Source organism: Thamnophis sirtalis, unplaced genomic scaffold (assembly GCF_051295495.1).
Source record: "Thamnophis sirtalis isolate CommonGarterSnake01/CBP01778 unplaced genomic scaffold, rThaSir2_p1.2 scaffold_3, whole genome shotgun sequence".
Lineage (NCBI taxonomy): Eukaryota > Metazoa > Chordata > Lepidosauria > Squamata > Natricidae > Thamnophis > Thamnophis sirtalis.
In genome coordinates this window covers 97,608,194-97,680,282 of record NW_028261383.1, presented here as the reverse complement: position 1 = coordinate 97,680,282, position 72,089 = coordinate 97,608,194, and the positions used below count along the sequence as shown (strand labels likewise).

Below are 72,089 nucleotides of genomic sequence, written 5' to 3'. Positions count from 1 at the left end.
CTAAATGTGCGGAACCCATTTCACATGAATTATGTTTCAATCATCATGAATATAAATAACTATCACGTATTCTGAAGCATTCTGCAAAACGGACGGGCATCTTTCAGCTGGTTAATGTCTTGACTTTGTCCCAGAGAACTGAGGTTCACCACCTGTAATCTATGAAAGATTTGGTGCCATTTTCAAGAACTTCAAAGGTTCCTGCCCAACTGCCAACATTGATGTGTGAAAAGAAAAGAAAAATGGCATGTATTTGCAATATTGCAAATTGTTAAAAAATAATTACAAGGTTAGGTTTAATTTTAATGGAAAGTGAAAATAAATGCAATAAAAGTAAGATTTATTCACTAATTTGGTGGATGTGGACTTCATTATATCTCACAAAAATGAATTGCAATACTTTTCCTGGAAAACAAAATGTGGTGTCTTACAGATGTGCTTTAAAATTTGTTGCGGCGAGGCCATAAAGAATGTCTCAAAACCGGTGCTAAGATCCCCCAACTCTCAGAAGTAACATGAATGATATACAATTATACTCCTTTTTGTTATGGCTACCTATTTTTGAAACTCCTTTTTCAAAGAGGTTTTCTTGTGTTCATTTCCACGCTAGGTGAGTTTTACCCTTATTTTTCCAGACCATTTAGTTATTTGCATTTACATTGGACTATATTTCTTCCATTTGTTTTATTATTGATACTTATTCTGTGTTATACATCAATAATTTACATAAATGTGATGCCTAAATGATTGCACTTAGTCTGGAATTTTAATCTTAGTGAACGATGGCCTTCTGCAGCCCTTTGCCAGCGAAAACAGAAAATGGAGAGCTGCAGGAGGCCATCATGACTGAAAACAGAGCCTGGGCAGCCATGCACTGCCTCCCTGTGCTCCTTTTTGCTGGCAGAGGGCTGCAGGAGTCTGTCATGGCTGAAAACGGAGCCTAGGAGGGCTGTACACAGCTCTCCCAAGCTCCATTTTCACTGGCAGAGGCACCATAGGCCAGCCCTTCACTGTTTCCAGTGGGGGCCCATGGTCCAGATCTCAACACCCCGCGGGCTGGATCTTGCCTATGGGCTTTGTGTTTGACACCCCTGTTCTAGTCCCATCTTAGCCATGAAAGCCAGCTGGATGATTTTAGGCCAGTCTCTGACTCTCAGCCCAACATACCTCACAAGGCTGTTGTGGAGAAAAAAGGAAGAGAAGAGTGCATTGAATATGTTCACTTTATTACTTAGAAAAATAATAAAAGGGGTATGTATGTGTGTATGTGTGTGTGTGTGTGTGTGTATGTATGTATGTATGTATATATATATATATATATATATATATATATATATATATATATATATATATATATATATATATATATATATACATACATACATACATACATACACACACACACACATACATACACATATATAATAAAATTATCAGTATCACTACCTCGTAAATAATATTTCAGTACAAAATATTTGTTACATTCATCACCTAATTTAGAATATTTTTTATAAATAACAGGAACTCCAAAAACTGCTGCTATTGGTTATCCTCTTATGCTTACCCAGGAAAATGGAATAACCAACCAATTCCTTTTTCCTGGAAACACTAAAAGTCCTGGTATCAACAGGCAGCTTTCTCTGTTATCTTATTGACTATTGATCTGGTTAGAGTTAAGCACTCATATGTGAAATAGGCTTAATGTAAGTGTAACATGTGAGGGTGATATTTGAGCACCACAATTCCAATTACATGAATCCCTTCTCCAACCAGATATTTTTCAAATGAATTAGGATTATAAAATATCGTGCTGGCAAACAATTCTGAGTCTTGTGGTCCTAATGCAATTGAAAGACATTATATTACAAAGACTAAAGTATATTCTTGCCTTGCACTCACTACATTACAGCTTTCACTGTAGCGTTAGAACAGGAGAAAGCTGTTTTGCTTTTCTTTTGCTGTGCAAACTATCTTACTCTTATTAAAGAATAATATAAATACACTTTAACATGTGGTCTCAACTGAATTTTCATACAACCCAATAGACAAGGTTCCTTCCATTCTGCTCCATGATGTGGTCTGGATTATGGTTTATGGTTTGCTCTAATGGAAGTTGAAAGGGAGAAAATGGATTAATTCACTGCTGCCAAGTCCTCCATTGCCAAATACACTGTAAATCAGAAGGAACTTCACTTCTCTGGCTATTCAAATTGAGCAGCTGGTTGCCATAAAGTGTTGCTGCTCGGGAGATGATTTTCCACTACTATAAACAGCATCTTGGGAACTGCAAACATGAAAATGTTTTTATAAATTTATATACTATAAATTTATACTGCATAGTATCATTGGATTCTACCTTCATTTCAAAGTTTTTCAGCGTTTACATAACACCCTTGGGAGAAGTCATTTAGAGATTTATGGTGTGATAATGTAAACAAATTGTACTAACTGTGCATCTCTATCACAGTTCCAGTTGAGGCAGTGGAATCTCTGAACAGGTAGATTCAAGATGGGGCTACACACGACCAGTAAATTAAAACATAATTTTATTTATTTGATTCCATTCTGCCTTTATTATTTTTACAAATAACTCAAGGTGGTGCACATGTCCAACATACCTTCCTCTTCTTATTTCCCTCACAACAATCCTGTGAGTTGAATTGGCCTGAGTGAGATTGACTGGCCCAATATCACCCAGCTGGCTTTCAAAAATATATGGGACTAGAATTCACAGCTTCCCTTTTTCTAGCCTGGTACCTTAACCACTAGAGCAAACTGGCTCAAGTATAATGTTCAACATGATCCAGATGGGATTGAACCTGCCCCAAATAGAATAGAATTCTTTATTGGCCAAGTGTGATTGGACACACAAGGAATTTGTCTTTGGTGCATATGCTCTCAGTGTACATAAAAAGACAAGATATATTCGTTAAGAATCATAAGGTACAACACTTAATGATAGTCATAGGGTATAAATAACCAATCGTGAAACAATCAATATCAACATAAATCATAAGGATACAAGCAACAAAGTTACAGTCATGCAGTCATAAGTGGGAGGAGAATTATTTGTTTAGCAGAGTGATGGCGTTCGGGGGGAAAACTGTTCTTGTGTCTGACACATTCTACACCTTACTATTCCCTCTCCCAATTCCCCACTAATGAAACAGCATAGTAAAGAAAGAGGGAGAGAGTGTGGCAGGCCAAAGATCCTAAAAGGAATTTTGACGGTAGGACTTGAAACAATTTTTGTCCAGGATGCGAGGGGTCTGTAAGTATTTTCACGACCCTCTTTCTGGCTCGTGCAGTGTGCAGGTCCTCAATGGAAGGCGGTAATTGTTGGCAGTAATTGTTTTTTCTGCAGTTCTAATTATCCATTGAAGTCTGTGTCTATCTTGTTGATTTGCAGAACCAAACCAGACAGTTATAGAGGTGCAGTTGACAGGCAAATGATCATGCTCACTCTATTCTAGGTTACTTCTGCATCTAAAGAGATCCAAAAAGGTGCGTACCAAGGAATACCTTGTAACAACTCAGGCTAACATGCTAGAGGTAGCTTTTTCTGGAGAGAAATTACCCTGGCCACAGTTTCCTGTTTTGTTAAAATGACTGCTTATTTATCTAGTGTCCTAGGGTGATTGAATTATCATCTAAAGTATATTTATTCCGCTTTTCTACTAGCAAAACACCCAATAGATAAAGCTGTTTTTGAAAAGAAGTCAGAAACGTAAATTATCTGGATGCAACCTAAAGCCAACCTCCTCTGTTCCAGTCCAGCTAATGATCCCCAGCAATTAGTTTAGTGTCCTATTGCCCCTTATACCAGAAGTGACATGTCCTACATGTCTTGAAGGAATTTCATTGCCTTCCCATCCATCTCTGATGACCCTTCAGAGTGCTGGCAGCTTAGAGCAAAGCTATCAAAAGAAGTCTGCTCCTTACCAATCTGTCTTTGTGCTGATGTTATCTGTTGGCAGACAGGCAGCCCTGTCCTCATTTTATATTGCCATCCAATCTAGCAGTATTAAGGACTCCTATTCCAGGAATAAAATTGTCATTGTGACTCTTAATTATTTTGTGACTTATACCAAATTGACATGGTTTACTTTGTTGATACAAAATATATATGAATTCTTCTTCCAAATCTAAAATCACCTTTTAAATGGTTGCAAGGCCCCTTTTGTATTGGGTCCTTTTGCAGTCTTTCCCAATCCTCTCGACCTGTCATCCAGCTACTGCTGTCAGAGGACTATTGTCAGACTAATTTAGCTTGAAAACATCTCACAGTAGGGATCCTTCCTCTTGCATTTTAACTCCTGTCCTGTGTTTCCAAGCTCAATAAAAAGGTGCAACAGAAGTAAGAGATAAAATAGTCATGAAGAGGAAGTGACAGTGGAATGTTTTTGAAAAGGATGCAAGAATGAGGTGGGAAATTGGATAATAATGACAGGAAAGCTTTCCCAGCAACATCTGGAATGACTGAGCACTTCACATTATATTGTTTCCTGGCAACCAATGAAAATGCAGAATGCTGGCAGGATTGAATAATATTCTCAATATCTTGGTTAGAAGGTATCTGGCTGGCATCCAAGTTGAACCCCATTCCTATTGCGTTTATCTTCAATGTGCCAACACATGGAATCCCTGAAGTCATTCTCCCCCCCACCCAGTGGAACTGATGTCCAGTGAATGCACAAGTACAACCTTCTCTCTGTATTAAGTAGTTTAAACATAAGATAGAATAAGGAAGAGAATGACTCTTAATTATAACTTAGTTACATTTATTTAATCAATAGCTTAATACTATTGGTGAAAAAAAATTTACTACCGGTTTTGTGGGCGTGGCTTGGTGGGCATGGCAGGGGAAGGATACTGCAAAATCTCCAATCTCCCAGGAGTGGGGAGGGAATTTCAAAATCTCTATTCCCACCCCCACTCTGGGGTCATCCAGAGGTGGTATTTGTCGGTTCTCCGAACTACTCAAAATTTCCGCTACCGATTTTCCAGAACCTGCTGAATTTCACCCCTGGCTTAGTGTCTCTTCAAAGTTCAGATGTGAAAGGCACAGAAACTCTATGAGGCTCTCTGAAAAATTAGTATGTATCTCTAACACCGCAAAGTTGAAGATGTTGCCAGCAACAATGAAGGCAATCTCCCTGGTGTGGTGCTAGAAATGATGCTATATTCCCATATAGAGTGTTACTATATTAAGTGACATTTCCAGAGTAAGGGCTCCAAAGCTTATACGGGATATGCAGAAATTAACAGACTAATATCCTACTATAAATACCTTTTTATGCTAAGAAAAACCTAGATTTCTGCTTAGGGTCCTGATGTTGAAAGAAGAAGAAAATGGCAGGTCTAACATTCATTGTAATTTGGTGTACAGGTTAGGGCACCAGGCTGTGAGACTGGTCCCAGCTGGGTGCACAAGGAAGAAGGCCATGGCAAACCACTTCTAAAAGTTTTACCAAGAAAACTACAAGGACTACTCCACAGAATTGCCAGGAATCAAAAACTGACTTGAAAACCTACACAGGGCATCCATTAGGAAATTACCAGGTTATTCAGCAATTAATCTTTTTAAAACATTCCAACTCAAAATAATCTACCTTCTTTGGTTCTGCCTTTTATTTTTTTTTCAGTTGCGAAGATAACATTTTTGTTCAAGTCTCCTTTGAATCAAGTTAATCTCTTGGTATCTTCATGGAGAGCTGTCTTTAAAGTTTTTCATGCAACTGTATAGAAACACTTTGCCACTTTTGTTTCCTTCTGGAATGTTATTGAGACTTCCCATCTTGACCTGCTTCCTCCTTTTTTTTAAAAGAAAGAAAGAAAGAAAGAAAGAAAGAAAGAAAGAAAGAAAGAAAGAAAGAAAGAAAGAACCTTTACTTTCTCCACCATAATCAAAAGGCCTTGGTAGACTCCATCCCAAATTCCTGGCCAACAGGATGCAATGAGATTTTTCTCATAACCTCCCGTCCTTGAAGGGATGCACAAGATCTTACTAACTAGAACTTAAAGAACGGCAGGTATTGCTGTGTAATTAATGCCAAGAGCTATGAAGTGATCTTGTACCTGAGATACTTAGAGGTGATGGAGTATGAATAAGAACTGAAGAGTATTCTTCCCTATGGGATCTCCAATCAGGCACCTCCAAAAGCATTAGCATGAAAACTCTTCAATTGCCACCTTTCTGGCTGAAAAGTTGAAATCATTTCTAGAAGATTCCAGATTGGGGCAACTATTCTACAGTAAGAACACTGCTCAGCAACAAGTCTCTAGGGCACACCCCTTTATACAGAAGCTAATTCACATTTCCAATAAAAGGTTGTGTTTATTTAAATAAAATAACACAGCAATTCTCCTTGCAGTTAAAAGAACTAAAGATAGAAACACATTCCTCTGATTACAGCACTTCCTGGCACCTGCCTCTGGCTGAGATTTGTTCTGGCGTAGAGGAATGAAAACAAAGCAAAACACAAAACCGACTTGATAAATGAGAGGGATATAAAAGGAGAGGAGTGGATTTGTGGCTTTCGCCAAAGATATAGAGTGAAGTGAAGGCAGTTGTTGTTTCAGGTGTCTTCCTGGGAAGCTGCTTTCTTAGAATCTGGAAATGACACGTGTTCGTCAGAAAAGCATGTCAACAGAAAAAGCACCACTATAACATCTCATCTCGATCCTCTTGTACTTCCTGAAGGCACTCTAGTTCCTAGGAAAGAAATCCAGAGGGTTAAAAAGTAAGTGAGTTGAAAAGACTTTACTCTACCATATATGTTCTGAAGCACTGGACTGATTAAATTATTATCTTTTGCTTGCTTCCTAACTAAGAGGCTAGGTTGGTGTTTAGGACCACATAATGAGGTCATCAGTAAATACATCAAACTCTGGGATTCACATTGAGATGCCCATTAGTACCAATGCACCGACAGACATTATCCCTACCACACAAGACTGATTGATTGACTGATGCCTGTGTAGATGGATGGATGGATGGATGGATGGATGGATGGATGGATGGATGGATGGATGGATGGAATGGGTGGACGAACATTGTTACTTTAGCAGAAAGAATTAAAAGCTTGCTTCAAAGCTAAATAACAATTCTGAGCATGACGGCAAAATAAAAACCGCAGCCCACTTCTCTGTATATCCACCTGCAAAGAAACAGACAAAGGTAAATGAGGGAGAGGTTAGATAGTAACCTGGGGAGTTGTTTGATTATGGTGAGCAACCTCATCAGTTTGTCTTTGAGGAAAGCACTACCATATTTTTCAGAATATAAGACGCACTGCCCCTCCCCCTAAAAGTGGGTGAAAATTTAAGTGCGTTTTATAGACCAAATACCCGTGTGTTTTGGCTTCCTGAACCTTCCACGCATTGTGTTTTCACCCTCCCCGGCCCCAAGAAGTCTCCCCAAGATGTCAGAGAGGACTCATGCAGGGCTGGCAGATGACTTGACCAGGCATGCATTGCAGCAGTGAGAGGAAGAAGGAAGCAAAGGTGAGTTGGGGGTGGTAGGGGTAGGCAGAGAAGTGCAGGACAGTCAAAAAGGAAGAGATGGGGCAAGGTGGATGGGAGATGAAGTTTATCTATGGGCATGAATGCGGGCAGGAGGCCATGGTGACTCACATGGTAAGGCGCTGAGCCTGCGCTCCACTGAGGTCGACAGCTCAGCGGCTTGATTCCCATGAGCGAATAAGCCCCGTAGGAACAGGAAAGGAGCCTCCCCCGATTGCCTACTGGCACTCAGGCATCCCGCGGGTAAGATAACACCGCCCGAAAAAATTCCTTTCACAGAGGCAGACTGTCACTTCGGTGATCCCTAGCTAAGATGTGCCATGCCCTTAAAAAAAATGTGGGCAGAATGCTGGAGATGTGATTGTGTTGATGCTACCATATATGGTGGACTTGTAAAAAGGTTAACGCGTTTTGGATAAAAATATGGTGGATTATGCAAGATGTTCTTAAAAAGAGGATAAAGTTTACCCTGCAGTTATTCCTGTTAGGTATAACTACTGATTGTATTGTTATAGAGACTAACTTGATTTTGTACTTAATAACGGCAGCAAGACTGTTGGTGGCGCAATACTGAATGAAGGAAGATTTGCCTACTATTCAAGAATGGACATTAAAAGTAACAAACTTAGCAGAGATGGCTAAAATATCAGCATATCTTAAGGACCACTCAAATGAGAAATATAAACTGGAGTGGAGAAGATGGATTGATTATATTCAAAATAAATATGGGACTGAGAAATTCCAGATAGTTTATGACTGAATAAGCGAGGAACGGTATAATCTGTTTAGAGTTAGCCTAACAAAAGAGGAGTTAAAGTTCAAATGAAAGATGATACTAACTTTTTTAAAGTTTATTTTAGAACATCTTTGTTAAAGATTTATACCCTGTATTTGTTCTGGGAAGTCGGAGGAGGGGAAAGTTGGGGGGAGGGGGGGAGGGGAGGTAAATATTTGTAAAAGCTTTTTTTTAAATTCTCAATAAAAAAATGCAGGCAGACTTCCAAGCACCCGAATTTTGATCATGTGATCACTGCAATGGCTGCAATGTTGAGGACCAGTTGTGACTACCGTTCGTTCAACCTTGTTGTAACTTCAAATGGTCATTGAATGAATGGCTGTTTTTCTCTCCAAAGACTAGTGAATCATGCTTTGGTACAGCTGTCTGGGAAGCCTGCACGAAATTAGATGCAAGAAGTCAAACTTTTATCTACTAACTTGGTCTATTTTCATTCTATTTCTCTGAGATTTTGGAAGGATAAAATGTCCTTTGTTTGTGTGAGCCAAAAATCCAGCCTACCCTTGACTTCAACATTCCTCTGTGATGCGAGTATAGCAATTAGAGTTGTGTTGATTCTTTTTTGTTTAGAAAAGAATATCTTGCATACATATGCTGGTCTTTAACGCAGTTCCGGGACAAGCAACTTCAACCCAAATAAGACATTCCAGGACCGACACTATGAATCTTTTGTGTACTTGTTGTTTCAGGTGTCTTATATCATAGCTCCCATTGGGGAGAGGAAGTGTCCCATGTCACACTGCTTTGTCCCCTAGTATTATGATATCAAAGGATCAGTTAAATAGTTCCTGTGATCAGTGGATTGTGGTTTAGTTACTTTCCCATCCTATCCCATCCTAATCCCAGCTGTTATGACTCTGAATGTGTCTGGCTGCTAAACTTGGAACAAAATAAGGCTTTATTTAAGAAGCTTCTTTGAAGTTGGACAAAACAAAAGAGGGAGGGAAGGAGTAAGGAAGGAAGGAAGGCAGGAAGGTAGGAAGGAAGGTAGGTAGATAGTTAGGTAGGTAAGTAGGAAGGAAGGAAGGAAGGAAGGAAGGAAGGAAGGAAGGAAGGAAGGTAGGAAGGTAGGAAGGAAGGAAGGAAGGAAGGAAGGAAGGAAGGAAGGAAGGTAGGTAGGTAGGTAGGTAGGTAGGTAGGTAGGTAGGTAGGTAGGTAGGTAGGTTCTATTGAAAGGGTAACCCAATTTTAATGCCTGACAAGAGAAAGAATGATAAAACTGTACAGTACAGATGGCCAAAAAATAATTCTTCATATAAAAATATCAGTAGATTATTGTATAGTAATATAATTTTAGTTCCTTACATGTAAACACAAAAAACACCTACTGTAGCTCCCATTCACCACGCACATTTTTGTTTTTTGGTATATTGTCCTTGCAACTGAGGAATAGTTGCCTAAACCGGTAAACCTGTAAATGTGATGTAAAATCATATGAAAAAGGCTTTCTACATATGCCCACATATAGACACATCAATGTAATACACTCTTGGAAAAGAGAGATTCCTCGTCAACAGGGAGTATATAGCACAGACCTTCAGACATCTATCATTAGCTTTCCTTCAGGAGCCAACAGGATTTGGAAAGAAACAGGGATCTGATTAGCTGCCTAGTATGGCTAAAGCTTAACATTATCTGCATCTACTCCATGGATCAATAGATCTGGTTCCTGGTTCTTCATTACAAAAAAATATATATCATAAAGCTTCAAATACAATTAAGACTGACCTGAATATGGTAGCTTAGAGACACAGGGCACTTTAGATCCATTTTATTTCTATCCCACCTCTGCCCCAAGGATCTCAAGGTGACATGCAGACTCCTTCTAGCTTCCTCCTTTTATTTTTATCACAATCCCATAAAATAGACTTAGTCTGAGAAAGTTGCCCAAAGTATTGGACAACAATTGGCATATTGCATGGCATCATGGATGTCTGGCAGTATGGAAGTATAATCCTAGCCTATAGCCCTAATCATTTCATTGAAACCCTGTGGCATGGAGATTCCATTTTACTTTATTTTTAGCAATAGAAACCAGTCCAAAAGTTCCAAAATCTAAATACCTCATCTGTGAAAGAAGAAATGCAAATTAGGTGCTCACTTAGTCAGTGAGCCACTAATGACCCCACACAATTGAAGACAGATTTAAAAACCTAGCCTGATTGACAACAGATGTCTATTTTTGGAAATGCTTCTAAGCTTTGCATTGCATTGTACTATATCCAAGCTCGTACAGTTCAATTTAACAAAATCTGCTTGGTTAAAATGCAGTCCCCCATTTCAAAAAAGGCAAATATTCTGTGTAATCATAGCCGCTACACTCCTCACATCGATAAGAGTTCTAATCCTTCCGCCTTTTCAATCTGCTTTGTCTCATCAAAGTCTATCAGCCACTAAACTGCCAGAGGTCATTCACTATTCTTTGGCTGAAGCCATACAGGAAGGAAGCTCTTTCTTCACAGCCATGTTAATGTGCCTTCCACTAATCCTTGAGTCAAATGAAAAGCGTAAATTGCACTGCCACAGTGCTCAAACATGGCCCTAAGGCGGAAGGCTGGTGCTGCCCTTAGAGAGTTTAAAAGGGGACAAGTCAAGGAAAGCAATTGGGTGTGTTCCTTGGCTTTGCTGTGCTTCCCTTCCACACAGTGACACCGTCCGTAGGAAAATCATACACTACAGGTTGTCCTCAACTTAAGCAATTCATTTTGTGACCGTTCAAAATTACAACAGCACTTGGGGAAAAGTGACCTATGACTGTTTTTCACACTTAATAACCACTGCAGCCATGCCCATGGTCAAGCCATCAAAATTCAGGTGCTTGGCAACTGGTTCATATTTATGATGGTTACAGTGTCCTAAGGTCACGTAGACATCTTTTGCGACCTTCTGGCTGGGAAAGTCAATGGGGAGGCCAGATTCACTTAACAGCCATGTGACTAACTTAACAGCTGCAATGATTCACTAAACAACTTTGGCAAGAAAGGTCATCAAAATTCATTTAACAAATGTCTCACTTAGCAACAGAAATTTTGGGCTCAATTGTGGTCATAAGTCAAGGACTACCTGTAATTGCTAGGTTGTATGGGCCAGGGAAGTGCGGGGAGGAGTTTTGACAGAGTTTCATCATCTGTCCAAGTATGCTCTAGTTTGACCAATGGAAGCCACAGTAAGAAAAAGTGTGAAATCTATTTCATTTTTTTGAAAAATTGTATTGTTTTAATTAAACGAAAACACACAAAAAAAGAATCATCTTTCGTTACATCTTGTAGAAAGCGTGTCGATTGGTTACAGATACATTTCGTGCGCTTCTTCCACGATCATTACATATACTTCATTCAAATTGAGTTGTACATTTTAAAATTTATGTATTTTACTATCACTGTACCACAATTCTCATTTGATTACAGTTACTTAAACGTGTTTTTATCTAAAATCATTTGTATTTAAAGACACAACCACCTACTGGCATACATTCGCAATCTCAATAAATCTCCCATGACTTTACACCTTTATAACATATTCTAAAACAAAGTCAGTTAGTGGGATATTTAAGCATTCCCTCCTGCTTCCCCCCCCCACAACTCATAAATTAAAGCTTATGTCCAATTTGAGTGTGAAATCTATTTTAGAAGTAGCTCAATAACGATGGGGGACTATGATGTTGCTTGTCCTATGGGGACAAGTAACACTCACCTTCCCATGCTGTTATTATGCAATGCAGCTGTTATTAAAGTAGTAAATCAGTGGTATAAATGGTACTTTTGAGAAGACATGCTTTTCCCCACCATTTAATTAATGCTTTCCTGGAAATTTAAAATGCAGGCACCTTTCTCCTCCCATAACCCTCACTGCATTTTAAAGGTATTTCTTATAAATATAAAATAATAATAATATAACTTGTATGCCATTCAACTCTGAACAACTCTGTGTGGCTTGGAGGTGAGGGAAAAGGTTGCTACTTTAAAGGAAAAGTCACAAGGTCCTGTCAAACAGATTCAAACAGATTTGAAAAACAGTTTGTTTGTAGATGTTCAGGGAGAGAGAAAAAGATTAGCAGGAGTAGTACTAAGAATAATTGCAATAATAGTAGGGACTGGACCCTTACTCAACAGCTAAAAATAATCTTTGGGAGCCCAAGAATGTCCTAGTCCCTGGCGGCTTCATCAGAGCGATTTTACAGCAAGACTTGTGTCAGGAAAACAGGAAAACACAGTTTCACAACTGGAAGAGCTAAGAACAAATGTGGGTGAAAATGATATGCCATGGTGTAATCAGGACAAGCACCTTTATGTTGTGGTTAGCAGGATGTGACTGTAGGAGTAGGTCTCCAGGATTTCAGACAGATATCTTTCCCATCTCAACATAGATATCCCAGAGAGACTGAATTTAGGATCATTTGTAACAGTGGTGGGATTCAGCCAGTTCGCACCTATTCGGGAGAACTGGTTGGTAACTTTCTAAGTAGTTCAGGGAACCAATTGTTGGAAGAAATCTCCTTTTGTTTTTTTCCACTTTACAGGGCTAATCCTGTAAGGAAGGCAGGAAGGAAACATTCTAGTGCTGCTTCTAGCCTAATCTTATTGACCTGCTTACAGAAACTGCCTCTCCGGTTAACCCTTATCACATTGTAACAGCTAAGGCTGTCCATCGACCTGAGTGCCCTTGAGTTGGCCACGCCCACATGACCACCAAGCCCCACCTACCCAGACGGTCATTAGGGCAGAGAACCAGTTGTTAAATTATTTGAATCCCACCACTGATTTGTAAGCATGAACTAGGCCACTGAGCTTGCAAGATTTTTAAATGAAAAATGGAGATTAATGGGGGTTATACCCAACATAGTCAAATTAAAATTGCAAATGAAATATCAATAAGATGTTGGATGGGAGAGAAACATTCATGTACAAAAACCCTCTTGTTTATTTTTAAGCTCTGTTTTGGAATTATCTGCAATAGTGGGAGAACAGATATGGTCCAAGAAATTCCCAACCAGTGCTGTTCATATGAACACCCTCCCCAAAGTTTTTTCTAACTCTTGTAGATGGAGTGCCCATATAACAAAATGACATCTTAGATACAGCTCCCTGAAATTTGCAAGATCCCTAAATAGTTTAAGTATTACACTACTGAATTTGGAATAATTAGGTGCCAACCCTTCTAGAAGCTATCAAATTCCATTATAGCCGAGGTAATGAAATCAAGGCCCGCAGGCTGTATTTGGCCCAGGGGCCACTTAAATCTGGAAATAGCAAAGGACTGGCCTGTGGTACCTTTGCAGCCAAAATGGGGTGCGGGAGGGCCTCATGCATCGACCTGCACCCTGCTTTCAGCCTGGACGGCCTCCTGCAGCACCCTCCAGCTAAAACAGGACACAGGAGGGCTGCGCACGCACACTCCCCTCCCCCGTGCCTGTTTAGGCTAGCAAGGTGCTACAGGACTGTCTGTTCCATCTCTGCCACCATCACCCCACTGACCTGCGGAGAACTGCAATGCTGATCTGGCCCTCGAAGAAATCCAGTTTGACACCACTGATTTACAGTGCCAAGAGCATGCATCTCTCTCTCTCTCTCTCTCTCCCATCATCCCCCCTCCCCCACCCCACTTTAAAGGGATCAGATAGCAATATATAACATTGCATTTTATCTCCTAGCTATCATGAAAAGGAATTGGGGAATTTGAGTTTTACCACATTTGAAAGGTCAGTCATCAAGATTATGTTGATAATTACCCATCCCACTTTGAAGGGGAAGTGATTGGAAAGGACCTGCCCTTGACTGTGTATGGCGTTATGGAGAGAGAGAAAATGGCTGTTTGCATGACACACTGAATCACAAGCTAGCCAAATCCAGTGCCTTGTGCAAACTCAGAAGACGGAATTAATCGATTAAGCATGTAGCACAAACACAGAGAAAGAGATTTCGTTCCCATTGCTATTTGTCACGACACTGATCCAGCCAGCCTACCAACAACTACTCGTGCTTTGCACAGGTAGCTGCCACTATGAATTAAGATTTTTCTTTAGGATATTTCTTTTCCTAATGAGAAAAATGTCCTAGTGAGAGAAAACAGCTCATCTCAGGCTTGGACATTTGACAAGGTTTCGTTTATTTAAAGCCACTCCACCTCACGAACTGTTAAGGACACAGTTCAACCAAAGCAGAATACATTGATGGACAGGAACATTAAGCGAGCTAATCTTTGGAATTTACAGCCTACTTAGATTCTTGATTTCCCTCCTTTGCAATTTGTGCAGCTGTTTCATTTCATACCCCAAGAATTCGCCTTTCTCCCCTCTGATAGCCAGGTACAAATGCTTTGGAGGGTCTCAGCTGTGGGCCCAGCCCTGAGTGAGTTAGTGTCCAAAAGGCTTCCATATTGGCAAAGGACATTAGGTCATATTACAAGTGGCACAAACCTCTGACGGTCCCAAGCAAAGAGCTGTGAGTGAAAACATATATCTGTCAGCTTGGAATAGCACTCCTGTAGGTCTGTGTACAAAACCTTGAGGAAAATATGTCAGAGAGCTACTTCAAGGGTCAGATGTCACCAACGATGTTTGAAAGAAACCAACTTATTATTGTTTCCCATCCAGAAGAAGGAAACCTCTATTTAAAGGCTGTGAGCCTCTACATTCACAAAGGTCAGAAACACTGATTCTCTTATTACTGTAAGAGACCTCAACTTGTTGAAGCAACTGAGCATATTTGACCATTGATTTCCTTAAGATTGTCAAGGTAGGTAAGGTTAATCACAAAATACTTGGGCTACCAGATCTGAACTGCAAAAATTCAGACCTTCACTGCAAAGAGTTAGACTCTAGTGGTCGTCCACATTTTGGCAATCCAGATGTGCTACATGTGCAAAGCCCCAGTTTATCTGAACATGAACTCACTGAGTTGGTTCTCACCATGTTCTCCAGAGCTCTAAAACACTATTTCACTGCACACCAGAGGTGATATTCAGCATGTTCTGACCAGTTCTGGACAACAGGTAGCAGAGATTTTGAGTAGTTTGGAGAACCAGTAAATACCACCTCTGACTGGCCCCGTCCCCATCTATTCTCTGCCTCCTGAATCCCAGCTGATCGGGAGGGAATGGGGATTTTACAGTATCCTTCCCCTGCCACGCCCACCTAGCCATTCCCACAGAACCTGTAGTAAAAAAAAATTGAATCCCACCACTGTGCCACACCTATAACTTTCTTTAGCCTTTTATTTCCAGATGGATTGCAAACTGCATGGAAGGTCTCCATGAACAGAGGAGACTTCTTAGAGACTATTGGCCTTTCTACAAAGAGAGGAAGAAGGACACTATTTGTGTTTATCCCTATTCTCTTCCCTTGTATTTTTTCAGTGCCACCAAGAGGCTCAAGCCTAGGGGCATTTGTGCACTTTTTGCCTGGCCCGTTGCCAACATGGGCTACTCACCACTTCCTGAGCGTAGGAACAGATGACATCATCCTACACTTACTCCCAGCCCATTGCAAATGCACCCCACGCCCATGTTCTCCGGCTTTAGTTCAATTCTTGTTTTCCAACCAAAGCTATCTTGAGCCTTTCATAGCATCCCCAGCTCTGATTGGCTATAATTCCCAGCATGACCCCTCCCTTCCAGAAAACAGTTGCTACCCCAGGCTGCCACTTCATCCTGGGTTACCAGGCTGCTATTGCATGTTTTTATGATCCTGCAATCAAACCAATGATGCTCTGTCAAGACACTAAAAGAGCCAAGGTGGCGCAGTGGTTAAATGCAGCACTGCAGGCTACTGCTAGATCAGCAGGTCAGCGGTTCAAATCTCACCGGCTCAGGGTTGACTCAGCCTTCCATCCTTCCGAGGTGGGTAAAATGAGGACCCAGATTGTTGGGGGCAATATGCTGACTCTCTGTAAACCGCTTAGAGAGGCCTGAAAGGCCTATGAAGCGGTATATAAGTCTACTGCTACTGCTATTGCTAAACAATCTTCAAATTGGAAGCTCAGGCTCATTGAATTTTTATATTTCCCTTTCGGGCAAGTTGTAGCATGCTTTTCTTGCTTTCCTGTCCCCTGGCCACAACATTACAAAGCTTCTCTCCCCTCCATTTTTATAAAAAAATATATATTTAACTTGCAATGTAGAAACTTAATTAATCTGTTTTTGTGAAGCTGAATTATCAGTTCTTGCTGCTTTGGAAGCAGGGCCTGCATTAGTATTAAAAAGCATAATAATGGAAAGGGAATGTTGTTATGCCTTCCATGTCTGCAAATCTGGGAAAGCATAAGAAAGGCACAGGATCAATCAAAGAAAGGACTTCCCTAAAAGAAATCACAGGCACAGGTAGACTTGAGTTACAGAAGAGTCAGCCAGGAAGGATTGCCTTCTCTGTATGAATCAGAAGATCAAAAAGCAGATGTAATGGTGTGTGGGAATGGCCTTGGGAGACAGGAGAAAGAGCTACAGATTAGACAACTGGCCTCAAAAAGATTTCTCAGTCCACAGATGGAGAGAGGAGGTATGGGAAGCATTTCAAAAGGAACCCACCTTTATTTACCAGAGAGTGAAAGGAGGGCAGGGGAGAAATACTTTCAGTCTTCCAATTCCCTTAATGTAGCCTTACAGTAATCATAGAGTTGGTACTCACAGTTGTGCTTCTTGTCTGGACTGCCTCAAAGGACTTACAATGACTTGTCAAACTTTCCATAGCTCAAAATGAGCCTCGACCCAGCCTGTTTGGCAACCCTTTGCAATCCTCACTGAAATATCAGATATTGGCTCCAGAAATGCATGGAAACAGCATGGGAGACAAGCATCTTAGGCTGAAGTGCCAAATTGGCTTAAATATATTTGGCAATCAATATGTCACAACATCCTCATTTGCACAGACATCCATGGGATTGAGGGAGGGAGAGGAGAGGCGGCAAGTGACAAAACTCGTGTTGTGATGCCAAAATGCCAACCTTGTGACTTTGATACTTATGTCTGGCCTTGGAGAACATAAACATGAGAGACCAGGTTCTCAATGTAACAAGTGTCATCGTTTTTTCTCCATCATGGTTAGCAGCCGGTGTCTTATGATCATTTCACATCTCCCGACAAATCAAGAGAAAGAATCTATGTACTTAATGTATATTTTTGTAGCAACTTAAGAAAACTCAAATACCTCCATGTTTGCAATCTTTTTGCTGTGCTAATGAATATACATATTCTTCCATGTAATATGTAACCAAAAAAAACCCCAACTAATCTGCAAATGGTTCCACCACAACTAAAGCGCGACTAAAGCGCGCTCGACGAAACCGCGTAGCTGACGTCATCACAGGGCGACAACAGCGCAGAGACAGAAGCACGCTGTAAACGCTAAACCTAAAATTAACCCCTAAACCTAAACCTAACCCCCCTAAACCTAATCCTAAACCTAACCCTAAACCTAACCCTTAACCTAACCCTAAACCTAATCCTAACCCTTAACCTAACCCTAAACCTAATCCTAACCCTTAACCTAACCCTAAACCTAACCCTAACCCTTAACCTAACCCTAAACCTAACCCTAAAGCTAACCCTAAACCTAACCCTTACCTTAAGTTGAATCGGCTTGCTTTCAAAGCGCTATTTAAAGCGCCCTTCTTTCTCCGCGCTCGCTTTTGTCGCCCTGTTGATGACGTCAGAGACGCGGTTTAATCGGGCGCGCTTTAGTCGAGCACGGTTTTGTCGTGCCACGTCTGCAAATAACCCTGCTATTAACTGAGGCTGAAACCCAAACAATAGAAGGCTAAAAGGACCACATCTGCTATATAATACCCAATTTACATGTCAGTGTAACTAATTTCAAACCCAAAAATGTCCTAGAGATGATTTGTAAACACTTTTTAAAGGAATAAACTGAGGCTACCATTTGAGTTGTTTATTATCAAGAACCCCAGCATTTTCTCCTTATTCCAAAAGTCCTCCAGTGATTTCTTCATTTCAAGCTTAGTGTAATCAAATGTTTAACAATGCCTGCCTATCTGGAACACTGCAAGTCTTTAAGAAGATGTTGGACAGCCATTTGTCTGAAACGGTATAGGGTTTCCTGCCTAGGCAGGGGGTTGGACTAGAAGACCTCCAGATCCCTTCCAACTCTGCTATTGTATTGTATTGTATATATCCTCTCCTTGTCCTATGCAATTCCCAGAGGATAGGAAATTCTCTCATCATATAAACTTTGGATGCATTTTCTTCTTTTGGAAATCTAACACAGATTGTAACAGTTTACAGGGTAAGTACCAAAGACTAAATTGTTTTACTGACATGAATGTCAATTACTGACATACTTAAGAAAGTGACGCACTACTTGGTTTAGCACATGCGTAACCTTTCAAACCAGTGTGTGTGGGTGGGTGTCTAAACACAAGAAATGCAGCCAACTAATTAAATCCTTGTTAACAGACAGGATTTTCTTTTTCCTAGTCAAACCTGGTGTTAACTGATGTCTAGGGTGAGGGAGGGCAGTCTGAAAAAAGTAATTAGACTTCAAAAAATTTGTTTTGCACACTGGAAGATCTTATTGAGTTCATGCTCTTTCCATGTAAAATGTACTCTGGTTACCCCAAGCTTTTATTTTATTACAGCTGTATAATTTGGCTGTAGTATGCCGGGGAGATGGGAGAATTTTGTTGCTGTTATCTGGCTGTCCAATACAGGTAGTCCTTGACTTACAACAGTTCATTTAATGAACAATGTCGTAAGTAGTCTGATCTGGTTTAAATAAGTATAGGTAGTCTTCAACTTGCAACAATTCATTTAGTGACCATTCAAAGTTACAATGGCACTGAAAAAATGTGACCTATGACCATGTTTCGTAGTTACAACCTTTGCAGCATCCCTGTGATCATATGATCATAATTCAGATGCCTGGCAAGTGGTTCATACTTACGACTGTTGATGTGCCCTGGGGTCACGCGATCCACTTTTACGATCTTCTGACAAGCAAAGTCAATGAGGAAGCCAGATTCCCTTAACAACCGGATTACTAACTTATCAACAACAGTGATTCACTTAACAACTGTGGCAAGAAAGGTTGTAAAATGGGGCAAAACTCACAAATGTCTCACAGTGACAGAAATTTTGGGTTTGATTGTGGTCATAAATCGAGGGCTACCTGTACATACAGAGTAACTCTGGGCACCTTATAGTATTAACATTTCAGGTAGCAGTCACGCAATCACACCAGCCATTTGGTTGGCTCTGTCTCTACTTGGATGCCTAGGCCTGCTGACAGAACCACGTATTCAGAGCCTTCCAGAAAAGTGTCATGGTGAGGACCAATCTTACAGTATGTCCAGGCCAATGGTATTCCACAGAGAAAGCCTGCTTCCTTGGGCTCATTAGATGCACTTTCCTAATACTATAGATGGAACCTGTAACACACCTTGCATTCCTGCTGTGGTGGGCCAGATAAATGCAACTGGGGAGATATGGTCCTTCAAGTAACCTGGGGCATGTAGGATTTTAAAGATGATAACCAGCACCTTGAATTTCACCAGAACCAAATCAGTAACCAATGCAGGTTTGGCAAAAGAGATGGTACGTGCACTAATCTCAATTTACACAGAACTATGTGGACCCATTGTATTTTTGACCAACTGAAGCTTCTGGACTCTTCAAGGGCAACCCCATGTACAGTGCATTACAACAGTCCAAAAAGGAGGTGGCTAGGACATGAATGACTGTGAAGAAGGGAGGTTAGTCCAGGAATGGATGTAACCAGTACACAACTTGCAGTTGCACAAAGGCTCTCCTGACCACCACTGCCACCTGTTCTTTGAGCAGGTGTCAAAAGTCCAGAAGACGTCCCAGGTTGCGTATCCTGTCTGTCTAGGGAGTGCATCTCCATCCATAATCAACATTCGTCAAGGACAAGGAAACCCGAATCCAGAATCATCAGCGTCCAGGCATCAAGAAAGGGTGGTCCCAGAATCACTTATCTTTCCATAAACAGAACTGAAAACTTGGTATCATTAGCGCATTATCCAGTGGTGGGTTCCGGATCCCAGTGCAACCGGTATGGTGGAACGGGTCCGGGCGGTCACCACATGAACGTACACAACGCGCGCACACACACACAGAGCACACACATGCGTACTTACTATCCACGATGCTCTGCAACATCTACGTGATGCTCCAGCTGCTCGGGAGAGCATCACACAGGCGCCATGCGCTCCGTGTGCCTGCATGGATGCCCCAAAAACTTCAAATACCAGTAAGGAGCGCAGGCAGGCGGGTGGGCCCTCCGGAGCACCATACTGGAATGGTACCTGGTGCTCCCGGCAGGCACCAGTACGCCCGTGACAGGGGCGTACCGGTCGTAAGCCACCACTGATATTATCCATGGTGACTGATGATCTGATCCAGCAGTTTCATATAACTGTTCAAAAGGAGCAGCAAGAGCCCTGATCCCTGTGGAACCAAACAAAGCAGGGACTGAGGGTCACACCTCACCCTCCTGATCAACCCCTACTGAAAACACCCTCAGAGGAAAGACGTGAAGCAGGTTAACATAGTGCCCCCTCTGTTCCCAATCCTTGGAGCCATTCCATGGTTGATGGTATTGAAAGCCATGGAGAGAAGGATGGATACACTACCCCTGTGCTGCTCCTGCCAAAGATCATCGAAAAGTATAACCAGTGACATTTACAGATCCTGCCTGAAAGAGGTCCAGATAAACCCATTTCATCCAGGATCCTCTGGAGTTGCAGCACAATTACTTTCTCAACAACCTCAACAACCAGAAAAGGGAAGTTGGAGACAGGATGAAAATTATCCGTGAGGGTAGGATCTAGTGATGGCTAGATGGGCAGCAAACACCGAGAGAGATCAAGGCTAATCCCACCCCAAAGGCAACAGAACATGGAGTTGTCTTAGGTCAGGGTCTGGAAAGTGCTTTGGCAGAGAAGAGCTCATGGCACACAAAGCTGCTCTCTTGACCTTTTGAGCTATGGCTTCCATTCAAGGTGCCCTTAGTCAAACCAGGCCATATAATCTAGCCTTTCCCTTAAAAGGCACTGCCCCAAGTTTGGCAGTCATCAAACAGGCCATAAAATGAACTGATTGCTTGACGTCTGTGTCAGATTAAATAAACAGCTAAAGGAGCAGTGCTGTTTCCCCCTTCCAACTGCCTCCTAATCCACTTCTTCACAGTGAAGTTTCCCAGGTCCTTTCTGCTTTCTCTGGGGACCAAGACTGGGTTCCAAGTGAAAAGCTGTTGCCTTGGTAGACTCCCAGGCAGGCGGTAGCATCATGAGTTCAAGAAAGCAGAGGAAGCCAGAGTATAAAATTGAAAGTCTCTTGAGATTCAGATGCGAACTGTCCAAATAAGGGAAAGGAGTAAAGGTACATCTCCAGCAATATTTCTTCCAGACTATTTGTTTTCCATGCGAGGGTGCCATGCTTTGATTTAGCTTTTCAGCTATTCCAACTGAGTCAAAGTCATTCTTGTCTGTTGCTTGGAGTGTTGTCTTCCATACTGACCAAACTCCTTATTCAGACCTACCATCTGTGATAGTTGGCTTCAGGTCATGAGGTCCATTAATTATTAATTAACCAGCCCACTAACTTTCTGAATCATTTCAGGATGGAATCATATGCCCTTCGCAGATGTTTTCATTTACATCCAACTGCTCAGATAAGAAGAGTCACATTTTATACTGAGTTCCTGTAAACAACATTCCTCTTACAGGTAATATCACTCAGGATTATTCAGCTGGCTCTTAAAGTACTACCATTAGGCGCTACAATGGTAAAATAACACAGAATAGTCATTTGGGATAATACCTATTGCTAAACTCCATTTAAAAAAATATCAGAACATTCCACTCCAATACATCGGTTGAATTCTAATTTTCCGCAACAATTCCTTCTTGCTACCAAATAATTTGCTAACCATACCATATAATTCTTAAATAAATCTTCACATGCATATTAACCAATTTGTCAAATTAAGGCATAAGCAATGAACAAATATGTTTCACAGTCTCCATATTCATGTTTTACAATCTTTTAAATTTTAAAATTTAAAATTTACAATGTTATAGTCTCACCATTTTTTCAATATTCTCATTGCATTTTTGTCACTATAATAATTATAGTGTTGCTTTCAATTCCACATTTCAACATACCACTACTATTCTCATAAAGATCTCTAGAATTCTCTTTCTGTCATTCCCTCACTTCAATTTCAACCCTAATAATTTCATCAATTTCCTTTTTAGTTCAATTTCTTCCAGTAGAGCAGGAGTATCAAACTCGCATCATCATGACGTTGTCACATAACATATCATGACTTTTTTCCATTGCTAAACCGAGCATCAGTGACGTGCGGGGAGGTTTATGGCTGGTGAGGCACTGACACAGGGGTTTCAAATTTTTTTAGACTGGTGGACTTCAACTCCCAGAATTCCACAGCCAGGCATGCTCAGTTCCGATTTAAAGCGACAGCATTTGTTTTTCTCCTTTGCGAAAAAGTCATTCTTTTTCTTCTCAGACTAGATGAGGCACCTCGTTCTCCTGCCTCCTCCTGTAGAGGGCACTTTTTTAGAGGCTTTTTTAAACAGTTAAGCACTAAGCAGAGTCATCCACTGTGATTCTGGCAGCAACTAGCTCAGCCTTTTTCCTTTTACATTTTTTTCTTTTCATGATGACAGTGGTGAGGCTCTGCCTCCCCTGCCTGCACATCCTTGCCGAGCATGGTGTGGGCAGCACGTGTCGCATCTGGCCTGTGACAGCCCTGCAGTAGAGGCTTCTTGCTTGGGCCTCTTCCCCTACTTCCTCAACTTCCAAAGTATTTTTGTTTGTTTGTTTCCATCAAAAATGCTCTGAAATTTATCTGCCTCTTTTACTATTGGGCATTTTTTAACTTTTTTTGCCCATATTTCCAACTTCTTTTTTTCTCTATACACATACATCTTTCTCTTCGCCTCATGCTTTTCAGCAATAATGTACTTATATTTTTCTTCATCCACAGCTTTTTTCACTTCATCATCCTTTTTCATCCTTTTTCATCCTTTTCATTGTCATACAATAAATCCACAAATTTCTGAAGCACTGTATAATGTAGTACTTTTTACCGTGTTACATTCATCATTTATATTTTTTTCCCTTTTATTTTATTCTGTTGGGACTTTTTCATTTAAAGTAACTTTTTGCAGCCCAATGTCCACTCTCGTTTCTTTGACTTCTTTAATGTCTATTTCTTGCAAGATTCACATTATTGAAATGAGATTAATAAAATAAATAAAAAATATTTTGTACCAGGTTCAAAATTTTTCATGATCACTGTATATTTCACCAATTATGTCAATATGTCATCATTAGCAAACAAATTAATTATAATTTTAAGATTTATATTCATTCTTTTGCCATATGTGTGTGTGTGTGTGTGTGTGTGTGTGTGTGTGTTGCATTTGTGCTGATAAATAAATAAAGGGAGACTAGTATAGATCTATTTCAAGCTATTTAGCTCACATCAGCTAGCCATACCCTTATTGGGATTTCAATACACATACACACATACACACATACACACACACAAACATGTTTTCGTAGATTTTCACGGGTGTAGGTATGCTGGTCTTGTTGTATTTGGGTCTTTTCCCGTGTAAGATTGAGATTGTCTTGGCAACGTTTCAGCAAGGTCTCACTTGCCATCTTCAGGCTTTCAGCTGAAAATACCAGCATGAAGATGGCGAGTGAGACCTCACCGAAAAGTTGTGTCATTCTCAGTTTGGGTTCCCCAAATAGCCTAAACCCTTTTTTATGTGGTATCTCATTTTGTTCCCACCTATTTATCTACCCTGAAAATAAGACACGATTATTATCTGAGGAGGTCTTATTTTCAGGGAAACAGGATACATCACTTACCAAAATACTCTTTTACATCTGGAGCACATTCATTCAAAATGTTACACAATTTCTTCCCAAAATTCATCTCTGGCTCTTCCTATTCATGGGAGCATAATGTACAAAGATGACCAGCTATTTTTGTAACAATGACACATACAGTTTCTCACAAACCTTTTAGCCCTTTTGTTTATAATTAAGGCTATCCCTTCACTTCCCTGTACATATTTATCAGCAATGATTCACAGGATGAGTCCTTCATTTAGATATCTAACATCTTTCCTTTATCTCCTCTCTTCCAGATACATTTTCTTTCATTTCAGTTAATTAATGCTCTATTTACTATTTACCTTTTCTCTCCAAATCACAGTCGTTTTTATTTCATTCGCATATTAATTAAAATGACTTGCAGCCTTAGTCATATTTATATTATATGCTTCATTCCCTACTAACATTAAGGACAACGCATGTTACTTTAGGCATATTTTGCCACAAACTAAACCAATGCCAAGTGCCCATCATTATATTATCAGAAAACAGAAACAAATCAAATATGCAGAAGTTTTGATTCTAAAGCACAATTTGCTAATTGCATCTTCTATTCCATACTCCTTCCATGTATCCAGACAAACACAGAGCAAAAGAACCTGCCAAAAGTATTCGCTTCCCCACAGGGCCAGCTTTAGGCGAAGACTGAGTTGGCACCTAGGAGTGCCATGACTTGGGGGGGTGGGGGCACCAAAATGGAAGCCTTCTGAAAAACACAGTAAAATAGTGAAAAGAAGTAACAGTACACTCCTTGAGCCAATTTGTCAACTTGAGCGTTAAACATATGGTAATTAAGAAACAAGAGAGTGCCTTTTTGAAATTACTAAAAAAAAAATCAAAAGATGAACCAAACTATGAGGGTACCAGAATATGACTTTTCTTAGGTCACCTAAATGTCTAGAGCTGGCCTCGCCAACTTGCGTCCTTTCAGTTGTTTCCCATTAGCCCTCAACCAGCATATCCTAATAATCAGGAATGAAGATTAAAACAATAGCAATAGCAATAGTAGTTAGGCTTATATACCGCTTCATAGGGCTTTCAGCCCTCTCTAAGTGGTTTACAGAGTCAGCATATCGCCCCCACAATCTGGATCCTCATTTTATCCACCTCGGAAGGATGGAAGGCTGAGTCAACCCTGAGCCGGTGAGATTTGAACCGCTGAACTGCAGATAGCAGTCAGCTGAAGTGGCCTGCAGTACTGCACTCTATCCAGATTTGGGGATGTTGCTAACTCTGCAGGAATGCTAATTCAGTAATGAATATGTTTGGTGGGTCAAGGCAGTGGTGAAATTCAATTTTTTTTTACAACCGGTTCTGTGGGCATGGTTTGGTGAGCATGACGGGGATGCTGCAAAATCTCCATTCCCTCTCCATTCTGGGGCCAGTCAGAGATGGTATTTGCCGGTTCTCTGATCTGCTCAGAAATTCTGCTACCGGTTCTCTAGAACCTGTCAAAACCTGCTGAATTTCACTCCTGGGTCAAGGGACTTTGGATGCAGCCATTCTGACTCCATCCATTCAATTACACTACAATATACTTCTCTAGAACCATAGAGGAGGAATGGAATGTATTTAATTTTATCCCACTTTTATTAGTTTATAATTCTCAATGTGATGACTATATATAATATTCCTTCCTCCTCCTCTTTTTTTTTTTTTTTTTTTTGCACAACAGCAACCCAGTGTGGTGGGTTGGGCTGAGAGAAAGAGAGATTGACCCAGTCAACCAGCCAACTTTCATGCCTAAAATGGGGCTAGAACTCACGGTCTCCTGGTTTCTAGGCCAGCATCTTCACCACCATTCTTTGAAAACTGAATTCAGGACAGTTGGTCTAAGAGTATCTTTAAAAACATGTTTTTTTTAAATTATGTTTTTATTTATTGCTTTTTTGCTTAGTATAAATGCATATCACACCACATATATTTGGATCACGGCTTCTAGTTAAGGATGTAATTGAGGCCAAAGGAGCACTGGATAACTACCACGCATATACCAAAAATATCTAAAAGTTGTAATTTGAAGAACGGTGCTAAACATGCATGGCTGAGCATGAGAATCTCTTTTCCAGTTTCCAGGGACAGAGTGATTTGCACTGTATGCAGCCGTGTGTGTATGTGTGTGTGTGTGTGTGTGTGTGTGTGTGTGTGTGTGATCCAGACTTCCATTGATAGCATCTCTTGATTACACTAGAAGAAAAAACCCCAAAAAAGTCCAGTGGAATCTACACTTTCAATTTTAAGTTTCAATTTTAAGTTAATTTGTGGTCCTGTTTCATTATTTTTAAAATAAAAGGCAAAGGGGGCCAGCCCTCTCCCCACCCCACCCCTGTAAAATTGCTACATAAAGGAACAGCAAACAGTCAGAAGACCTTCTTTGCTCTTTCATCCTCCCTGCAGAGAGCACACCATGAAGCATCTGTTAAGATGTTAATCCTATTTAAAACCAGCTTTTGAATAGTTTAAAAGAGGAAATGCCAGCTTCTTATTTCCCACCCAGCAGGGATGAGGGGGGGACCCTGTATTTTCCCCTCCTATATGTTAGTGGGGTATAGATCCAGTGTAAATGCTCAAATGTGTCCCAGTAGCCAAACGTGTATTTTTCAGGAATCTCTCCTTTGAAACTAAAACACCTAACATAGGTGAAATGGGGAAATGGTTTTGAAATACGAGTTTTGAAATACCATGACTCATATGAAGAGGAAACAGTGGATAAGAAGGCTATGAATCACAGTAGTTGAGATAGGATGTCCTGAAGCACTGTTGCTAAATAAATCCTTCTTCAACCCCATTATTTTCTTTATAAACTAAACCAGTTTACTCAAGACAAAAGGAAAGTAAAGAGCCTACTTGCGGTTGTGTGGCTTTGTTTACATTTAGACAGCTGCCTTTCTGTATCAGTTACCCTAAATATCACACCAGAAGTCAGGCAAATTAATTGACATGACAACACTCTGCACAGTTGCTCAGAAATAAATTCTACCACATTCATTCAGGCTGCTCCCAGGTACAGACGCCTTGGAAGGACGGACGCCTACAAGTTTTAGAGTTCAATAAGCCAGATAGTCTTTTCCAACAAAGAAAGAGATAGAGATGGTCCTAAATTTACAACAGTTCAGTTAGTGAGCATTCAAAGTTACAATCGCACTGGAAAAAGTGACCTATGGCCATTTTTCACCCTTACAACTGTTTTAGCCTCCTCATGTTCACATGATTTAGATTTGGATGCTTGACAACTGGTTCATATTTATGACAGTTGAAGTGTCCCAGGGTCACCTTTTGAGACCTTCTGACAAGCAAAGTCAATGGGGAAGCCAGATTCATTTTACAGCGGTGTTACGAATTTAACAACTGCAGTGTTTCATTTAACAAATGTGGCAAGAAAAGTTGTAAAATGGGGAAAACCTCACTTAACCTTGAGCTTGTTTGGAGGTTCTAGCAGGGGAGCGCAGCTATTGTATACCCTTGACTGAAGATCGGTACACTCCTTCTATCTGGGATGGTCGTCCTCTTCCACCGAGCGTGCAGCTTCGGGAGGGACGCACATGGAGCGGTGAGGGAGGAAGGGGACACCCGCCTAGCCAGCCAGATCAGCCGAATCAACCCTGGTGATCAATGGGGTGACAGATGTCGCAGCCAGATCGCCCTCACATCCAAACCCTCACTTAACAAATTTCTCACAGCAACTTAAAAGTCTGGAATCATTTGTGGTCATAGGTCAAGGACTACCTACACCAAGATATTCATTCTCACATATGCCTGGATCTGAATTTCTATGGCCAGCAGAATTAAATGATATAATTTAATGAGTATAGTAAATTATTAAATCAGGAAAGAATGGTCTCCAGTCCGCACGCATACGGGCTCTTGAATCATAACACACAGACAAAGTGGCAGGCCAAGTAGAAAGGGGAGGTTGATCCTTTTTGCTTTGATATGTTCATTTCCTAGATAAATGAATTTCTGGTATGAGAGATTTAGATATGCGGCTTTACCTCTACAGTCTGGAAAAAAGCAATAACATTTGATTGTAAAAAATCATTTCCAGTAATCCTACCTGAATTTGCTTTCCTCTCCCCATTCTTTCCTTTAGCCTGTTTAATTTCCGCTTACCTTGTCTCCTTTTATTTTCCTAATGGGCCCAGAGTGTACGCCTCTGTGAAGCAATCATATTGAATTACTTTTCCTGCATAGACTTTTCTGCTACAGATGCTTGACTTCATTGCATGATGCAATGTGCCACATAAGAACCAAAATAGCATCTTTTCTACTCACTAGCTGCCCCAATTGCCATTTCAGGTCTCAGGATATACAAGTAAGCTTCTCACTCCTGCTTTCAAACTGAACACAAACCAAAGTGTGGGCCTGTATCAGAGGTGGATTGCTCTGATCAGCCGAACCGGTAGTGGCGGCGGCAAGAAGCTCCGCCCACCCACCTGAACGCACGAGCACAAGCGAACTGGTAGCACCGGATTTTGAAAGCCGCCTCTGGCTTTTATGTATGTAGATGCAGACAAACATCTGATGCTCATAAGGAAAATCAATCAGAATAAAACTGGAAGGGACCTTGGATGTCTTCTAATCCAAACTCCTGTTCAAGCAGACCTTATACCATTTTAGACAGGTGGTTGTCCAGTCTTATCTTAAAAACCGCCAGTGATGAAGCACCTTCAATTTCTGAAGTCAAGCTGCTCCACTGGTTAATTGTTCCCACTGTTAGAAAATTTCTCCTTAATTCCAGAGTTTCCAACCATTGTTTCTTGTCTTGCTTTCTGTTGCTTTGGAAAATAAGTTGACCCCTTCTTCTTTGTGACAGCAAATGCTGCAATACTGCTATCATGTCACCTCTAGTCCTTCTTTTTTCTAGATTAGCCTCAAAGGAACAAATGAAGATATATTTTTATAAAATGAAGTTCCTATTTCCCCCCCCTCCAAAATGGAACAAATGTGTGTATTTTTCTTTAAAGGGGGCAATTGGACACAACCCCCTCACCCTTTAATTTTATTGCTTTTATCCAAGGACCGGGTGTTAGCAGAAGCTGCCAATACCTCAAAGTAACACTTTGTGACAGGAAAGACATAAATTATCAATTAACACCTCCTGTCTAAAGCACAGCTGCTAGAAACAGCTGTGATAAAATGCAGGTTCCCCCCCTTTCCTAGTGAGGCAAGAGCAGGATCTGATGTGAATATGCTCATCGCTGCTGAAGGCAAGACCTGGGAGATGCTGTTATTCGGTAGCTTAAATACAAGGAAAGATGTGACTAAGAAATAGAGAGGGAGGAAGAGACAAAATGGAACCTGGAGAACCACTTTTCTCTCACTCGATACTTCATTCCCACAAGGAGGGCCCTTGTCCAACAAACAGGACAGGAACGCTCAAGTGCAAAAACTGTCACTTGGGATTCATGCATCTCAAACAGCCTTCTGGTGATGTGAATCTTGGAACTCAGGAAGAACTCGTGGAAATAATTCACCCTCCTCTTATCTAGCTGGCCAGGAATGGGCCCAACCCCCTATTTGCAGCTCTGGAAGTCCTCTTTATTCCTATTTTGAGGCAAGCAAGAAACGAAAAATGTGACAAATGTAAAGCAGGCCCTTAAAAAGGAAATCTTTCAAGTTGAACTCAATTCCTGGAGATTTCATGCACATGTCCATATCATTTTTTTTAACAAGTTTGGACAAGGGAGTTTCTATGATCTTCTTCCATGGTTGTTTACTGCACTTCGTAGCTTCTAGCCTTTTGCTCTAGTATTTTCTGATGTTTCCCATCTAGTTCTTTCTCTGCTTAGATTTACAGGTTAAAAACAAGTGAACATAGATGCTTTTCTCTAGCTCAGTGTTTCTTAACCTTGGACACTTTTAAGATGTGTGGACTTCAACTCCCAGAATTCCTTGGCCAGCATGCTGGCTGGGGAATTCTTTGAGTTAAAGTCCACATATGTATCTTAAAATGGCCAAGGTTGAGAAACACTGAGCTAGAGAAAAGCATCTATGTTCATTTGTCGTAGCTTATTATGATTTATTGTTACCAAGCATATGATTAATAATACATTACACTTAATAGATAACCCACGGGTGCTTCTTCAAAAGGTGGCTGGACTTTCTTTTTCTAAAAACAAAGTCCAATTGCCTTTTGAAGAAGCACCTTTGAGACAACCATGACCTGGATGACTGAGAATCTCCATAGTCACTTAACAGATAAGTTAATAAAATGTTACCAAATGTGTAAATTGCACCTACACAGACACATACACATTGGGAGAAAAGAGAAATTCCAAGCTCTACAATGTGCCTCCTTTAATCCTACCTATTTTGTGCCATGACTGGAATCAATGAGCCTTGCTCCGTAATCATTACATGCAACTCCCACTTCTTAAGGTATTTTAATATTAATGTGAACGGAGGATGTGCAAAAATGGAAATATGAATTGAGACCTACAATACCCCCCCCCCCAAGACTAAAACCCAGGCCAGTTAGGGTTCCCATTTCCATCAGCTGGGAGCACATATATGCATCTGGAAAGAAATAACCAGGTACAAAGGAAAACAAGATTTGCATGGAGTCTACCAAAGCAATTCCAGCTTTGCTGATGGAATTTTTAGAACATGGATAGAGATAATTCTGTTGTTGCTGCACCCTTGGATTTTCAAAAAAACAGCTTTTTAAGTAAACTTTTTCATCTTTTTTCAGACTAGTATGGATTATTAGTAGCAAAGAGGTCTGAAATACATATGAATTATTTTTGAATGCATATATTCCTTCCAGAAAACTCAGGATCATCTGTATGCAAGAAGGAAAAGTGGAAAGGGGGCTCTAGTAACAAATCCATATGAGCCATTTACAACCGCAAAACAATTGGACTACCATTTCCATCATCCTGATATTGGTTACTGTGAGCAAAGATTGCTCCATGCAATTCCAGAAAATCAGCTATTGGTTTGTTAGAATAATCTGTGACTCTGCATTCCTTTTTGTGTTAGAAAAAAGCAATGTATAGTGCAAACATTTTACTGTCTCTCCATCGTAGCCTGGCATTCTGAAATTAAATACCTTAAACCCTTATTTAGAGAAAGCTTATTGCTGTGACTTGAATAATGTATACAAGTGTATCACCTCAGAAACAAAGGCTGGCATGCTAAACATGCTTCCTTTTTATACCATGTTGGACTTTTAGGCTCAGGTAGTCTCCAGTTAGCTACGGCCTTGTTTATTAACCATTCATAGTTAGATGGTGATGAAAAAGTAACGTTGCAACCTATCTTTGTATTTCCAATCTTTGCCAGGTCTGTAAAGTAAAATCATAAGCACAGTCGCAGTTTCACTTAGTCAAACTGTACAGGTTACAATTGTGGTCCTAAAACAGGAAAACCTGTATTATTACACTAAAAAAACACTAAAAAAAATAGAGAGATGACATTGAAGAACTCAAGCTCAGTTTAATCCCCCGTGTCTAATTTCAATGTGTAGGTAACTTTTTTGAATAGCAATCAGTAAATCACGTTAACCCAAATATGTACTGTAAAAGTCTGAGTTTATATCCTGATAAGCTTTTCGTGAGAACAACATCTAAAACAGTTTGCCCATGTTACGTTTGAGGTGTCTAAAGCAGTAATACTTGATGGTTCACAAGATCTTTCCTAGGAATCCTTTGAATATCAGAAGAAGAATCCTCCTGTGGTATGATCTATAGTCCCACTAGCATATCTCACTATTTGCCATGCTCAGTGGGATTATAGGCATTGTAGTTCAGCAACATCTGGAATATTATACAATCCCTACTTTTATTGCATATAAAACCATGCTCCCTCCGTGAGGAAAGAAACTGGAGTAGAAATAAATTAGTTTTCCAGTTTGCATTATGGAGCTATATCTTCACAAAAGTAAATCCTATTGGGTCAACAGCAGGGGTGTCAAACTGGCAGCCCACGGACTGGATGTGTCACGTGCAGGCCACGCCCACCCCAGTTCTGTGACAGCAAGAAAGGTCACAATATGTCATGTGACAGTGTGACGCAGCGAGTTTAACACCTGTGGTCTATAGGAATTGACTCCCAGAATCAGAAGGAATAGAATTGCTACCTTAACTTCCTAAGCATATTTTATGACTTATATGCATCTGCTTGGATTTGCAATATGAAACACTGCAATCTCCTATAACCGTGACGACGAACCTATGGCATGCATGCCACAAGTGGCACACGGAGCCAAATTTGCCAGTACGGCAGCCCTTGGTAGCCCTCAGCTCCAGTGCACATGCACGCTCTGGCGAGCTTATTTTCAGCCTTATGGAGGACTGGGGGAGGCGATTTTCACTCTCCCCAGGCTTCAGGAACGCCGCCGGAGCCTGGGAAGCGTGAAAAACAGCTCAATGGCCCAACCAGAAGTTCAGGAATGAACTTCTGGTTTACCTGTTGGGCCATTTTTTCCCTCCCCAGGCTTCAGGAAAGCCTCCGGGAGCCTGGGGAGGGTGAAAAACAGGCCCAACAGCCGAACCAGAAGTTCTGAAATGAACTTCCACTAGGCCCATTGGGCCTGTTTTTCACCCTCCCCAGGCTTTGGAACTTTACTGAAGCCCAGGGAGGGCGAAAACAGCCTCCGGAGGGCCGTGGGGAGGCCATTATTGCCTTCCCCAGGCTTCAGGAAAGCCTCCGAAGCCTCGGGAGGGTGAAAATCCCACCCCCTGCTCAGGGTCGCTAGCACATACATAGTGGGGGAGTTGCTCATGCATGCGCAGGTGGATGGGTGGGTACGTGCATGGCTTGATAGCATGCGCGCACACAGTTTTGGCCTTTAGAAAAAGATTAGCCATCACTGTCGTATAAGTTTTGGATCAAAATATAGAGATACAGAAAAAAAATACTTTCAATAACAGACGTTTTCCTTTCAAGGGGAAGGGTTGAAAATGTCCTAAAAATCACATCCAGACCCTATAATTTTAACGAATTACATGTTATCTGCAACTGAAAGAACTAGAAAACATCTTCAAGTGGGGGGGAGATAACTCTGACAAATTAAGCTTCCTCTGGGACTCCCAAAATAGCATTTTGTTACTTCATTTGGTTGTGCATGTGTTTAAAAATGCCAATCTCAGTGGCTGAATAAATCAAGATAAGTGTGGAAGTTATCTTGGAGTTGCATATCAGTTATTCCGAGAAAGGAGGCAACCTACAGGGATACATCCATCCATAACCAATTAACAGATTATTACCCTTTAATCCTATGTTGCAATTCAATTTCCTGCATATGGTTTAGCTAGCATCTCTGTTAGGCTGAGAAGTCAAACCTGCAATCCCTTCTTCAAATGTAGGAATTATCTCCAAAATATAGGCAGGGCCAGGCTTGGTAATTACTTGGATAGAGTAGCATCAGGAAATGCCAGAATTGGAGAGTAGGCTGGGATGGGGGGGGGGGGGACAACCTGGAAGAAATCAATGGCAAAGTACTCCTATACTGTTGCCAGGAAAACTATAGAGACATATCCCTGAAGTAATCCAGAGTCAAGGACATTATATCTACCCCACAGCTATAATTCCAGAATATATTTATAGGCATAAAAGAATTTATAGGCAACCCTATAAATTCATAAGTCCTACTGCATTCAGTGGGACTTATTTCTAGCAAAATATATGTAATTGTGTATGCCTTGATTTTGAGTAAATATGCATGGGACTGGACAGCAATCTAAACATGCTTTTATGGAAGACAATGTTATTTTAAAAAAAACTAATTATGCCAACTGCCAGCAGTTTGATCCTGACCAGCTCAAGATTGACTCAGCCTTCTATCTCTCCGAGGTCGGTAAAATGCGGATCCAAATTGTTGGGGGCAATATGCTGACTTTGTTAACCACTCAGGGTTGTAAAGTACTATAGGTCCCAAGTGCTATTGCCATCAGCCAGGCTTGTATGTAGCCAGGCTATATGGGCAAGTGAATTCAAAGGGCTTTTCATAACAGCCTTGATTCCTCTCTGGCTTAATTTATTTGAACTACATAACAAGAACATCTGTTGTACATCTGCAGGACAGTAAGATCATATTTGGTATTTGCCATCTTTTTTATTCATAATGATCATAATATATATATAAATCACTCATATTCCAAAAAGTAACAAAATCAGTCAGTTGCGTTCGGCACCAATCATTGCAAATGCTTCTACAAGAATCCATCGGTATTAAATCCTATGGCCAAGATAGAGTCCAATAATAGATTAAATAGCCAGTTCCTTTAAATATTTTATTTTTTGGATTTCCCCCTCCCCTTGTCTTGGCAGTTATCTTGTTTCCCTGACTTTATATAGCAGATTTTCCTTCCCCATTTATCAACAGGCACCCGAAGCTATTTTCTATGTTTCTGTCAGAAATAAATCAGCCAATACGACATATTCCCAATCTGTTCTACAGGCTTCTTCTTAATAGCATAAACAGAACTTATTTTCATTTTCCACACAAAATCGGTGGAGATATTGCAGTATTAGGCTTGTTTCTGTTAATCTGTTAATTTTAATTAGAGTAATATGTTAATCTCAAATTATTCAATAATTACTCAAATATACTAGCACTGATGTTCAGCACTGATTACCGTATATTTCAGAATATAAGACGCACCAAGATTTTGAAGAGGTAAATTAAAAAATAAAGTTTTTGCACTCTGCAGACCTCCCAAACCCTCTGCATTCTTTTTGTGTGTGTGAAAAAAGGAGCATGCAGAGAGTTTGAGACCCTTGCAAAGTGGGGGGGAATGAGCAAAGAATGGCATTTTTTGCAAAAACAGGCCTGTTTTTTGCCAAAAAAAAGAGCATGCATATGCTTTAGGAGGCTTGGGATAGGGGGTGGGGGGAAACGAGCAAAAACTGGCCCATTTTTTGCTCATTTTTGCCACCCCCAGCCCCCAGAAGCACTTTGCAGGCCTCCAAAACCATCCATTTTGTGAAGGGGCGTGGTTTCAGGAGGCTAAAAATGCTGTATTCATTGTATAAGATGCACCCAGATTTTCACCCTCTTTTGGGGGGGGAAAGGTGCATCTTATACTTCGAAAAATACAGTATGTTACCTAGTTTAGGTAATGAAACATCTATAAGAAAACAACCAAGCTGAGAGAGCACCAAAGATCCCTCAAATACTGGTATTTTCTCATTATATGATGAACCCAAACCCATTATCTGTTTAAAGGTAAAGGTAAAAGTTTGCCTCGCACATATGTGCTAGTCGTTCTTGACTCTAGGGGGCGGTGCTCATCTCCATTTCAAAGCCGAAGAGCCGGCGCTGTCTAAAGACATTTCCATGGCCATGTGGCTGGCATGACTAAATGCCAAAGGCCCATGGAACACTGTTACCTTCCCACTAAAGGTGGTTCCTATTTTTCCTATTTGCATTTTTATGTGCTTTTGAACTGCTAGGTTGGAAGAAGCTGGGACAAGTAAAGGGAGCTCACTCCATTACGCAGCGCTAGGGATTTGGACCACCAAACTGCCCACCTTTCTGATCGACAAGTTCAGAGTCTTAACCACTGAGCCACCGTGTCCCTGTTATTATCTGTTTAGATATATGGAATCAAGAGGAGTGCACATTGTGAGTGAAAAAAGCGGATCTTTCATTTTTGTGTTTGTAGATTAATCAGGGCTGCTGCTTTAAAAATAAAGAGGGACATCATCTCTTGATATATCAGCACTGACACACTAGTTAGAAAGTGGTACTTAAGTGGGTTCTCTAATTGAATTATTGGAAAGATTCGCTGGGTTTCAGGGATTTCCTGCAGGACCAACTCTGTTATTCTGTGAGATCTCAACTACCAAAAAAAAAAGGATTAAAGCTAATGGATTCCTTCCTTCTCTGCAGAGAGAAACTCATAGCAAACGACTCTCCCATCCGCCCTCTGCCTCCATCCCCCGTTGTGACGGATCTTTAAAAGGGGCCGCAGGACGGTCGTCTTAACCTACAGTAGTTAGAAATCGAGAGTCTGGAAACAGCTTTTCCAACTATCAAATATTATGAATTTATGCTTTTAAAAAAAATAAAAGGTGCTATTTTACAGTAGCCGGTAAAGGTGCTATCCGTTTGCTTACAAAATGTAAAGCGGTCCGCATCCCCAAGCCCAGCAAACACCCATGAAAAAAAGGAGGGGGACACGGCTCTCGACTTGGGATTCAAACAGCGAAGGGAGAAGCGAGCGCGGATCAGCCAAGGGCGCAAGAAAGCCACCGGCTCAGCGAAATTCCCTGGATTGAACCCTGCGCAGGCCCAGATGCTCCAGGGCTGCGGAGGTGGCAGAGGCGGAAGCGAAGGAGGCAGACGGTTGGGATGTTTAGAGGAAATTGACACTCATTTCCTCTCTGTGGTTTGGTTACAAATCAACAACATCCTGTTCTTTTGTGAGGCTCGGCGGCGTCTGCCAGGCGGATGGCTGCAGTCCCTTAAAGCTGCAGGAGCAGCAGCAGCAGCGGCAGCGCTGTAGCTGGCTGGGCTGGGTGGAGGAGGGGCGGCGAAGGCACCCCTGGAGCTCGCGCGGGGCTTTTCCCTGTGCCCTGATTGACAGATCGAGAAAGGGGATCCTAAGATCTAGTTAGGAAAGGAAGCGACTCGCTCTCCCCTTGCTCTTTCGGGAGGCACGCCCGCCCGAGCCGTATTGCGGAGCTGTATCTCTTTCTCACCCTTTAGCTGGCAATCGCTTTACATCGCTTTTTACTTTTTACGTTGCCTTTACTCCTCTGAGTAAGTCTCTCCCGAGCAACCCTGCGAAAGGACGGGCTTGCTTCGGGATCAAGGACAATATTGACCAAGAGGGAAGCCCCGCTGGGTTTAAGGGAGTTTTATTTCGGGTAGAGAGATGAAGATGGCTTTCCGGAAAAGGGGTGGGCGCTGATCCCATCCCTACTCCGCCAGGGAACGGCGAAGCGATTTTGAATAAAGGAGAGTAAAATCCTAGTGGTGGGTCAGCTCCAAACTAGGAGCAGGACAACTAATCCAGTGGGGATAAGATTTTATTCTCCTTACAGCCCCCATTTAGCATTCAGAAATTAACTCATCTGTTAAACGGGGCTTGTTTATTTATTTATTAAATCGATTTATAGGCCGCCCAATCCCGGAGGACTATAAGGTTCATAACACGTTTTGCATTTGGTGTGTTTTTGTTTTTAGTAAACCTGTCTACAATCCAGTTAGGGCCATTTGAAAAAAACGGCTATTATTTAGAAATTCCTTATCTGGCTTTGAATTCTAGTGGCACTGCCTGTATCAATAAAGATTATTCAGCAAAAATAACAAAAACTACTAGCTGTAGAGTAAATAGAAGGAACCTTCCCCAAAATGGTCAGTGAGGACTGAGTCTGTTTAATGTCCCTGAAATTCTGGGAAAAAAGAAAACTTGGAAAAACACAAGAACAAAGCAAGGGATAGCAAAACTAGAAACTGAGATGACAATATGTTACAATATGTCAATCAGAAATACAATACAATAGAATATTAAACCCAGCACCTATGGCTTGTTGGGCCCCTGATTAGAAAGCTTTCATATGGCAACACCAGGAGGCAGGACACCACTTTAAAATCCTAATTTCAAATAAAAGGGAAGTGTAGATAGATGATGAAGATATTTCAATCTGAAGTCCTGCATTAAATAGGTGACTGGAATGGATAACCGAAATTATACATTTTTTTTTTACTTCACAGTTTCAGAGCATGAAAAAGCTGTGCTATATAAACACATGCACACAGAACAATTTTTAATGCTAGTTTTCTAATTGCAGGCTTAATTGTATTCTAGTTTCTGGGTTAATGTTGGTCCCCCATTTGCCAATCTTTTGTGAAACTAACATCCAAAGAAATGCTATCTGAATTGCAGTTTTATTGCCCAGTCCTAATCACGTTTACTTAGAAATAAAACGCCTGTTGTTATCCATTTTACTCTCAGCTTTATTTTACAATATTGAATCTAAAACAGACGGGAAGGAAATATTAAAACTGTTTTTATGGCAGTGTTTTTTAAAGCATTTAATATTTTTGGACTTCTCTATATCCACTTGGCTAATTGTATGCCACAGACGAACGTTTCTGATAAAAGGATAAATTCTAAGTTAAAATGTACTGAATTCTTTCCAGAGTTTGGTTTGTAGTGAAATGGATTCCACCTCCACATTTCTTAATCTATAGGAACCAGGGAAAACATGGGAGATCAAAAAGAACGCAACTCAGCAGACCTGGGAAATTGAAGAACGAGAGTCCAAGGGAAACATAAGTAGCAGACTAAACTTTTCCAACTCATGTAATTCTAGCATTGTGCTTGGCCCAATGAAACTGAATGGCAGTGGAATCTTAGGCAAAATGCCCTCCTGGAATACTGCATTTACAGAATCACCATCCTGCAGTATGGAGATGACCGCTAACTCTCTTTAAAAGAAAGGAATACTTTTTGGGGGAGGAACAGCTATCTATGGCTCCTAGACTTCAAGCTTTATGGTATTTGAGGCTAAGAAGTAGAATCAGGCCAGTGTCTGACTCATCTTTCCAGAAACTCAGCGTGAGAAATAGAACTCCTCTCAGGCCATAAGACTATTTTATTTTTTTAATTTCAGCATTTATATTTATATCTCAGCCATAAATAACATCTAGTATATTTTATTTTTAACCTGTAGAGTTGCAAGTGCAGAGTTTAAAAGTGGTTGGAAATTATGGGAGCTGTAATACTGTAACGGATGCCGTAGCTGTAATCTATGAGCAGGTCTCGAGGAAAGGCCTGTCCAACCACTTTCTATACAGCAATAACTCTTAAGACAGTAGCTCTAAGCCAGGGGTGTCAAACTCAAGGGCCAGGGCCTGGATCTGGGCCATGGGGTACTTAGATCTAACCCACGGGGCCACCGTGGAAACGGCGAAGGACCGGCCCGCGGTGCTTCTGCCAGTGAAAATGGGCTCCCAAGCTCCATTTTGGGTTGCCACAGCCTCCTGCAAACCTCTGCCAGTGAAAACGGAGCTCCATTTTCATGGCAGAGGATTGCAGGAGGCCATGGCAGTCGAAAATGGAGTTTGGAAGCCCTTTTTTGCTGGCAGAGTGCTCAGGCCACCATAGGTGCACCATAGTGATGTCAAGCTGGCCATGCCCAACCTTCCCCCCCCCCCCGAAGTTAAACACAACCCTGATGGAGCCCTCAATGAAATTGAGTTTGACACCCCTACTCTAAGCCTTATGAAAATTCACAATAACCTGGAAAATATTTCAGAAATCTGTTTCTAGGGTCTTGCAGTCAAGAGTTAGTAGAAAATCCTGCTAAAGTATTAAATAAACAATTCTTAATGGGAAAAAAACATTTCCATTCTCTAATCAAATAGTAGATTATTAAACACCAGTTCAAAATAATATACAAAGTCCTGACTGTGTTGTTTCTCGGGATATTTTAGTCATTATAGAAAGGTGAGCTACAGTATTTCTACTACCTGATCTATCGTATTTGCAAAGGATACAGTGGCTAGGATCTAAGACAGTGGTGAAATTCTTTTTTTTTTACTGCCGGTTCTGTGGGTGTGGCTTGGTGGGCGTGGCTTGGTGGGCATGGCAAGGGAAGGATGCTGCAAAATCTCCATTCTCACCCTACTCCAGGGGAATGATACTACAAAATCTCCATTTCCATTCCTTTCCAGGGGAAGGATACTGCAAAATCTCCATTCCCACTCCACTCCAGGGGAAGGATATTACAAAATCTCCATTCCCATCCCACTCTCCAGGGGAAGGATATTGCAAAATCTGCATTCTCACCCCACTCTGGGGCCAGTCAGAGGTGGCATTTGCCAGTTCTCCGAACTACTCAAAATTTCTGCTACCGGTTCTCTGAACTACTCAAAATTTCTGCTACCGGTTCTCCAGAACCTGTCAGAACCTTCTGGATTTCACCCCTGATCTAAGGAATCCACTACAGCCATACTGTAATCATGCACTGCTCTGAAAGCTTGTTTTCAAAGAACAGCTTTCTATGGTAGATGCATGCTTCTGAAATTAAAAGACTTCCAAAAACAATTTGCTATGTGACTTGAAAGCAAAAAAAAAAAAATTCCCTGAAGAAAAAAATTCCTCCAAGTGTCCAAAACTCTTAGATATTGCTAAAGTGGTTATTTAAATGTCGTTAGTTTAGCACCTTAAATACTGACAAAAGTCGATATCACTATCCCTCTAACCGATGGTTGCTGTGCAAAATTAGCTCGCTCACTGATTTAAATATGTTTATTTCAAAAAATATAATCAATGAGGTTAAACATGCCCTAAATCTGCAAAGAAGATGGAAGTGCTATTTACGACCCCATCCTTTTCACCCGAGGCAATATGTTATCCTCATCTTTGCTGTTTTGTCTGCTTAGATCCCAATTGCAGTAATTAAATGACGTCTCCTCCACATTTAATGCTAGCACATCCGGGACGTATTTGTTTACAGTACAATCATTTTTTCTCTCTGTCTCTTTGCTATGCTGTTGGTATTCATCAACAGAATCAAAGTTATTGCTGATTCCTCTAGAGAAAAGTACCACATTGATAATCATAGGAGAAGAAGGGGGGGGAAAGTTATCAGTGGCTTGTTGAATCTGATCCTATGATGATATTATTTCTAATCTGCCCAATAGCTGAAGGGGCTGCATTCCAAGCAGATGAGAAAGGCACTCTAAAGAAAACGGAAAAAAAATAGTAAAATAATAAAATGCTCATGAAAAATATGAAACATTATTCCACTGTGGAATGGGCACTGAAAAACAAACAACAGAAATGCCAGTAAGAGGGGGAGACTTATGAAACAATTTACCACTGGTGCTACAATCCATAAGTAGAACCCAACAATGACTGAGGATTTTGAAAGTTGACCATAGATCCAGGGAGGAGGTTTCTGAAGATAATCCAGAGAACAGGGCATATCTGTGCCTAGCTACAGTGTAAACACCCTAAAATCCAGTAGGAGCTGGTTCCAGGTGAGCACAGGAAGGAGCTACTGGAGTTGGCAGACACCTACACGGTACATTCCTAGTATCTAGTTTTGCAGCTACAGTGATAAATCAGCAGTTGAAGAGTCCCACAAGAGGAAGCACTTCAGTCAGCAGAAACACCCAGTAGATTTATCTCTGATTTGAATAGGTTCCTGTTTCTTATTTTTAAAAAGGGCAGGTATATTAGCCAGTTGCAAGGAAAGCAGCAAAGAGTTTTATGGTATCTTGAAAATTAATGTATTGTGTTGTGATGTGTCAGCAGTCATGGGCTAAACTAAGCTTATCTTGTAATGAAAATGCTCATTTTTATGGTGCGGCAAGATTCTGGTGTTTTGCTGCTGCAGACAAACAGGTTTTTCTCCGCCACTTTTTTATTTTATTTTAACAACAACAGGAAATAAATGAATGTGCTCGCCTGGATTTATGGATTCTCTTAACGTCTCCATTTCTTAATTTTGTCGAATTCATTGTAAGTTGTCTCAAGCATTCAACAGAAGAGTGGACAATTCAGAAATCTGTAAGAAAAATATTTGGCAGTAACATACAATGTTTTACCTCTTGTTTTTTTTTAAAAAATCTGCTAAGTCCAGAGAAAGTAGTCAGTTGACTACCATAGGGTTTATAGAATTAAGAGCTCAATAAAGAGAACTGATTCGTTCCAGATTAAGTTTTGGTAAATAAGTATCTTGCCCATGCTATAAAATGCTATTCGGTATATGGATATACTATATATATGCTATATGCTATATGCTATAAAATGCTAGTCAGTATATGGATATATTCAGTATATACCAGGGGTGGGTTTCAACCGGTTCGCGGCGGTCCCTGCGATCCGGTTGGTCACCGAACCCGGAAGTAAGTAACTTCCGGGAACGGCGAAGGGCCCCCCCCCCCGCGCCCGCGCGTGCCCGCGTGCCCGCACCCGCTCCTTACCCGGTTTTGATAATTCTGCGCTTCCACGCATGCGCAGGATGCATACAGCGCCTGTGCGATCCTCCAGGAGCAGCTGGAGCATCGCACAGACACTAGTACGCATGCGTGCGCTGCACGCGTGCGCGAGGACACCGCACACGTGCGCGAGGACGCCGCCGGCCTCGTTCCAACCGAACCGGTTGGAACGGGGCGAGAAACCCACCCCTGGTATATACCTAAGTTGGTATGCATCCATTTCGGATCATAAAGAACCCAGTTTGATCTACTCCAGACAATGAAATGAAAGATGAGTCTACTCTAGAAATTCCCATGGACTATGTGGAAATTCTCTTCAGCATAGAAACTACTTGTCTATGGAGATTTTCAGTCATACAGATCATGGTTGTTGCAAAGGTGCTTTTTTCAAGAGGCAACTGGACTTTCTGTTTTTTCTTTGAAGACGTTTGACTTCTCATCCAAGAGAGCTGAAGAAGCTTCTGGGATGAGAAGCAAAACAACTTCAGAGAAAAAACCAGAAAGCCCAGTTGCCTCTTGAAAAAAAGCACCTTTGAGACATAGAAGCTTCTGTACCAACAAACTGCCTTTTTCTCTGCCTGTATTTGTCTGTTTTTCCACCACATTCAAGCTAACTAATTGAAGCAATGGAGATTTAAGATCCCATTTGGTTAAAGAGTTCAGTGAATGATTCTGAGATTAACGTGTTCTCCTGGCATAACGTATTTCACCGGTTGGGTGCTATGACAACAAAATATGAAAAGATCATTCCCTGAGCCATATTAAGAATGCTGAAATAGAAAATTAATTAATTAATAAGATTGAACCCATGGCATTCTATTTGGCTTCTATTCAAGTTAAATGCATATTCGGGAGACATTTAGGAAGCAGTCAAAAATAAGTTGCTGTGAATTTTTCTTTGAAAGGCTTTTGAGTCTTTAGAACAAAGTACTGAATAAAAGAAATAACATGGTATGTTGTGGGAACTAGGTAGCCTCTCAGAAAACAGAATGAGAAATACCGTATTTATCGGCGTATAATACGCACCGGCGTATAACACGCATCCCCCATTTTAACACAAAAATTTGAGTAAAAATTTTTTTCATTAAAAATAAATGACTTGGAAGCTCGGAACTTAATGTTGGATTAAAATTTATAACATTAGAACATGAATTATAACATTAACTCCTCTTAAAAGGCAAATATGAAATGAAAAAACACCTCTTTGAGCAAAAAGTTATTTCCATTTTCTTCCTTATATAATATTTTCTGTTTCAACATAAAGTGCCTTCCTTCCTTCCCTCCCTCCCATCCCTTTCTTTATGTTTTCTTCATGCTTTCTTTTCTTTTTCCTCTGCTCTTTTTAAATCCCCCCCCTTCTTCTCCTCCTCTACATTTAGGTTGGATTAGTTTGTACAACGGTCATCAAACTTCTGAAGTAAAAATAAATAAATAAATCATATTTAAGAAGAAGAAGAAAAAGGAAGACGTTTTTAGTTAAGTCAAACGTTTTAATAAAAGTTTCATCTTTTAAGATTTGTCCAACACATCCAATTGTAACCTTAACAGTAAAGAATATCACCCCAGCTGCTAAAGGTTCAACCAGTCTGAGAACCATTGAAAAGACAACAGTGCAAAATCCAAAAGACACAACTTCCTCACCGCCATTGCTTTGGTACCAAATCTTTGAGGAAGGGGCTCCAGAAAGAAGGAGGAGGAGGAGGGAACCAAAGAGAGCTTTTACCGAGTCTGCGCCCCACAGCCAGGACCGTCCTTGCGCCCCTCCAGCCGCGTTTCTTCCCCGCAAAGCCCTTCGGGCAACCCGAGAGTTCCGCTTGACGCCAGAAGGGCTTTGCAGGAAGAAACGCCGCGTTTCTTCCTGCAAAGCCCTTCTGGCGTCAAGCGGAACTCTCGGGTTGCCCGAAGGGCTTTGCGGGGAAGAAACGCGGCTGGAGGCGCCAGGACGGTCCTGGCTGTGGGGCGCAGACTCGGTAAAAGCTCTCTTTGGTTCCCTCCTCCTCCCCCTCCTTCCACAGTTTGTGTGACGCTGCCGCCAGGCTGAGAGCTGCCGCTGAAACAAGTTTGGGGAGGTCCTTTGCAGCCAGCCAGTTCTAGCTGCCTGCAAAGGACTTCCCCACGTTTGCTTTGAAAGAAACCTCTGCGCGGGAGTTAGAAACCTCTGCGCGGGGGTTTCTTGCCATGTGCGCGGCCGCGCGGCCGCGCACCTTAGAGGGAACAGTGGACCCGGCGTACAAAATACCGTATTTATCGGCGTATAACACGCAGTATCAGCGTATAACACGCAGGCAGGGTTTAAGCTTGCAATTTTAGTTTTAAAACTGCGTGTTATACGCCGATAAATACGGTACTTATCATAGACCCTGTTTCAACTACAGATTATAATGGCTACGCCTCCAGTCTAATTTCTGGACCATTCAGACTCATTATTAGTATAATCAGGCAATAAAGTGCCACTACCTCATCTCACCAGTTCCAATGTGTGATGCCAACTGCTCATTCAAAAATCAGGATGCTTTCCTCTAATCCACAGAGCAAAAATAAAATTATTGATTTACTAGAATGAACTAGTGCTACATCTGTTTATAGATAAAAATTACTCTGGCTTTGTCTGCAAATCATTTATTTTGTAAGCCATACTCTGCACTCTATTTTCACTCAAATCAAAAAGGATACATTTGATCTGCTGAACTGTGAAATCCTGTCCAGGAAATGTCCATTTACCTATAAAGCATTGATTTAATCATTGGCTCCAGTACAAATCAGTTTGGAAAATATTCCAAACTAACTATCACTGTCTGCTAAATATCAGTTTTGGTTGTGCTCCTGGTCATGTGCTCAGCTAAAGAAAATAATTTATTCTCCTGACTGTAGAAAAAGAGGTGGTAGCTACAAATGATATGACAATAATACCCAGGAAGGCATCATCTCCACCCATCAAAAGCTGTGCATACCAGGGACGTGCAGTCAGGGGAGGCAGGGGAGGCAGAGCCTCACCACTGTCATCATGAAAAGAAAAAATGTAAAAGGAAAAAGGCAAGAGCTGAGGTCAGGCTGAGCTAGTTGCTGCCAGATTCACCGTGGATGACTCTGCTTAACTGTTTAAAAAAGCCCCCTCTACAGGAGGAGGCAGGAGAACAACGTGCCTCATCTAGTCTGACTTTAGGCGTTTTATGATCACTCGACCAGAGTTAAGCAAGGGTTAAAAGCCTAAAAATTCCTGACGTAGGTGAGGCATGTCGTTCTCCTGCCTCCTCCTGTAGTGGGCGTTTTTAGAGGCTTTTTTAAACAGTTAAGCAGAGTCATCCACTGTGACTCTGGCAGCAACTAACTCAGCCTGACCTCAGCTCTTGCCTGTTTCCTTTTACATTTTTTTTCTTTTCATGATGACAGGCAAGAGCAGAGTTGAAATCCTCTTTGAAACAGCTGGAAAAGATACATGTGGGTCAGAGGGAAGGGGAGGAATTCAAACTTCATCCTCAAGTGTAGATCCCTCCCCAAGTGTAGTTTGATTGCAGGCAGAGCCACGTTGCCTTTTCAAACATACACATACACATACACACACACACACACACACACACACAGCTGGATAAAACTATATAAGCCCAGCTTCACTGATTACAAGTTTGAAAAGGCAACATGGCTCCGCCTGCAATCAAAGGCTTGGATCGGCTCCCCTCCGGCTTCTCTGCCTCTTCTTTCACCCCAGCCTGCAAGCAGGAGATGAGTGGGTGAATGGGCTTTATTGCGTTTTAGGCATTTCCCACCCAGACAGCAGGGATTTGCAATGGTGGAGGTGTTTGGGGAAGGCAGCAGGGGAATGGGGGGGGGAATATGGCAGAGGAGCTGCTTTCAAGCCATTGGAAAATATATCCAACCCAACTTCTGTGTTTGTGTCTGTTTGAGAGGGGGGAGGGAAGGAGAGAGGGAGGAAGGAAGGAGGGAGAGGAAGAAGAAAAAGAATGTAGGAAACTTTTTCGCAAAGGAGAAAAACAAACGCTGTAGCTTTAAATCGGAACTGAGCATGCCTGGCTGTGGAATTCTGGGAGTTGAAGTCCACAAGTCTAAAAAAATTTCAAATCCACCACTGTGTCAGTGCCTCACCAGCCATAAACCTCACCGCACGTCGCTGGTGCATACACATTCTGGTTATCAATTGTTGTCAGACTGTGTCCCTCAGTGCCTAAGTAGCCATTTGCCAGTTTGATTGCACACATGTAAAAACAGTGAATCCAGATCATTAGAAAACAGTAAACAGTTGATTAATTCAGAATCTGAATTTCCCTGATATAGAATTGAATTGGTGAAGATAATTCAATGCAATAACTGCTATAATTTCCCAATGGGACATATTCACTGGCAACCTTGCTTAGACTTTCATCAGACCCACAAGAAGTCTTTACAGACAAGAAAGTTTGGAAGATAAGAAAGGAAATGTCGTTCATTCAGTTCCTGGATTCAGAGTGCTCAAATACCTTCATAGCATACAGCCCCTTAGGTCATGAGCTGCTGGGCCAAATGCCAAAGGTCTTTAGGCACAAATCATGGGGGAGAAATCAGCTTGGACTCAACCATAGCAAGGCAAAAGAGATCGAAGTCTGTTTTTTTTGTCTTCCTGGTTTTGGTTAATATCAGCTTTAACTCTTGTTATGGTTGCACACTCTCTGAGAGAGCTCGTGTGCAATTTGAAGTCTTCAAGGAGCAGGTAGTATCTATTGCTGGGGAGGGGGAGGAGTTGTATACGTATCTTGTGTGCTTGTTATGTCCATTCCTAGACTGGGAAACCTAGTTCACAGTCATCCATGACCTGGTAACATCTCATTTGGATGACTACAATGTGCTCTATGTGGGACTTCCCTTGAAGTCCATTAAGAAATTATAGCTGGTTCAGAACGTGGCAGCCTGTACAATTTTGGGCTCTCAGTTTGTCCATGCTGTGTGCGCTACAGTGACTTCCAGTTTCTTTCTAGGTGCGATTCAAGACACTAACTCTCTGTCAGGCACAGATAACCAGGAGCATTAATTAAGTTCAAAGCACAGAAGAGTTTCTTATTCCTACCTATAAACAAGGATCTAGTCAACTAATGGTCAAAACTAAATTTGTGCTAGATAAGGGTCAATGGAATTCACAAGGGGTTGGACTTTGCTATGTAACCTCCACCACCACCCCAAAAAATAAGGATCACACATAAGTAATTCATGGAGGATATAAGTACCAGGTATTAATGAGGCAAGAGGAAAAGCCAGAGGTTTCATCTTCATACATGACAGTGTATTACTTTATTACTTGGCCTTGACAGTGAAGAAATGTAGGACAATATGCATGAGGTGTATATTTTTCATGCGCAGTCTGGATCCTCCATCTTTTATGTTACCTTAACTTAGGCTAAATCATATTTGGATGGCTAGAAAGAGTCAAAGGGGAGGGAGAAACGTTCCTTTAGACTTCTCTCCTTTGCTCTACAAATAAGGATTTGGGAATACAGCCTGCCTTGACTGAACTTCAGCATTGTTGAACTACCTGGCCAGATTGTTGAATTATACACATTGCTGAGGTAACCTTAAATCCATGTTTCCAGAATTAGGGAAGAAATGGATTTTTATAGTCCATAGTCAATGTATCTGAAACTACCATCTACCATCTAGTCAGATTATTGGCTCTAAAGTGTCAACAACATGTTTTCCTTGAGAAGTTGAATTGAAGACATAGATCATGGATCTGCACATTAAGCCAGAGAATGGGAACTCCAGATGTTGTTGGCTTCACTTGCACATTTTCATCTGATGCCCCTTTTGATCTTTTATGAAGAGAACGCCACATCCTACTCCGAACCCTACCCCTTCTACCCACCTCCGATTTGCAAAGTTGGCAAACAACTAAGTTGGGATTCAACCTCCCAATTTAAGGGGCAAGAGAAAATAACCTGCCGAGATAGCACTATCTATCATGCTGAAAGGGGAAAGATATTGCTCTGTCATTCTTTTTCAGGTTTTGTTTTAAGATCTTGAGGCCAATTCATAAATTTAAGCAATCTGATTGAAGGGATTGCTACCTTTTCTAGCAAGAAGCTGCTGCATACCTAAAACTGATTCAGAAAAGCAATGCCAACACAAACTGTTTTCCTTCCCAAATATTACATCTGAAGCTAATGAAGGTGCAATGAAGATTATTTGAGGGGTCCTTGGTGCGCTCTGAGCTTGTTTGTTTTCTTGCAGACATTTCATTACCCAAAGTAGGTAACATCATCTAGCACTAGGTTGCGTCATCTAGCATTGATGATGTTACCTAGTTTGGGTAATGAAACATCTGCAAGAAAACAAACAAGCTCCGAGAGCACCAAGAACCCCTCCGGTCAACCCTGAGCTACAAATATTCTCATTTATTATATTATTATTTTATTTCAGGTGATTTGACTGTATAAAATATGATAAGCCTTGAGTAGCTGAAGGGTTAGCACTGTGGATCATCCAACTACTTAACCTTCTCTGCTAAAAGAAGGACTATAGGTGACATGATAGCAGCGTTCCAATATTTGAGGGGCTGCCACAAAAAGGGTGGGTCAACTATTCACCAAAGCAGCAGAAGGCAAGACAAGAAGCAATGGATGGAAACCAATCAAGGAGAAAAGTAACCTAGAACTAAGGAGAAATCTTCTAACAGTGAGATCATTTAATCAATGGAACAGATTTCCTTCAGAAAATCTGTGGGTGCTCCATCACTGGAGGCTCTTATGAAGAGATTGGATAGACACTTGTTTGGAATGGTATAGGGTCTGCTGCTTGATCAGTGGGTTGGACTAGAAGACCTCCAAGTTTCCTTCCAGCTCTGTACAGTATTCTGCGCTTTAGCACCCACTGCCTAAGAGGCATTCACTTTGCCCATGGACATAGCTGGCTCTGCAAGAAAATGATAGCTCTTTAAATAAATTATTTCCTTTTTTATTTTGCATAGTTGTTTTCAAGCTTCTTCCCTTCACAGGAGATACTTACTGTGTGGTTTACTTTTCTGTTCTGGAAATTCGAGCAATTTTAATGTTATCAGTAAGCCTTTTAAAATAATGTTTTGGAGTAAAGATGAAGTTGATGTGAATTAAAAAAAAATACGAAATGTATACTCAGGTTTTGTTTTGGTTGTTTTAGGGCTTTTTTTTGTTTCCAGAACTTTCAGGTGAAAAGGTCTCCATAAGCTGAGAAGGAAGCAATTCCCTTTTGCATTCCTTAACTCATACAAACATACAGGCATTAGTTATCAGTTAACAAAATGGTTACTATTCCCCATGCATCAGATGAGGTAAACTCTAATGCATCAACGTTGTATCTTTTAATAAAATGTGTTAAGCTGAAAAAGTGCTACCAGGCTCCACCTGATTCTACTCAATATCTTTTGTATATCAAACAGTAATTTCTACTTCCACCTCATTTTGAATATTCAAGGGCCGTTTTCAATTTATTCTACAATCCAGAATAATATACAGTCTTCATGGGGGGAAAATGCTTCTGAATCTCTTCTTCATGTTTACTTCCTCTATTAAAGTGAATGAGAGGCACTTGCAATTAATATTTAACAAGGTTGCAGGAACATTCGAATGTTATGAGATTATTGAACACACCAACAAGTCTTCAGAAATTTTCATTCACTCTTTCTTGAATCATGTCTGAATGTAAATTTAATTATATTCCAATTTCCTGGAAATTTTCTTGGCACTTAGAGAGATGTATTTCTGAGTCAATACTGAGATGAAAATTTGACTTGAACAGGAGGCTCCATTCCTACATAAGCTATGCTCCCGTAAATCCCAGTGCTCTTTACAAGGATCAAAGGCACTCCAAATTCTAGATACCTCCTTTCCCCACTGAATAGAATAGAATAGAATTCTTTATTGGCCAAGTGTGAATGGATACACAAGGAATTTATCTTTGGTGCATACGCTCTCACTGTACATAAGGGGAATAAAATACATTCATTAAGAATAAAAAAGTACACTTGGTGGGGCAAGAAAGAGTTCCACATAGAAAATATACTGACTAGAATTGCAATGAATTCAGTTAAACAGGATCATATAACTTATATCTAATTTACAATGCAAATATTTAGCTAGAAAAGGCTTTTACTGAAAAAAACCCTGCTTCCCTTATGGAATTGTAGAGTCAATGTAACAATTTTATCTTCCATTCTTCCCTCCCAGTGTTCTTTTTCCCATATTTTATTTTTAATACCAAATAACTTAATTAACATTTACCAAACATTGCTATAACCAAATATGGTTATATAGAGACAAAGTGGCAGTGCCATGTCTTTTGATTGACAGCACAGAGAGCCCTTTAGGTGGGAACATTTTCGGAAATAAGTCTTTCCCTATTTCCCATGATTCACACAAAATGGAGAAATATCAGACTGTAGGGGGTCTGAAAATATTCTTTGATTCTTTCTATGAAGTTAAAGCAAGACATTTTGTTTTGCCAGAACACATGCAAAGGTGTTGCCATAGATTGGATTGCATTACTTGGACAAACTGTTTTACTTAAGATTCATCTGCATTTCTGCCCTATTCTGTCCTTCTCCCCATTTCAGGTTTATTTGACTGCTTCTAAACTTCAGCGATGATGGATGAGACCAAATGTGATGGACTACCAGCTTCCATTACCCACTCGACCCCCTGTCACCTTGGGGGTGGAGATCATTGTAGTCCCACACAACTGGAGGTCACTGAGTTTGAAGAAGTCAGCTCACATGGTTTTGCCCAGTTTTTCTGGATGACCCAGGTTCTGCTCTTGCTTGGGAAGATATTCTGGAAAATCAAACGCTTCACATTAAATTTATTCTTTAGCCTGGGTTTGCTGTGCTTTTTTAACTCGGGCGTTGCAGATGCACTGAATTCAGCTATTATATAACAAATGAAACAAACAAAATGTTAAAAAGTTACGATTTTTATATAGTTACTTCCCAAACACCTCTAAATTATATTAAAGTAACCAAAATACTTTTACAATCCCCAAGGCATTGAGTGCCCCTAATGTCTGGAAACTGAAAGTTGAAATTTTTGACCCACCCTATAAATATGATCCTGTCCTGGGGGGAAAAGAAGAAGAAGCTGATAGGGTGCAGGATTAAGGAATGGGTATTGATTTCCAGCTCGGCCGTTTTCCATCGATTCAGAGGCCTTTTCTCAAACACATCCCTTCCTTCCTGCTGTCCTCAAGGCTCGCAGGAATACAGACCGTGTGGTTTAAATGAACAATACTATACATCCAATACAGAGAATTCCAGATTTCTTCTGAGCCGTTGACCTGGGAATAAGATCGGAGTAAAGCCCTACAAAATTTCCAGATTTGTGAAGGGATCGGGGAGGGGGCATGTTCTCCCACCCTCCCAGTGTCGTCTTCGTTTTTTAAAGGTCTCCCAAACATCTGGACTTCAACTTAATAAACCAGAAATGCCGTCGCCGCCCTTCAGAGAAGGACAGCAGGCATCACGATCCCGCGGGACGTCCAGAGGCTCACTACAGTCCTCGGGGAATGAAAGCCCAGCACCAGCCACGAGAAATACTCGCAAAAGGATCCGAAACAACGTCCAACCGCACTTTCCCTTACGCCCTCTCCGCCCGCCTTCCTTAATTACTCATGAGAAATCCCATCGGCCGCCCTCGATCGCAAAGACAAAGGATATTTTTCCACCGCGACCTATTTCCTTTATTTCACTTAACCGCACATCCACTCCCTGCCTCTACTGTACTTCGCTTTGCCATCAGCCCGAGGCTGGGGGTGTGTACTGTGGTGCATGCGCAACTGCCTGCAGCTACCGCGTTTCATTCATAAAAAAAAGAGGAAAAACATCAGTCTATAGTCATCCTTAACTCTCAATGAGTTCCTTCCGGCCCCCCATTCATAAAATGAGAGCAGAGCATGCGCCTTGGAACTCCAGTGCCCACCCATTCATAGAATTGGGAGGACAAGCATGCGTAGTAGAGGCCCTTTCCCTCCCATTCATAAAATAGCCATTTTCCCAGGCAGCAGTTGTTGCAACAGCGAAGCGAAGCGAGGGGGAAGCGACGGCTGCCGCCGCCGCCGCTCCTGACAGCGCACCACTTGTTCAGGTTGCTCTCTGAGCCCCGGGTGTGTTTCGGGTCGATTTTAACCTCATCTTTCACCACCCACGTGCAAGTACAGCCGGGATTTTTCTCGGATTTAGGATTAACTCGCCCGTTGAGATATGATCTGGACTGGATTGTTGAAAGTAAGTAGAAAAATCACCGCGGGATTGAGGGAGGGAGAGGAAAGGGGATGATAGAAGGGGGAATCTCTCTACTTCTTCCTCTGATCTTCTGCGGGAAAGGCTGTGCCTTTAAACTTCTAGATGTATCTTTTTTTTTTAAAGACCAAGTTCTATTCTTTTCTCTCTCTCACGAATTGTCTCTTCGACATGGACTGCAATTAAGCCCGATGCTCCTGCGATAGAGATTCGTCCCTTAAGACACTACGTTAGTCGCAGGCACCTGGGCGTTCGCTGGGATTAAGATCGGTGTGTCGGCCGCATCCTATAAACTGCGTCTGCCCCGCTTGTCGCTCGGGATCAGCCCATACCAGCCTGGTAGCCCGGCTGCGCGGGGGAACATCGAGCTTTTTTTCCCCCCTCTTGCCTTTGGCATCTCTCTCTCTCCTCCCACCTCGTTAAGCTTCATGCAATTCCGGAGCCTCGGCTGGGATCGGGGCGCTCGCCCAGCCAAGCCGCTTGCTCGCTGTCTTGACCTTTGCTCTTTCTCGCTTGCCTTTTATTTCGGGTAACGATCCTGCGAGGCGGTCTCGTTCTCTCTCCCCCCCCCCCACAACTCGCTCCCGTATTTGCTTCGCTTCGCCTGGTCCCCCTTTTTCCTTCTCTCTCTCACCCCCTCCCGGCCCCACTCCCCCAGCGGCTGGTGGCTTTGAACTACGAGATTAGCTGGGAGGATCGCGCTGCGCTGGAAGGAAACGGCGCCAGCTGGGTGTGCCAAGGGCTTTTATTTTTTTTGTACCTGTGCGCAGCAGACGAGGAGCGAGAGAAAAGGAGCCGAAGGGAGGGGGCGGGTGAGATGGGGGGGAAGCGTGGGTCTCGTTGGGGCCTTCTCCACCTATATTGCATCGCGGAGATCTAGGCCGAGGCTGGAACCGGCCGGGCATCGTCAAGGGCAGAAAATGGCAGGCGCCGAAGGAGCCCTCAGGCTGAGTCAGCCGAGAAGGCCGCCAAGGAGGGGGTCTCGATATCTGCCCTAAAGGGAGGGAGGCGAGAAAGGGGCCTGAGCTGTGGCCACTTCGGAAGGTCCCCACACCGTCGGAAGGGCAGCCTAGAGAGGGTGGAGTTGCAGACTGCCGCTTCTTGCTGGGCAGCCCCTGAAATGTCAGTGTCGGGGTTTTTTTTTTCCTTTTATCGAATTTGGAAAGGGTGGAATGAGGGCTGGCCTTCCCAGGCTCTTTCCTATCTTCCAACACGTTTGGCTTATTTTATTGAAAAACGCCTCGCAGTCTAAATATTGAGCTTTTGCTCTACTTGACAACCCTCTTTTTTTTTAAAAAAAGTCATCAAATTCACAAGGAAACTGGGCAGAATATTTCACTTCCAGTGTTAAAGCTTTCTCTTACACACACTTTTTCTGTCTTTCCTCTCTCCCACTAATATTACCAATTATTGGCCTATGTTCAACTGGTAACCTAGTTTCTTTGATCTGGAATTGTTTTAAAAGAAATCTTGTAAATTGGACATTGGATGACCAGGATCTCTTCCACTGCTTTCCTTCCACTGACCCTCCAGTTCCCTTTGTATAAAGGTGAACAATAGAGGGATTAAGGAAGCATTAAAATGTTTTCAGGATATCGGAATACTGTCGATAATAACGTCTCCATTTGACAAATGCTACTTCCTACAACCTATCAGTTGTTCAAGGAGTCTGTATGGGATTCCTGTACTCAAGCACCTTTTTGTAACAGCTGCCTTCCCCTTCTGGGAATGATCTTTTCACCTGCAAAAAAAAAGAAGAAATAAATGAAAAAGTTTATACTGCATAAAAAGAAAAGGTTTATACTGTGCCACTTCTAACTCTGCCTATGCAAAGCCACGGCTTTGTAAAATGGCTGCAGCAAGAAGCTTTCCCTTAGCTGCAACGACTTTCCCTACCTGGTGCTTTCTAGGCAGGTTGGACTACAACTCTTAACTGTTCTGAGCCACCAGTGCCCACTGGGAATGACAGTCCAACACATCTAACAAAAGCCCAGGTTATGGAAAGGTTGCTTTCCATTACTTTCATGTTCCCCATGTAGGAAACCTATTGAGGATAATGTTCATTAGATGTTTTGAGAGCAACGTTGCCTTTCCCTTAACGTTGCCTTTCCCTTTTGACAGATGGAATTGTGGTGGTTGCCGCAGTCATAAAACCCCTGAAGCTGATCCCCTAAGAATGTTTACTCAGAAGTAAGATCCACTGAATTCAGTGTGCCTGGTAAGTATGTTTCCTCTGATCTGGGTAGTGGCAGTTCAAGAATTATAATCAATGTCTAAAAGAAACTTGGATAATTTATTTATTTTTGGGTTAGAAATCAAGTGACATTGTTGGTGTGTGGAACACAGATAAATTCACAGGGTACTTGATGGTTTTCGTCTAACAAAAAAGAAAGTTCCGTGTTTAAAGTGAAAAAATTTGAAGTCCTTGAAACATTTGATTAGAATTCTCCTAAAATAATACAGTTTTACTATCCTGATTTTAGAATTTTATCAATTTGCCATTTGATCCCCTTTTACTCATTTTTCTTATATCTGAGTGTGGCTCCTTTTATACCAAAGATTTATTCTAGGTAGATTAATTCCATTGCATCAAAGTCACTCCCTTGATTAAGTAGAGCTTGAAAATAGGAAGGAATTGGAAGCAAAGTACATGAGATATCATTTAAAGCTAGAAAGAGTGTGTGTGAAACTGGATGCTCCTGATTTGTGTCAAGTGTTCCCTTTAGTGTAGTTTGAAGTCTTTTGATGCTATTCAGCGTTAAACACTACATGTTCCATGGGGATTACAAGTAATTTGATCCTCATTAACTGGCATTCCTGTACTCCTGTCAGTTTGGTCAATGCAAGGGAGACTTTTTCCTTGATTTGGCTACTGGGAAATTCTTTGGAATGTTCCATTGTGTTCTGTCCTCTGTATCTTTCCTGAAGAGATAGTTTTCAAGTAGTTGGGCTGTACTGTCACTTTTTCAAGGATTTTATTGCAGAAATATCTAGATTAGGAGTCATAAAACCTACGATCCATCAGAAATTTCATCATCCTTCACTTGCTGGCTGGAATTGGCTTGGAGTCAAGATCCGAATGGCCAGAGATTCCCTCCCCCTTTTTTAAAAGTTTTGTTTTAGATTTTTCATGCTAATTCAGCAGGGCCATCTTCATAATTGAGATATTTACATTCACCCTTACCAGATTGACTGTTTACAGTTGTCTAAATGAATATAGGGCAACTAGAGACAAGGCCTGGCTATTTGGTCAGACATTTTATTGAAATGTCAGTTGAAATTCCAATGAATTTCCTTCAGGAGGTTTACTGCTCAGGAATGTATGGGGAAGCCCAGCTTATATCTTACTAGGGATGGTACTTGTCCTGTGGTTTTGTGTACATGAAACTGCTTGTATCCACCGTCCCGGTTTCATATTTCTCTATGCAATCTGAGAATTGCTCGGATCCTCTGTATCCTCTGTCGTATCACATATGACAGAGAATCTCCCCAATTTCTAACCCCCTCCCCAAAATGGTTGACCCCAAAGTAAGCGTTTCTCCTCAGATTCTTTCACTGTTGCCTTGCCTGCTTCTAGAAGTCTTTTGTCCGAGAGGAATGAATACTTTCTTATTCTCTCTCAATTCATGCCAGGATTCTCTGGAACATTCAACAAGAGCAGTTGAAAGTTCCACAGCCATTCCATGTTTACTCAATTCAGTAGGCTTCTGCTTTTTCTTGAACAGCTCTTTCGGGGAGTGGGGGGGGAGAGTAAAGTTTCCCTTAAAAGAAGGTTTTGTTTGGTTTGTGAGAAAAATTAAAACCTGTATTAAAACCATACCTTTTGTGAGATTTATAAAATAATAACAATGATCTTCCAGGTTTTCAAGGGTAGACATTTGTTTTCTTCCTCAAGAAGATTAAAAACCCAAGACCCAAAAGCATGGGGAGGGAAACAAAGTGAAAACAATTGGCTTGTATTTGAGCCAAATTTGTAACAATTTACATTCTTCAATGGAGTGAAGATGAGGCTCCAAATTGTGTCTTGTTGGTACTGTTCCCTTCTGTTTTCCACTGCTAACTCTCTGCACGAGAGATGGATCTGAATGCTTTGATCTGTTCTACAATCGGCCAGGCACACCTAGGGGTATGTTTAACTCAGCAGTTGAAACCAACGGGACTTGGAAATCTCTAGCGAGCTATTGCTCTTTAACTTTACATTGAATATACACAAAGTAAATTTATAAGTAAGAAATGGCATATTTGTAGAAATTCTAGGCGGGGTTATTTATTTATTTAGCTAGCATGCTGCCCAGCTCCTAGTGACTTTGGGCAGCTCACAAAGAAAAACAGTTTTAAAAAATACAATAAAAAACAAAAACAAAGAATTAAAAAATGACAAAGACGACAAGAATCAGACATGATCTTAAGGGCATTGGGGGTGGGGGGCAGGGAAGGAACAAACACACACAATCCGAGGATGCTTGTCCTATCCTCACCAAAGCCGAGGAGAAGAACATCTTCAATGTTCACCCAGCCAGATCTGATACTGTGGGAGATTGTAACTGCCCAACTGATGGGAGGCCCTGGGATTACCTGATTACCTATGATAATGATTCAAATGGAACAGTGGAATTGATTTGTGTTTTAAGATTACATCTAACCTTCACTCTAAATGAACTGAAAATCCTTTTAAGTCATAAATCTCATTTCTTCTGCTATGAAGTTGGGCTATAACTAATATTCTACTTGGGAATGAATTGGACACATTTCCAAATAAGCATCCTTAGAAACACGACCTTAATATATTCACGATGATTTTTGTGAAGGAAATTATACTCCGTAGCTACCTTCAATTTTGTAGGATGGTGGCCAGATTGCACCTTGATAAAATGTGCAATTAATATATAAGGCTAATTATTAACTGAGGCGCCTTCTTCCAGCACTCTGCCTTTGAGATGGATCTGTCTAATCCAAATATCTATAGCTTTATTCTCTTAGTTCAAACCTGCCTTTCTTGGAATTCAAGTAAGAACTCTGAATCCGAGTCTCCTATGGCCTAAATCAACCACTAGAACCATGCTTAGTAAATATTCTAATTCAGGATTTTGTTAATATGGCCTCTTTTCAAGGTGCCTCTTTCAGAGTTATTTTGTTATTTTTGAATTTCAGGGTTTTCAGATTCATACCTGAAACAGCAGACATTATTTTAACAGGCAATATCTTTTAGGAACGACTAGACCATTTGAGCCTTACTTGCCATGATCCTGATCTCTTGGCTCTGATGGCAGTGCCTGATGGGAACTGAAAACACAGGATTGTCCTCTAAATCCTAATTTAGAGTCCAAAAAAGGAGCACACCATTTCCACTGATTCAAGGGCCACAGCAATCTTTGACCTTGTCCCCCAAAATGGGTAGAGTCAGTTCCCAAACTACTGGGAAGATTTGAGTTTCATAAAGGGTAAAATGGGATCTCAAGTCTCTCCAGTGCTTTGTGATCCAAGTGATTGCTCTCAACTACCATTTCCTGTCCTGCTCTCAAGACTCAACATGGGAGGTTTATGGGTAGGGCTCATTTAGAAAGATAACCCTCTGTAGCGGCATATGAGTTACATACGAAAGGCTATCCAAATGAATGTTGTGGACAAATTCGGTTGAGGGACAGGAGGAAAGTAAAAAAGAAAATACCTTAATTTCCTGGAAGATTGCCTACAATGAAATATTACTTCTTCATGATTTGACTTTGCTCAAAAAATGAAACGGCTCCATTTCCAATCCATAATTCATCCGTGTGTCTGTTCCAACCGCCTTTGTTCAGTTATTTTGTATAGAGTCGTCTCTGGTGCTGTTGTACCGATTTAAGTTTCATAGGCCATGTTGTTTATGTTGCTTATATTGTTCCTAATAATAGGAATAATAAGATAATTATGTTCAGAATGCATCCTGAAAGTAGATTCTTATGGCGGCAATCTGAAAATCCCTCCTACCTTTGCAAGCCTCATTTCTCATATTTTCTCTGGGCTTGACCTTGAGTGCTAATTAATTTGCTACTAATTAATTAATTAGTAGCATTTTGGATCAAACAGTAATGGGAAAGATTATATTTGGGGAGCGTGGGCATATAAAATAAACTATTGAATTAGATGTCAAATCTCTAGTATCTAATTTAATATACAGCTGTGTTTCTTCTTTACCGCACAGTGCAGGTACTTTACTGATAAGGCTCAGGGGACGATTAAATTACGGGATCCAAACATTATCAATCAAACATCCACGGTTACATCATGAGAGTTGCTTTGTCATATTAGTTACTGTTGAAAATTCCTGGGTGGGGAACTTTTAAAGCTGAAAGCATGATTTGATTGTGGGATCACAAATTGGTTAATTCCAACCACAATCTCACAAGTTTACCCAACTTTGTATGAACACCTACGCTAAATTTCATGAGATCTTGTGAGGTTTGGTGCTACTTTGTGGTTTCAGCTGTAAATAATCTCTATTTAAAATGGGGGGGATTTTAGTCGTGTTGCTTTTTGTCACAGAAGCATCAACTTCTGTTTTAAGATTCTACCTACCTTCAACATACTTTGCTACCTAGCTTGAAGAATACTTTTTAGTTTAATTTTTAAATTTTCTTTTTTGTTTGGGGCCAGTTGCTGTACAAGTAAGGTAAAGTGTTGTTACCTGCTCTTAAACTCCATTAGTCATAATAAAAAAAATGATTTTAGTAATGAACTCTACTTTATATATCCACATCAGTCTTGGCCAATCCCAATACCATTGTATTATATGATCTACTGAACTTATTTTAATTATTTTGCTTTTCTTTTCTTATTGTCCATTGGATGCAGTTCACAAATATGAGAGGGGGGGAGGGAGGGAGAGGGGGGGGGAGAATATCTAGTTCCCAAAGGCTCTGAATCTACTATTGACTCAATCTAATCAATGGGTCAATTTTGGCATATAAAATGTGGTTTGTCCAGATGCATAATTTTCTCTTTATTGTTTTCCATTTTTTTAAAAAAATATAAGCTACTAAGGGACATTCTGGAGTTGACCACCTTTAGTCCACTGAAGTTGGGTGGCCAATAAATTTTTAAGTTTCTTGAATCCCGTTATTTATTGTTCTTCTCAAAATATTGATAATTCTTGATTCAATTCTATATCTTATTTTTCCTCTTCTGTGAACAAGAGCACCATATCTTCACTGGGATCTTGCAAATTTCTGAATATTCCGAATATTCAGATTCTGCTAATGCTGTTAATTAAGGATGTACAAATAACTTTGCATTTGAAGTGTTTGAAGTTTGTTCTGTTCTGAATTCAAAGCCTTTATTCCTACCACTCCAAATGTGTTTTGTCCTGGAAAGTACAAAACATCCGTTTCAAACTCAGAAGAGTTGTTTTGAGGTGAAAGCATCTGGACAGTGGTCAGAACAACGTCAGAACAGTTCTAGGAAGATCTGATTTATTCTTTTGAACATCAGCTTCCTCTGACTTCAGCAAACTAATGTTAAATTGGAAATAATATATTTCACAATATTATTCCTACCTGAGCCCAACTTTACCAGAGCTGAAATGTGCAAATTGCAACAATATTATGTTTATATTTCATATGGGTGATTTGCTCTATTCCTGTACAATAAAGTCTTATTCTTTAAAGCACAACTTATCGTGCATAACTTGTCTCCAATCTGTTCCTTGTATTCTTGACGCCTCCGTCTTCTTCCAATGCCGATCATTGTGACCACCTTAAACTTCTCTGAATGACCTGAAGTTTCCTGATATGATTTCATCTCTGGGGCTAAGCAGGCCTGAACAAGCCCACCTCTGTCTGAGTTGTTTGAAGGCAAGGATGGAATTCAGAGGTACCAAATAATGTGTACCATAATCCCTGTAACTGAGGTGCAAGGACAGTTTTGAGACATCTTTGCTGAAAGCCACGGTATAAGTAGAAAAGCCTTCCTTGTCCCAAAAATGATGGAATGCATCATGTTGCATATGTTGCTTCTGGTCTATTTCAGAAGTGCAAAAAAGCATGAAAGGTAGCTCCTCCCAGATGATCATCATACCTTTAAAACTAATATGACATTCAAATTCACTTTCTCCCACTTCTAAAATAAGCGTAAGACAAGAGAAAATACAGTCATTGTGTTTAATCACCTTCTTATGTGGCTATGATTTTCAGTGTTCAGTTCATGCTGGTGATAATAAGTTAGTAATTAAGTAATTATTACTAATATTGTTGATGTAGTATGCATTTCAAACCCTATCCTGTTAAAATATAGGATTGTTCTGACGTAGGCTTCTCAAGAGCATGAAGCAAACTCCTTGTACTGACAAAAAAAAACCCTTTTATTAATTTACTATGAATTCTTCTCATTCACATCCTACAAAGTCTTTCAAGGGAGCATTTACAGTCACAGACCTTATCTGGCTTGGACAGCTACCAGGGCAATATCTGCAAAACTTGGCAAGGAGTCTTGGAAAGTCATGAACCAATTAAGCAAACTAATTGTCTCCTGCAAATTCCACTCCCCTTTCGCTCCTCTTTTATTTCCTCTGGAAGGGGCCATTCATCATCCACTTGTGGCCTTATTTCCAAGTCAACCCCTGTTCTTTAGCTGTTCCCTTTGTCTGGCAACTGCACATGCGCACACTGGGAACAGGCTCCAGCTGTTCATCTGCCTCACTGATGTCTGACTCTGAAGGCAGCTGATAACTGGCATACGGCCCTGACCCCCGTTCTGCCTCCTACACAGAGCCCTCATCAGAACATTCCCAGACTCCAGGACTGGCCCATGTTCCTTCCCAACCTCATTGTCTGAATCTGCTGCCAGCTCTGCTGGTGGGCCCCAACATGGATGTGTGTTAAAGCTGCACACTCAATCTTTTCTTTAAATTCTTAATTTATTGACTCTGCCCATGCCAGAATAAAAAACAAATAACTATCCACCTTAATTTCAGTTTTTTTTATCAACCTCAATCAACATTTCTGTCATCCGTAATCAAGGATGGAAACCAGCTGTCCACAAATACAATATACATTTTTAAGCTTTCAATCTTAAAAGTCTCCTTTGTTGACCCAAGCAAGCAATTAGCCTACTCTAAGCCCCCCTTCTTGTATCCTTTAGGAAGCAGGTCAAAATCATCTTCTTCCTTTGGGCATTTGGCGATGAGTTATGAATTCAAGACTTTAAAAAACTGTATTGCTTCCATAGATGGTTTTGTGTTAACAGGTTGTAAGCTGTCTAGAGTTTGAAGGACTACACAAAACTGAAATAAATTCTCATTGCAATATAATTACCTTAAATATATTTTTGAGATTGGAACTTGCAGCAAAAAGAAAAGCAAATGTAATCTTTAAACTCAGTTTGTTCCTAATGAGCTTTTGGTTGCTTTAAGAGCTTAGCAAGCAGCATTCCTGGAGAAAACAGGCTTTTGAAATCCATAACTTTAAGTGATCCATCAGTTCCCAATATTTTAGGGATTTATTTTGAATGACAGAAGAAGTCAAACTATTGTTTAAAATCTGACATTGTCATAAAGGGCAATGCCACTAGCAATTGCTTCACTGTTGATTTGAAATAACTCCTGTCTTGTTCCTCCCATTGCACAAGGCTTGTTGTTAACAGGTTCTCATTATCCAGCCAAGTAATCCTGAAAATGAATACATAATCTCTGCAAGACTAGTTTAATTCCCTACCTTTGGCTCCTTCCTAGCTCATACTGGAAGTGCCCCAAGCTCTAGAAAATGAGTCAAACAGTGCCAAACAATTTCAACACAAATGTTGTTATTGTCTTCGCAGTCAGCTAACATCGATTTACTCTCTGCCTCCACACCCCTCAGTGAGTCGAGTGAGCTGAAGATTCTCAGGTTCAACTCAACCTAAATGCAGACGATCTTTCCCGGTCAATGTCACTGAAAAAGTAGATTCTGCCATTCTGTGTCTTGGGATAGGACTCCCTCTCTGGCGCTCCAGCAGAGGAGAAACCAGTTCTGCCAGTTTGTCGCAGGAATCGGCTAACTGGTGCTCTGATTGGCTGGAATTTACAACATCACAAACCCACCCACTTGCGCAGCTCGTCAAAAATACATGATTCTTTTTCTAAACTGAGGGAGTGATATTGAAGGGCCAAGCAAAGGTTTCAACCATTCTGGCTTTTAAGAACAAGCAAACAAAATAAAGGTAGTCCATCTAAAATTGCAGCAAAGAGGCAAGGCCAAAGACTGGAAATGGCATTTGAATTGCTGATAAGCAGGCTTGGTTTACACAAAGCAAGGGAGAAGAAGCCTGATTCACAGCAGGCATTGATACTTGAGTTTGAATTTAATGGGATGAAAATCAAGATGTAGCCCAAAGGAGGAATTTGTAAGTCTCATTGGATGTTGAATGGAGTTCTTGCACTTTCTCTCTCTCCCCCATGACTTCTCATGTTTACTCATTCTGTCCCTGAATTGGTGTTTCCCTTCAGTTCTCTTTTCGACTTGCAGATTTCAACAGGTTCTCTTCAGTCTCAGCTAGGAATGCTTGGGGTTGCTTGCCTCTCCCTCCCTCCCTTCCTCCCTCCCTCTCTCTCTCTCTCTCTCTCTCTCTCTCCATAATTAATAAAGAATCTAAAGGTCACTGCAAGGAAGTGGCAACTCCACCAGAAAACAATGTGTACTCTCTAAATTTGAACCAAGCCATTTCCGTTCTTTGATTTAAGTTTAGTTGCTTCCTGTGGTTTCATGTCCTCCCCTACAGTTGAATCTCTGGATGGGCTCCAGTATAAATTGCACTCTTCCAATGAAATTAGAGACTAGCAATAAAGGGATTGGCTAGTAAACAGCATTTAAACCAAATATTATGTGGTGTTTGGTGTTTGGATGAAAAAATAGTCTGAATATTTTAAAGGATTTTGTGTCCTCTGCTCTGATTTGCAGCCCAGCCATTATGCTCCCTTTCTGCAAAACAGTCAGAGGACTAATGTTAATGCCTAAGGGATATATGCTTTTAAGGAATTTATATTTGGCTTATTTTCACTGGGAAGAAAAAATGGTTTGCCTATGTTTTCAATTAAAAAGTAAAGTATGCCCCCCCTTCCAATTCAACAACCTGTGGCCTTCCAGAAGTTCTTGGGCATCACCTTCCACCTTCACCATTAGCTGGGCCAGTTGGGTGGGGCTGATGAAAGTTGGACCATAACCACAGTTTCTCCTATCCTGGTTTAGTATTGCGAGAACATGTTGCAGCACATATTAGGGCTGCACTCTGCATTTCCTCTGATGCAAGCATAGTAAAGAACTTGGAATTTTCCATTGTAGATTAATCACATCTGAATGTACTTTCCAAACTATAAGCTATGGATACTCAGAGATGGGGGTGTTAAGCCAATTTCATAAGCAGAGGGTTTAAAAATACATAGTGTATGTTACTGATAATTTAGTTTATGTATATTGTTAATCTATGGCTTATTCTAAAAAGTGACTTTCCAATCGGGTATTGGCCATGCTGGAGTAGAGAGCAAAAGAGAGTCCAAAGCTTGGTATGATTGAACTTCACACTATGGGTTCATTACTAGGTTATGCAAGTAATTCTTGACTTTATGACCACAATTAGGACTGGAATGTCCATTGCTAAACAATATGGTCCATTAAGTGAGCTGTGCATTTATGAACTCTTTTGCCACGACTGTTAAGCAAATTGCCTTGGCAAATCAGAGGGTTGTTAAGCAAATCCGGTTTTTGATCCATTAAACTTTGCTTGTTGGAAGTCACATTGACTCTACTTGTTGGAAGCTTGTCAGAAAAAAATGGGAAAATCACAAATGGTGGTGTGGAATGTAGCCTGGATTCCCAGGAGGGATGGGCTGCATTCCAGAGGAGCAAGAAACAGTGCAGTTAAGATAGCTCAGTTGCGAGGTAGATGGTCAAGATATCTCCTCCCTAGGAGTTCTTTAACGAAGCAAGTAAGGAAGCAAGTACTTGCTTTAGTTTGACTAGATTTCTGTCTGTAGGTGAGGAAGTCCAGCCTTCACCATGAAGACTGACTTGGTGGCTTTGGGCCAGTCACACACTCTCAGCCCAACCTACCTCACAGTTGTTACTGTGAGCAAAATAGGAGGAGGAAGGTATGTTGCATTTGTTCACCAGGTTGAGTTATTTGTAAAAATAATAAAGGCAGGATACAAATAAAACAAACAAACAAACACATTAAATGAAGCAATAAAGGAAGCTACTTAGAAGAAACTCACTAACCACTGCACCACCATGGAAGAGCCATGGTGGTGCAGTGGTTAGAATGCAGTACTGCAGGCTACTTCTGCTGCCTGCAATTTGGCAGTTCAAATCTCACCAGGCTCAAGGTTGACTCAGCCTTCCATCCTTCCGAAGTGGGTAAAATGAGGACCCAGATTGTTGGGGGCAATGTAATAGCAATGCTACTACATGGTGTAATAGCAATGCTATTGGTATTGCTATTTTGGAACAATGGTGATCATGTGACTCCCAGATACTTCAACTGATGTCAATACATGTTGGTGCCCAAGGGTCCAAATTTTAATCACATGATCCCAAGGACAGCGCAAATAATGGTCATGAGTTATTTTTTTCAGTGCCATTGCAATTGAAATTAAATGAATGATCGTAAATCTAGAACTACCTGCAACATAATCATGATGTATTCCTGACCTTTGTCCTGAGGATTCAGGGAATTCTTGAGGAACACACTAAGGCAGTGTTTCTCAAACTTGCCACTTGAAGCCATGTTTCAAGCCACCAAGGCTGATCTTAAATTTTGGAAATAAACAGAAGGTCTGAAGTTACATGGAAGCATAGCCACCATGTACTATGCAAAGATTGGCTGATAAAAAGTTGATATGAAGGATGGGAGGGGAAGGAACCATTGTCCTGCTGCTCCAGATATCGGTACCATTCTAATTCCAAAGTACACATGAGTCATTCTAGTATAAAAGCTGAATTAGAAAATGGCTATTCTTCTGGCTTATTGATTGGGTAAATGAATCATTTTTAGCCCACCCTAGAGCAGAGACCCCAAAATCTGAGCTTGATTAAATAAATCAAAGCAGTCGTTATCTATAATCCACTCAGTCTTCATCAAAATGGAGAATGATGACATGTGGACATTATAAAGTCGAAGGCCATGAAATCCAAAGATTTCGGGACAGACTTACAGTTGGCTTAATGTCAGAATCAATATTGATGCCAAATGGACCTGTCCAGTGAGCTCCTTCCAAAACCAGAATCCCCATTTGAAGATGGCTCTCCTGTATGTTTTAGCATGAATATCTGTTGATAGTAGGATGCAGGGAAAGGTTTTACTGGAAGATTTTAATACCCCGGTATTGTTATTTTCAGATATGTAAAGAGGAGCATGGAGTGTCAGGCAGAATAATTATTTCACTCCTCAGCCGGAATCTTGCCTTGCTTGTAATCTAATGTCTTATACTCAGTACCATAATCTAAAAATGGGATTCCTGAACTAGAGTTGGTTGATTGGGGGGGGGGGGGGGGCTATCAAGATTTCACTATCAGATTCTACTATTAGGAGATTTTAAGAAGAGGGAGTGGACTTACCGTATTCTCCGTTTCCTCGGAGGACAGGAACTAGAACCCATGAGTAGGACCCATGAGTTAAAATCACAGGGAAATAAATTTAGGTTAGATATTAAGAACTGCCTGACAGTAAGGGTTCTTAGCCAGTGGAATAAATAGCCTCATGAAGTGGTATGTTTCCTCTCACCAGAAGATTTCAAATTGAAACTGGATAGCCATCTATCCAAAATGCTTTAGCAGATCCTGTCCTGAGCAGGAGAATGGAGTAGAAGACATCGGAGATCCTTCTAGTTCTTTAATTCTATGAAGTCAGTCATTGAGAACGAATTGACATTTGGAGGTATAAAACCGAGGCTTAAGAACACATATTGGATATTGTTGGTTTAAAAAGTGAGACTCTCCTTCTCTGTGTTTTCCATGTCTTCTGGAATCAGAGCGTCTGTGCCTTGATTTATGCAGGGGACCCTTGTCAAATTGGTGCCTCAAGATGTGCAGTGATTACACGATCCAATCTTACATGATCACTATCTGAAAATTCTGAGAGTTACATTCTTAACATATCTGGAGGGCATCCAGTTGACTAGCATACATTCATGGCCAACCTTTTTTTTTTAACCTGTGAATGAGTTAAGAGTGATGAGCGATGACATTACTACTTCCCTCTTCCGTTCACAGATATTTCTGAATAAGCTGGCAGTGCTTGTTTTTTTGGCTGGATATTAGGTGATATTTATGTATGCATTTAACATTTCCTCTTAATTTATCATCTTTTACATTTGGACCTTCAGAAACTGGGTACGGATTCAACAAATGAGTCATCATAACTAGTCTGCTTATTTAGAGACTAGAAAACTGAGGCTGACAGATGGCACTGTGGGCAACAGGCCCAGAATTTCTGTGGCAAGAATCAGTGTCATTAACTCAATGGTACAGTTCCATAATTTAAAGACTCTTGATTCCAATTCTGTGCTCCAGGTTCATAGGATAAACTAGTCCTATTCTAGCATTTTATTGCGCTCGGCAGAAAACCATTGGCAATGGCTGTGATTGTACACCTCTTTTATGTCAACCAATCCCTAAAGAACATGTAGCTTTCCATTTAAGTTCCTTCTTCTGCTAGGTCATCTTTGAAGAGACTCATAGAAATCAGGTTAATTCCAGAAGATCTCTTTTAATTTCAGCATGTGAGCATATATGTGTGTCTACAAAGGTCCCCTAGGGAAGCAACCTTTTGCAATGCATTTATTGATTAAATTTAAATACTGGCTCCCACAATTTTGGCCATCCAGAACTATTTTTTTTTTAAAAAAGTGACAACAGAATTCCTGCAGAGGTCATGAAGAAATTGTCCCCATGGCTCAAATAAGATAGGAATCCCTGCACACTGAAGCCACGTTGGCTTGAAGTCTTCACAGGAGGTGGATGTCCAGGTGGACAGCTCCTAGTGCTATCCTCAGAAGTCATTTGTCCTAGCTACTTATTGTTAGTATTCCATTGTCCCTTTTTTCCAGTTCTGTGAGATATTGTGAGAAAGTGAGTGACTGGTTCAAAGTTCCCAAGTGGGGTTCCCAAGACTCTTGGCTTTCTTGCACTCACAATCACACTGTCCCTTCTCCTCTGTGGGACTGACAACACTCCAAAGAGTTAACCTGTTAACTGCCAAGATTGACCCTGAGACAACCCTGGCAGAGGAACAGCTCAGCTCTTTGCTGGAACTCTTGACAGCAATGGATAATGTCTCAGCCTCTTTTTTCTTTATTCTCCTTTTTTTCCAGGACACTTAAAAGCAGCCTGAGAAATAAAATGGAGCCTCGAATGCCTCACAACATGACTGTGGTGCCCAGTTCTCCCATGGTACAGCCTCTTCTAGAAAGCCGGATCCCTTATGGCAGACTGCAACATCCCTTGACTATCCTGCCTATCGACCAGATGAAGACCACACATATGGAGAACGACTACATTGACAATCCCACGCTGGCTCAAATGGTGGCTCAGAAGCCTCCCCGGAGCCACCACGAGCCCACCCTTCCACCACGGTGTGAACAAGATGTCACCCATCCATGGATCTCCTTCAGTGGGCGGCCCAGCTCCGTCAGCAGCAGCAGCAGCACGTCTTCAGATCAAAGGCTTTTGGACCACATGGTCCCACCTCCCGTGGCTGACCAGTCCTCCCCAAGAGCAGTTCGGCTTCAGCCCAAGGCGGTTCACTGCAAGCCCTTGGATCTGAAAGGACTCCCCTCTCTGAAGCTGGACAAGCACTTTTTGCTGTGTGAAGCCTGTGGAAAATGCAAGTGTAAGGAATGTGCCCTGCCTAGGACTTTGCCCTCATGTTGGGTGTGCAATCAGGGATGTCTGTGCTCAGCCCAGAACCTGGTCAATTACTCAACCTGCATGTGCTTGGTGAAGGGCATATTCTATCACTGCACCAACGAGGATGACGAGGGCTCCTGCGCAGACCATCCCTGCTCTTGCTCCCACTCGAACTGCTGTGCCCGTTGGTCCTTCATGAGCGCCCTCTCCCTGGTTTTCCCCTGCTTGCTGTGCTACCTGCCAGCCACTGGCTGCGTGAAGCTATCGCAGCGGTGCTATGACCGCGTGAGTCGGCCTGGATGCCGGTGCAAAAACACAAACAGCGTGATTTGTAAAGCGTCCCCAGATGGGAAAGCTGACAGCAGACCGGAGAAATCTTTCTGACTGCTGGAGAGATGTTGGGAAGTGCAGGATGGGAAAAGAAAAAAGGAAGGGTGTTTTGTCACCTGTGTCAAAGTATAACACATGTCAGCCTTTTTGTACGGAGGGAGGGAAAGAAGGAAGGAAATGGATATTTTGCTGTGCAAGGGCCAAAACAGACTACACGGAGCAATTTGAAGACATCTCCTCTCCTAGTCCTTCGTCCTGGCAGTTTGATCCATCTGGAGATTGCAAGAATAATCCAGAAGTAGGCTTGGCATGTACATCATCAGATGGAAGCAGGACTTCAGGGTCACCATCCGATTAACATATTTATAGGTTATGGACAGTAAGGGCTACGTTTCCCTCAAGGCTTTAACAAGAATGTTCCTTACCGCCTCATTTTGTTGTTGTCATTGTTGTGTCTGTACGTTGTGAGAGTACTCCTTTTAAAAAATAATCTTTCTGAATATGTAGAAATCAGTAGCTCTTCTCAGGTATTAAGCTTCAACAGAGTATTCAAACTTGAATAAAGGGTCCAGGACTGATCAGATAGGTAGATACAGGGGTAGGGCATTCTGTGCCCTCCCTATAGAGCAGTGGTCCCCAAACCTGGCAATTTTAAGACTTGTGGACTTCAACTCCCAGAATTCTCCAGCCAGCCAGGAATTCTGGCCAAGTTTGAAGACCTCTGCTATAGAGGTTTAAATGCCCTGGGTGAGCTTAACACCTGGATTAGCACTACCTTTAACTCCTGTTGATTTTACTGCCAGTAAGGCAGTCTTGAAAGTTTGAATAATGAGCAAATATCCCAATTCTCTTCCCAAATCCTCTCTCCCTCTCCCCCCACCCTCTCTCTCTCTCTCTCTCTCTATTCTTTCTAGAATGATCACCACAAAGAATATATTCTAACTGATGGATTGCTTCCTTATTAAGTGTTTCTTGATCTCTTGTAACAGAAATGGTGGGGAGGAGGAATTCATTCCCTTTGGCAAGTTCCACAAAGAATTCAAACCAGCAGCCACCAGCCTGAACTCTATCCATTCAGGTCAAGTAGGAGCAAATGGTAATATAAGGCTTTTGATGCTTCAGTGCTGGAACAAGTTTGAAAGCGATGACCCAACTTGGTCAGAGAATGTCCAGCCAAAAGAGTTTCTAGGACTTCAAGCCCATTTTTGCATTTCAAATGCACAAAATTTGGAACATACATTTGAAATAGTGTATTATGTTGCTTGATCATTATTGCACATTTTTAATTGCACAAATAAGATCCCGCCACGCAAAAGAAAAAGAAGGAAAACTGAGCATACGTTTCAAGGGAACTGATCTCAACAGTACTTTCAGGATAAATACAAGCAGCTCAATTCTCCTGGAATAAATTATACTTTATTAAATCAGAGATGCTTGAGCTGAAGCTTAAGAATTAAGAACTCTGCATCTGAAGGATTAACCCAAACCAAGCACAATATATCTGAGTATCTTGAGACAGTCAGAAGTGGAGCAGCACAATCCCAAACTCTCTTCAAAATGGAATTGTTTTTGACAAAATAGCATACAGGCACTATTTTAATTCTCAAATTAGAGACAGTTGCTGCTTAATTCTCTTTCTATAAGGCAACATGCTGCTCTTAGTGCGGGAGGGTTGCTAACATTTTTTTTTAAGGAAGGGCATAAGCTTGAGGGGCACATTTCTGACAAAGTGCCTATAGTTTTTGTCAGCCACCCCTTTCTAGATATCATCTATCAATATCCAACTTCCTGAAACTGGTGCCCCCTGGGGTAGGTTGGATTACACGTTCTGTGGCTCCAGTGCTGACTGGGAGGGATAGAGAAACCAGGAATGGAATATATTTGAAGGGCTGGAGGTTGGGAAGGTTAATCTCTGTACTTGGACAGCAACAAAGGCTGTTAAGATGCTTTTTTAGGTGGGAAGGATCCCTGCTCAAGGCCAGTGGATTAACCTTATTACAAGATGCTAAACAGGAAGTCATTGACACTACACAACAAATGGAAAAGATAGGCATGTAAAAAGTGGTCTGTAAAAGTGAAGAGTATTTCTCTCTTTAATTGGAAAAGAAAAATCCATGGCACCTTTTCAACCGAATAGGATTTCTGATCCAAAATTAATCAACTGTGTAGAGAGAACTATATAGAGAGAAAATTAATCAGTTATGTAGAGAGAAAGGAGGCCAACTTTATTATTATTTTAGGGATAAGCAGGTAGAAGAATATGTTCACTTTTTTCACGTTGGAGGGTTTGTTTAGCACGGCAGATTTGGCTGAAAATTATTTTTAATATTTTTATACATTCCTGTTCTTCTATTTTATAGGAAAGATAATTTCTTTGATGAGTCCTTGATGTCTGAGATTAGCCTTACAAAGGAGACACCGGGGGGGGGGGTGGATCTGTTGCAAACCTTTGTCCATTGAGATGAATGGTGGGAGAAATTTGCCAGCGTTTTTTTCTTCCATTCATTTCAGTGGAGATTACAAGTTCCTGCTGGATTCTGCTCAGTGTGTGTTGTGGATGTTCTTACAAATCCTTGGGAGAATCACGGGGGCACTGGGGGGGCGGGCAGAGTGAGGGGAGAAAAAAGAAAACCTTCGCCAACATATTGCTGAATGTATTCATCCCTGTCAATATTCATGGTAATGAAGTAGTGCTAGCCAACCATAAATGCTTTGTTACGGCATTCCTCAAAGTAGTGTCCTCTAGATTGATTAAAACTCCATCTCCATGTCCTACTGACAGCAGGGGAACTAATGTGTAAAACATCTGGAGGTCACTAAGTTAAAAATGCTGTCTGATGGTCTCTTTTGTTCCTATTAGTGTGCAGCAGTACTGATCAAGCAATAAATCTATAGTCAGACAAAGAAGCAAAACATCCAAACTGTTGGGTCAACATTTTGACCTTTTTACATTTGTCTTGCCATTTCTTAGATTTTTTAAGAAAGAAAACTTGGGGCTTTTATTGTTATTGTACATAGTTGAAAACCACTTAAATTACTGTGTGGGTTTTTGAAGCTTGTTTTTAATCTATCGGTATCAACGAAATGGATATGGATCATGTGGGAAAAAGACCCTGGAAAGGGAGACTCTGAAAATGCAAGCAGAACTCAGCTGCCAGCCTCCACAGCTCCCCCTCCCTTCCTCCTGCCTAGCCCTCTTGTGTAGCAGTCAGTCCACATGTTTCTACGGCTCTTTCCTAGAGACCTAGCAACACCACTGACAACATTCTCGCCGAGCATTGAAAACTTTCTGGGTTAGTCCAGCCCAAGAAGAACCTGAACTGCTTCACGCTATTCCTTTGAGATGGTCTTCTTGAATGCTCTGCCTGAAAAGTTTCTCCCCTGCCACCCTCAACCCTTTGCCCTTTCTGTTCTAACGCTGATCCTCTTCTCCTCTCTCCCATTTACCCTTCCGACCACCTCACCCTTTCAAAGGTTATAAAGGCAGGCCCGCCACATCTATGTGAAATTGAGATCTGACTGGCTAATCCAAGGAACTTC

The 72,089-nt window shown here is 41.2% G+C and overlaps 1 protein-coding gene across 1 annotated transcript; it reads left to right on the top strand.

Moving 5' to 3' along the window:
• The first annotated feature begins 52,111 nt into the window (after positions 1-52,111).
• SPRY4 (sprouty RTK signaling antagonist 4) lies at positions 52,112-69,908 on the top strand. Its single transcript, XM_014059666.2, has 3 exons — positions 52,112-52,356; positions 54,493-54,589; positions 67,685-69,908. The coding sequence occupies exon 3, from the start codon at positions 67,713-67,715 to the stop codon at positions 68,601-68,603; it is 891 nt and encodes a 296-aa protein (XP_013915141.1). The 5' UTR covers positions 52,112-52,356; positions 54,493-54,589; positions 67,685-67,712; the 3' UTR covers positions 68,604-69,908.
• Positions 69,909-72,089: the final 2,181 nt, after the last annotated feature.

Bases quoted from the DNA above. Each gene is read 5' to 3' on its own strand.
- SPRY4 (XM_014059666.2), top strand. From the start codon at position 67,713: ATGGAGCCTCGAATGCCTCACAACATGACTGTGGTGCCCAGTTCTCCC.